The sequence below is a fragment of the Sapajus apella genome, unplaced genomic scaffold (genome assembly GCF_009761245.1).
Source record: "Sapajus apella isolate SASKATOON/1434 unplaced genomic scaffold, GSC_monkey_1.0 scaffold31, whole genome shotgun sequence".
NCBI classification, from domain to species: Eukaryota; Metazoa; Chordata; class Mammalia; order Primates; family Cebidae; genus Sapajus; species Sapajus apella.
Genome location: NW_022436971.1, coordinates 2,698,101 through 2,770,189, shown reverse-complemented (window position 1 = coordinate 2,770,189; position 72,089 = coordinate 2,698,101).

Here is a 72,089-nt window from a genome sequence, read left to right as displayed (position 1 = left end):
ATAGGCTTGCTGCTTAAAGCTAAGGAATGGATTTCCCACTCCCTCCTCCCCATACACATATTACTCGAGAAAGGAAGCAGAAAAGACATGCCTGGAAGTACTCTCAGGGCCTGCGTCCTATAACAGGTTACAGGTCTAGAGACGCACAGATATACAAACCCAGACCCAAGATCAGGAATGAACTAAGGTCCACACTAGCACAGAGACAGGGTCAATAATTTCCCTGATTATACAATTGGGCAGGAAACCAAAACCACTATTATAGGATCTGTTAGAATTAAGGATTATATGATGTCGACTACATAACTACTCAGATAGGAATAAACATTCACAAAAGAGTGAAAAGAAAATAACACATAACTAATAAAATCTCCCCTAAAAATGAAGCCATAATCAAAATTCCAAACCATGTAAAGAAATATAACAGTAAGAATGAAAGCAAACAAAATGAGCAATTGAAACAAAAATCAATCCAGATCCCTTTATAGAAGTGTGGAAGTAAATATGTTTAGGTGGATTAATGAAAGAATAACATCCTTTAAATGAGCAAAAATCTACGCGGAAGAGACAAAAATGAGACATGAAAATGACCTGAAAATGAACCAGTGAGAAGTCTTAGAAATGGAAATTATAATAACAGATATAAAAGACTTTCTAAATCAATAATGGGATAAACTCTAGCCTGAAAACAGAAGTGGAGGCAAATTAGTAAAACAGAGGATAATATTGAAAAGTTCACCCAGAGGCTGTGCAGAGAGAAAAATATAATATGAAATAAGAATTCCAGAAGAAAAGAACAGAAGGAATGACAGGGAAACAATATTTGGAAAAGAATTTTCCAGAATTGGAGAAAGAGAAATCTTGAGAACAATGTGCCCTCCACTTATCAGACAGGAAAAATAAAAATAAGTCTACACCTAGACACATCGTAGTGAAACGACATAACATTAAAGTTAATGAGAAAAATCTTAAAATCCACCTTTAAAAAGAGGGTCATCAAATTTAGATTGAAAGCAACCTTCCCACCATCAACAGAAGCGAGAAGAGAAGGGAGTAACATACTCAAAATGCTGAAGGAGAAAACACTTTGCAGTGTTTACAGCCAACAAAACTATTATTCTAGAGAAAAGGCAAAATAAAGTCACTTTTCAGACATATAAAATTGAAAACAGATGGATGATAAAATATATGTGAAGCATTCAGGAGGTGAACAGAGAAAAAAGTTGATAACATATACCATTAAAAATACATATATATATGTTATTATAAAAATACTGCCCCCATTATCCTGTAATGAAGTTTATAGATAATATAATATTCCCTTTATGCATAATTTCAAAAATATCAATGTAGAGCACACTCTCAGAGCTCAAAGAGGGAGGAATTTCTCAGCAGGAGTGGAGCAGCATAAGTTGACAATGCTTTGCCAAGGAGATGGCTCCTGGGCTCAGGAGATTAGTTACAAACAAGGTGATTGAGAAAACAAGTGAATTGATCCTATGAGAGCCAGGTTCCTCACCAGCGAGAATGGAAATCAAATGTGGAAAGAAGGAGGCTAGAATAAAACATATATGTTCCACTCTGTTTAGGGATATTGATCTGCACTGTGACTTGTAATAGATAAATATGCGTGTACATAGATGTAGACATAAGCATGTAGAGATCTATAGATGTAGCTATTATAGCTCTGTCTGCTGTGAAGCCAGACGAACCAGGAATGATTAATATATTTTCAGCACCAGATCTTGATTCCTGAAAGGCGTCAGGCATTCTTGGAGAAATGGCTGACTGGCTGACTGGCTGGAGCAGGAAACATACAAGCCCTGGCCATCTTGTGCTGCAATGACAGGAGCATGGCCAAAAGACAAAGAATCCAGCTTGACAAGGGTCCCATAGCCAAGTTGGGGGCAACGTGAGCATCAAAATAAATGACGATGGTTAAGAGTTACAGCCCATTGAGTAACACAGGAACGCATGAGTCCATACTGAAATACATACACATATCTGTACATACATAGCAGTTCTATCTTACAGTAGAATGCCAACTCATAAATGTAGAGAAAGATGGAATCAGAAAATTACCATTTGACAACGAACATAGTAATAGCCAATTCAGGCAAGAATCATTAATCCCTGCTAATGCTACAGGGTGAGCATTGATAAGAAGAGTTTATGTCCTTATTCTCAAAGTGTCTCGTCTTAAATATAATCACTAATTAACTTTACAGTGGAGGAACCTGGCAGTCAGCACCTTAACTAAGTGATTAACTTTTTAATTTTTACCAGGAATGGAAAAACTCATATCACGTCCCTCCCGAAACGATGCACTAGGAAGAACACAGCATCACTTCTGTGACATTCCTACCAGAAATGCATCACCTGAACCTACTGACAAGGAAACATTAGAAATCCCAAATAATGAGATGGTCTCCCAAGTAACAGGCCCCTACTCAAAAATCATGATGGTCATAAAAGACAAAGAAAACTGTGGAACTCCTACAGGTTGAAAGAGGCTAAAAAGACAGGACAACTAAAAGTAATGAGTGACTTTCGATTGGTTCCTGTACCTACAAAGAGCATGGCTGGGACAGGCAGGATCTGTGAACAACATCTGTGGAAGTATGTGTGTGGCAGGAACATGAGAGTCAATGCTGACTTCCTGATTACTGAGGTGTGCTGCGGATTTATAGGGTCATGTCTTTGTTTTTAGGAAACACGAACTAAGTACTCAGGGACAATGGGGTATCATTGTATATTTAGTCCCAAAAGAATTAGAAAAAAAAGAAATTGTGTGTGTGTGTGTGTGTTTACATATATTTATATACAAAAAGAGAGACAGAAGAGAGGTTAGCAAAGCAAATGTGACAATGCGTTTTCAGGAAAAAAGGCAAAAAGCATACAGAACACCTCAATAGAAAACTCTTGGAAGGACGTTGAATCTAATCGACTGATTAGTTGTGAAATTGCCAACTTGTATTTGGCAAATTGACCTTCAGCCAAGTCACGTGGCTGTGTAAAGAAAGAAACTGATGACGGGTATGCTGGCTGACGCCTGTGATCCCAGCACTTTGGGAGGCCAAGACGGGTGGATCACGAGGTCAGGAGTTCGAGACCAGCCTGGCCAGTATGGTGAAACCCTGTCTCTACTAAAAATACAAAAACTGGCCGGGCCTGATGGCATGCACCTGTAGTCCCAGATACTCGGGAGGCTGAGGCAGAAGAATTGCCAGAATCCAGGAGGTGGAGGTTGCAGTGAGCCAAGATCAGCTACTGCCCTCCAGCCTGGGCGAGAGAGTGAGATTCCATCTCAAAAAAAAAAAAAAAAAGAAAAAGCCAGAAAGCTAGATGCCCATGTCGCCCTACAAAGAGTGTAAGGTAGGTGGGCATGTTTTCTTCATGCCAGGCGTGGGCAGCACAGAGCTTCTGATGCCTCTCATCAGAGCCCTGTTAGAGCCAAGGCTCCCCATGTATAACAAGCTTTTAGTAATGTCCTCTCCTATCCTCATATGAAAGTCACAGATCATATATCCTAGGCACACCATTTTCTTAAATAGAAATGTAATGTCCTTACTACAAGTTAAAGGAAAGATTAAAGTAAATAATTTGCAGTATTAAAAAAATCTCAATGTGTAAATGAGAATGATTACACTAGCAAACAATAAAATCATCAGATGTTTACATCTGTATTTGGAAGAATCACCATGAATGAGACATCTAAAACTGCAGGCTGACTCAAGTGTTTTATATTTATGACTCAAATTATCATGAGCACCGTTTCCATCAGAAACCTGATTTTTCAAAATGGTGAACAACTCTTGGTAAAGTTCTGAGCAAAACAAAGTACACGTTTACCTCATTTAACAAGATAATTGCATTCTTAGACAAAAGAAACATCAAAATGTGCAAAAATGAACAACCATATAATGCCCTAAATATAATCTCATGGAGAAATACAGGGAAAAGAATAAAATAACACACTTTTCAATCTGTAAATGGTCAAGAGGACGACTAACCTAGAAGACATAATGAAGTGGCCAGATGCTTTGTGTGTCTTTACACAGATTCACCAGGAATGGGTAGCTACAAATGCATATTGTTACGGGTATGTTGTGGGACAACTCTGATACCAGGAGAGGCTTTGCCATTGGTGATAATGATTTTCCACGATCAGAAAAATGAGCACGATTCTTGGTCAGTGTCTGAACATAATGAAACACAATCTTCCTCAATTTACACAGTAGTTACCTCCCCTGGGAAAGTCAGCGCAAACCGCAATTGCACGCAAAACACTTTGTGTTATGTGTAGAACAGTTAGAACCTAGGCTCTGCCAGTCAAAAGGTTTTCCAACTACATCCGTGTCCGTTGAAACATTTGAGCTTCCTGTAGGATTAGAGAGAATTCTCCACGTACAGGACCCATCTTATCCCTCCTCCCCATATCATTGTGTCAACCAAAGGCCTCTCTCACACATTTCCAAATCCCCGTAGAGATGGAACTTCTCCAGGCATCAAGGGGGCTCTGCAAACAGCCAGTTGGGTGGGGAACAGAATGTCTACTGCTGGTGAACAGCATTCCATCCCTGTCCCAGCAGACATCAATCCCAAAGAAAGTTGAGCATTCCAGCTGGGAGCGCTTGCTTTAAGACTTTCTACAATGATACACCCACCAGGGGCTACTGATAAGTCTCTATAAATGGATGAACAGGTCACTTTTTTGATTTGCTGTAACAAACCAAACTGATGTATTCTGGAAAGAGGTCAGAAAGTTCAAGTAATGGGAAGTGTAAACAAGAAAGAAAACATGCCCTTCGACGCACGCTTAGAAACGGTCAGGCATCACAGTGCGGGAACGGAGCCAAGTTTCAAAGGCCTCCTTGCTGTAGCTGCTGTGGCCATTTCTCTGCTGTTTGGCAGCTCCAACTTTCTTAGCTTTGACGGTCAGTGACAGTTCTGCTGGCTTGTTGGACAGTCGGTTCCCAAACCTCTAATTCAGCTTCCCCCTCAAGTGTGGCCATGAAAACTTTAAAACCTTACAAGTTTCTCATAGAAACAGGAGGACAGGGGGAGGAATCTTTCTAGAACTTGCCCTGACTTGATGGGATATGGGCATCACTGGGCACCATGAGGGGCTGTTCAGGATCAAGGCTTTGGAATGACACAGTCCCCAGGAGCAGCATCACAGATTTTTCTGTCGCTGTTCGATTTGATGTAAAATTCTCAGTGCTTACTGACATGTTACAGATGTTCAAAAATGCATACCTATAATTGTTATAATTTCTGTTACTTTCCGTCCACAGACTAATGAGAAAATCAACACCCTCTCAACTATTTCCTGGGCCTCCAAAATCAATATTTATAAGATGAACCTGGGTCCGAGAATCTGTGAAGATTACCTTCACCTGATAAACATTTTGCTGTCAATCTTTCTGTGTCTTTCACTGAATTTTTTTAAATGCTGCAAATCCACAGCAATCTCAGCAATTAAGTGTACTAAATAGAAGTAATTTCCCAAATATAGAGCCAAACAGATTATGTGCATGAATAAAAGATCACAAACTGGATACCCTTAAGGGACCCACTTCCCAGTGGGAGAGGGAGAGACTGTCCTCTTTCTTTTCCAGAACACTTGGATTCATCAAAAACACAGCCCAAAAAAGTGGCCACTTCCTTCCTATTTTCCCAGTTAGCCTCTACGCTCTGGGGGAGGCTAAAGACCAGTGCACAAGGCCACTGACCAAAGTCCCTTTTGCCTGATGCCCAAGTCTAGCTCGACCTCAGCTGTGGTTCAGGCAAGACCTCTGCCCTTCATATCAAAAGAAATGTTTCCATGAATCACTAATTATCCTTCTAATTCTCAGTCTGCTAAGTGAGTCCGTCTTTCTTCACGTCTCCCTGCCCATTCGTATCCCTGCTAGGCACCATTTTGGGTGGAGTTAAGGCTTTTTCCAGATCCCACAAAGGGTTGGATCACATGGCATTGGGTAAATGAATCTATTGTTTATATTTTAAAAGGAAAGTTTATTTGCAGCAAATGCATCTTTTTCTGGGCCAGAGCCCCAGAAACTGTAGAATACATTTAAAAGACATTCAATAAAGATATGCCTGAGTCTGACAACACTGATGCAAAACAGATGGGCCCCTGTTTTCCCCATTCCTGGATCCTGGTATCCAACAGAAACATGAATATTCCTTTTCTTTCTTTGTGCTGATTTCTGCTCACAGCTAGAATAGTTAGGCTCAGCCTGAGAATGAATAAAAGGCTGAAGACTCAGTCACGGCAAGATCGAGGGGGTCAGCTCTCCAGACTCAAAGCCCCTCTCACCCCGCCTCATGAGCATTGAGCAACTGGTGCTGCTTTCTTCTCACTCATGTCGTGTGTGTGTGCGTGTGTGTGTGCGTGTGTGTGTGTGTGGCTGTGGGGTGTGTTTTGTCTCCTCAGTTTTATCAGAAGAGATGTCTTATAAAAGTGTCTTTCCTACCCCCCATAGCTCTCAAAACAAGTAAAGACACACATTAGCAACCTAAATCATGTTGAACAAAGAAATGAATGAAATAAAGTACTTCTGGCTCTGTTCCCAACTCTGGAAAAATAACTCCAAGCATATGTCTTCCCAGCAGACTTGCTGAAACGTCTCTGTGAGATTCTGATGCTTGCTGCTGAGCCCACAGACCCTCATGCCTCCTCTCTCTCTGTGCTGAACAGAAAGAAACCAGGTATCCTTGACAATCTCCAGTGCCAGGAAACAAGGGGTGCGGTCTCCACAGATGTGCTGGCTGACCCTCAGAGAAGGAGGAGAAATTAGTGAAATAAATGCTAATTTTGAAAAGCATCCCATACATGCAAAAATGTTCTCATGCTACCCAGCATGCTTCTGGGATGTAGCAGGTGGCAATAATTACTGCAGACCATACACGTACACACACGTGTGTAATACCAAGGCAAATGAAGAGTGTTGACGCAAGTGCCACACCAGCCTAAAACCTCAGAGTCACAAAAAACTAGGAGAGGACATGCTCACTCAACCAAGAGGTGTATTTGTGTGGCAGCCCCGCCCGTCTACCAACCACACATGATACATGTGAATGTCATTGGTGAACACAGATTAGACTCAACTGTGACCACACGCCACAACAACAGTGCCAGATTCACTATTGGACAGTGATCTCTAGTCCTCAAAAATCAAGCATTCCATAGACACAGAGTGCCCCAGGTGTAAGGCAAAGCAAGGCCCTACTGACATTATAAGCTGCCTTAGTCACGGATAACAATGAACTTGTCAAGCCAAGCCGACTATTGAGTTTACGCCACTGACTTATCAGAAGTGAGATTTAGAGAGTGATAGTTAAGGGTAGATATGAAGTACAATGGACAGTCTGAGGCTTTTGTATCTATGAGAGACAAAACCAAATGTTCAGAAGCAGCAGAACAATACAGTTGAGTTCGTGTTTTTCCATAAACCAGAGCAAGCCTTCTCAGGAAACAGGCACCAAGGAGTAAGGGTGTCCTGAAGCAAAATTGCAAAATCTCTAAGTAAAGCCTAGAGAGAAACTTAAGTGCAACAGATACGCAAGAAGACACTGGGAGAGCAGAAAACCTGGAACACGGTGCCTGGAATGTAAAAAACAAAATGGAAGAAATGAAATGGGAGCATTCTATTAATTCAAAACTGCAACCAACCTGAAACTGTCCAGAGTTGGCCAGGCTGGAAGAATTATCATAGCTAGAACAACCCCCACGTAGGAAGGTGTGCATTTGAGTGGGTATATAATCACTTAACAGGCACGGTGTCTCTCTACATGCATGTATGAATGGTGTTAGAAATAAATGCAATCGTGAATGTGTCTGTTGAAAATAGAAATTTCATTCTTAAGCTCTAAGAATTCTTGAGCCCTTCCACAATTAGAACCATCAAATTCCCAGAAGGATTTGATAACCACCCCCGACACATGGCTTCCTGTTGGTAAAGAGAGGAACAGTGGGCTGGAGCATGAGGGAAGGTCAGTGACCAGTGTTTAATAAAGTGTGAGCTGCAGTGTCATCATTAAAAGACACTTGTCTCAGCCACCCAGCTCCTGAATGCACGTAATCATCAGCAATTTTTTTTTTCATGGAAATGTTTCTTCATTGCCTCCTAATGTTGGTTCTGGATGTTTGATTCTAAATATTTGCTTCTGTTGCTTCCTGACTCCCACCGCTGAAAAAAAAAATGAATTCTCTTCCAAGAAAGAAACTGATGAACCCCTCATACAAAGAGATTTCTTGTTGATGCCACTTACAAGTCCACCAAACACACATGAATATATTTGAATTCCATTGAGCAGCACAGGTGGGACTCACGCTATGACCCGCCACACAGTTTTGAGTGATGCTCGCAGAGTTCAGACTTAGGGGCAGAAGAAAGGTCAGATGAATGTGTTCTGAAGCAAATTCACCAACTACAACCCATAGAAACCAGATGTATCCTGGAGAGACAAGAAGCACAAGGGAAAGAAGGAGGAAGAGCTGAGGCAGGGCTTCTGTCCTAAGGACAATTCAGAGTAATTAGGGAGAAAAGATGGACTCATGCAACACAGCAGTTCAGTGCTAAGTGTCAGTTATCAACCAGGGACTTTTTGCCTTGGCTATCCATAAAAGTCACTGGAGAGCTTTGAGAAAACACAGCCACCCTGGCTGCACACCAAGAGATGTTAATGCAATTGAAATTAGATGCGGCACAGGCACTATTATTATTTAAAAGCTCTCTGGATATTTCTCATGTGCAGCCATGCTTGAGAACTATTTATTTCAACTACAGTGCCTGTAAGAGCTCAGATGAGAGGGAGATTCCTGAGGGTAGGAGCAGTCAGGCAAGACTTCCCAGAGGGACAGGTAGGGAAGGAAAACAGAACCATGATTGTAAGGAAACAGGGAAAGAGGAGGTCTGGCATGTGCCTGCCTGCAGCAGCTCTGGACACAAGTCCAACAGTGCATACTTGATCTGATAGAGCATAGGAAGTAAGAGGGTACCCAAGATTGGTGCACCCCCATACATACAACGTGTTTCTGTCATCTGAATGCTTTTCCATCCATGGTCTTCTTTGATGTGAGGTAGGCAAGCAGGGAAAACATAAACATAGCCACTGTGCAATGAGAAAATGGAGACTCAGAGAGTTAGAGTGACTCAGTAAGAGTGGTATTTTCAGAAAATTAGTCCAGTGATGGCATGCAGTGTGAATTACAGTGTGGGAGAGAGAATTCCAGGAGGGCCCTTAGAAGACGGATACCTTCCTATAAATGGGAGGTAATATCAGGCCAAGTATGGCAGAGGCCTTGGGAAACTCAGCAGAGAGAGGATCTAAGAGCCACCTTTCTGCTGTGTATCCCTGTATTTATGTTTGGTGCATGGGCACCAATGTTTAACACAGTAGGTTAGAGTTGGAGCAACTCTGCTTTAAGAATTAGGGAGGCTGAAGAACAGAGAGGATGGAATTCACCGAGTGGAGTGGGGATAGACAAGAACTTCATCTTCCAGCAAGGAGTGCCTTCCTACACACGGTAATTTTAAGGATGGAGGAAGCTTTCTGTCCATTCCTGATGTTTCTGTCCAAGTAGGGGAACTCCCTCATTGAAACACTTTGGTCTCTATCCCTCTCCCACCACTCCTTTGATTAGGAAGTTTAAGAAAAATAACTCAGGATGCTCAGCTGAACTCAGATTTCATCAGTTATGGGAACCAGCTAGTCCATGGAAAGCAGGCATTCTCCTCCCAAAACTCTGACCTGGACAGCCCTTTCCCGGTACCAGGCCTTGTCCATTCAGTGTTGCCTGGCCTAGGGATATGGGCCTGCCTCATTCTGAGCTTCAGATTAACAGGCCTACTTGGTTAACAGCACAGGACTCAAAGACTCCAACTTCCTTGTTATCAGTGGTGCATTCGAAACCCATTCTTGCTCTTCAGTTCATAACTTATTCAGAGCCCGGTAGACCAGAGGAGTTCTATTCACAGGGGACAGAAATAGCAAAAGGTGGCAACCTCATTCTAGCAGGAAAACAAAAAGATTCTTGGCATGAACCCCATGACACTGGCTGTCCCAGATGGGTTTCACCATTCTATAGCCCTTAAAGGGAAGAGACTCATGACCATCTCCAAGGACAAGGTCCAGTGCCAGGAAACAAGGGTGGTCCACCCACCTGCCTAATGGAACAAGCTGCCTCTGATTCAGCTCTGGGATCCACTCTGAGAAACACTATCAGGCCATGCTATGCTTTGAGTATTTGTCCCATCAAAAACTCATGTTAAAATGTAACCCTCAATGTGGCAGTATTGAGAGATGAGGTCTTGAAGAGGTGATTGGGGCCAGGTGTAGTGGCTCATGCCTATAATCCCAGCATTTTGGGAGGCCAAGGCAGGCAGATCATCTGAGGTCAGGAGTTCGAGACCAGCCTGGCCAACATAGTGAAACCCCATCTCTACTAAAAATACAAAACTTAGCCGGACATGGTGGCATGCACCAGTAGTCACAGCTACTAGGGAGGCTGAGGCAGGAGAATCATTTGAACCTAGGAGGCAGAGGTTACAGTTAGCTGAGATTGCACCACTGCACTCCAGCATGGGCAACAGAGCGAGACTCCATCTCAAAAAAAATAAAATTTGACTGGGTCATGGGGACTTTGCCCTCATGGATTAATGAATTAATGGAATATCATGGGAATGGGATAAGAGGCTTTATAAGAAAAGGAAGAGGGGCCTGAGCTGACACGTTAGCAGGCTTAGTCCCCTCGCCATATGACATCCTGTGCCATCTCTAGACTCTGCTGTGTCCCCACCAGCAAGAAAGCCCTAACCAATGGCCCCTCGACCTTGGGCTTCTCAGACTCCAGAACTGTAAGAAATAAATTCCTTTTTTTAATGCACTACCAAGTTTCAGGTATTCCCTTATAAGCAACAGAAAACTAAGTGGGGCCACAACAGAGTCAAGATTTTGCAGGCATCTTGTTTGGTTACAGACTGTTGCCTCCATCAAATGCCTTCACCCACGCAGCCCAGTAAGTGATTGGCAGGCTCTGTTCTGTGATGTTTACAGCACTGAGAAAGTGCAAAAACCAAGGCAAATATTTTAATATTCTTTACCTGTTAAACAGCCTAACAAGCCAACTGATTACACAGTGTATCTTTAAAAGGCAAAGACGGTGAAAAGGATCATTTTTTTTTTTTAGATGAGATGATTTTGTAATTCAAGTTTCTTTCAATAAGGCTAAATCTATGCCTTTTATGAAGCAAAAGCTGGTATTTGTTCTATATTTTCCACAGGTCTTGAGATTTAATGAGTGTGTGTATATATATATATATATACACACACACACACACACTATAAATGAGTTCTATATATTATAGATAAGTTAGATATATACTATAAATAAGTTATGTATTAACTCATTAAATGATTGTGTGTGTGTGTATATATATATGTATATATGTGTGTGTGTGTGTATATATATGTATGTGTATATATATGTATATATATGTGTGTGTATATATATATAATATGTATTATATTATATTAATATATATATATAATATATATATTCCTTGAGGGCTTAGCTTTACACAATGTCTTAGACTAAGTAACCTGGTCATCCAGAGGCTGCAGCTATGGGCTGATGCCAGAAAATATGTCCTCTTGACATTGGGTCATAAGCTCATTTGTCAATATAACCTCCTTGTACCCGAGACTCCTAGGTCACTTTCTGCCTTAAAAGGATGTGGAATAAGTGCACATACTCAGCTCAAAATACAGTTAAGTCATTGAATGGGTAGAGAAAACCGAAATTCAAATTTTTTTTTGCTATTGGGACTTGCTTTTTAACAATGTCTTTTAACATTTGTTTCAGTGATCTGCTTCCTGTTTACACAGTTACATTGCTGAGGTGCCACTTTATTAGCCCACTGATGTTGCATATCTAAATAAACTTGGCTGTGGCTCAAATTCATACCAGTTTGCAAAGTTTTGTGTGCCCCCTCCCTTTCCATTCCTTAGGGCGTGGGGAAGCAAGGCGAGCTAGGAAGCAGGGCTTTGACAACGCAGGAGTTGTGAATTTTGTCAGGCATTAGTTCTTACTGGTCACGTGTCCCCAAAAGCGTGGCACAAGATCCTAAGTGACTACACCTGTGAAGAGAGCAATTCCTTGGGAAGCTCAGTGCTAAGGAGTGGAGAGAAGGCTGTGGGAGAGGGCTGTGTCCTATTTCCCACTTCCCTCCACGTAGTGAGGCCATAGAGAGAAGACTTTCTGCCCTAGGCAGAGAGGTAGGAGGGAGCTGTTGTCACTTCTGAGATTCTGAGCCTTTTGCCAGCAATGTTGTACCTAACTTTCCTCCTTTCTCCTATGTCTTTCCAAGTTTATTTATCTCTCAATGTCCACTTCAAGTCTTGCCTCCTTCAGGAAGTCTTCCCTGACTGCTCCTGCTAGAAGCAATTGCCTATTCAAAGATAAGAAGCATCTACCACCTGTCCAGCCCTGTAGATGCTACCAACATCTGATTTTACTGTTTGAAGAACTTTTTCCAGAGACAAATAATATAAGAGAGAACAGAGAAATACAATTTTTTTAAAGTATCCAGGAGCAATATGAAGTTCAAACTATGATGCTTTCAGGTGAAAACAAGGGACTAGAAAGGGCTGAGAGTCATGGAGGGACATCAGGGTCCATTTAGTTCTGACGCTATTTGAAATCTTTTAAAAACCATCTCTAAGAAGCCACACATACAGATCCTACTCTAAACCTTGTAGAGGCAGGGAATGTAGTTTTTCTCCCTCACTTGCTTTGGAGCATCTCTGAAAGTCAAAAATAGTTTCTTAGATTTGTTCATAATGTATTTCCTTGCATGACAATTAGAAAAATATTACAGTGTTAAGATGAACTCTTCCATTCATTCTTTCATACCATCTATCTCTGTATAATATCACTGAGTATCAGATTAACTTAACTTTCCAAGTTTATCTATCTCTCAATGTTCAGAGTATTATATTCTATCATCCATCCATCCATCTATCTATCTATCCATCTATCCAACCATCTATCTAACCATCTATCTGTCCATCAATCTATCTATCTATCTATCTATCTGTCTATCTATCTAACTATCTAGTGCAAGTGCTCAACCAGCCAAGCAAAACATCTGAAGCGCAAGCAGCCTGCAGCCTTACAACCAGATACTAAAGCTATTTGTTCATTCATTCATTCAATCCTCTATTTAGAGAATAAACCACATACCAGGTATTGTTCTTGAGACTTGCTGTGCAGCAGAGAGCAAAATAAGGAAAGAACCTACCTTCAGGGAGCCTGTGCTCTAATAAGGGAGACAGGTTAACAAGAAATCATGAGCATATACACAGTATCAGGCAGTGAAATATGTTCTGAAGGAAAATAAAGCCATATCAATGGATAGACCCTGACTGAGAGGCTGAGGAGGTGACATTGGGGTGGCAACCTGAATGAATTGGAGAAAAAAGCCATGTTAATATCTGAAAGACGAAGCTTCTAGGGGGAAGAAAATCTAGTGCCAAGGCTGAGGCAAGAGGTTTCTTGGTGTATTAAATGAAAAAAATCAAGGCCTGTGCAGCTGGAAAACAGTGATCCAGGAAGGAGGCAGGGAAGAAACGAGGTCGGGGGCTAGACAGAGCTTGATGGAGGCCTGTGGACCATGGTGAATGTGGTGGCTTCCTTCTTGGTGTGAAAAGAAGCTGTTGCAGGGCTTTGAGGAGAGCCATAGCCTGGTATAAGTTTCACAGGGCCATGCTGGCTGCTTTGTGGGGAGGAGAACAGATTGTGCAGGACCCAGAGTGGAGGCTGGGAGCCCAGGCGAGAGTCTCTCTTGCTTATTCCTGCTGCTTCCTGTGTACCATCTTCCCACCTCAGTTCCAATCTGTTCCAGGGCAGACTGTTCTGGTCTGTCTGAAAACCCCGCTGCTTGGCTCCAAGGGAACCTTCCAGAGCCCAAAACGGCTCCCGACATTCCACCCACCATCTTCCCCTTTCCTTTGTAACCCAACCAAATGTGTCTGCACCACCATTTCCCTGGCTATGTGCCTTTCCCAAGCACTCAGCCTGCCCGCTTTCAGGGTCCAGCCCTGTTCAGATAGTGCTAGGGGACTAGCAAACTAATCTCACGCAGTGGTTCTCACTAAGGTGTCAATGGCAGGTATCATCCTATATATTACCTGTCCAGAGGGCGTTTCTTCAGTGCCTATTCCAAAAGAATAGAGCTTTAGCAATATCATTTCAGAACCCACAACAGACTTCACACAAAGTATTGTCAGGATGTTAGGCCCTCCATAAAATTACAAGAAAAAAATAAGACCATAGATTTCAACATTGACATTATTGTAGATTAGATCATGAACACAGAATTCATCCAATGCCTGGGATGGCAAGGCTATAACAAGTTGTCTAATCAAGCCAACCTGTTTTAGAGATGAGGAAACTGCGGCCCCCAAGTTAGAAGACTTTGGCAGAGTAACCACAGGATTGGTTTGCTCTAAACTGTGAACATTGTACAATACTTTAGGAATGGCTAGAATGATGCTGGCAACTTTTATCATCATTATTATTTTGCTAATTATACTCCATCTCCTTCAATCTCTTCCCGTCTGTGGAATCTACAACTTACGACTCGGAACTCACTTGGTGTCTAGAGTCAGGTCCCTGGGCATGAGTAGATACAACCCTATGGATCCACATTTTGACATACCTACCCAATGGACTCAGCCCCAAAAGTAGAGGTGATCTGGCAAGGGAAAGCATTGACAGTATGAGCACTGATCCCTAACACCCGTCATTGTGCAGGTCATCCACGGTGCTTACCTGGGGACAGTTAAGAAAGCATTTGCTTAAAAACAGCAGCTGAGAGAAGGAAACCTTCTTACTTGCCATTCACTGGACTCAGGTACCATTTGGACATTGGCTTCTCAGAGGACCCTGGCCACCTCCAAGAATCCTGTCCCTATGGTGCCTTCAGACAGAGAAGGAAGGTTACTAAGGTCTACAGCCTCAAGGATGGCTGCACCACCGAAGCTTCAGATTAAATATTTTTGTGATTCCATAAGCAGAAAACAAACTGTTCACGATGAATGACAGGCATAGCACAGATGCCGCCTATTAAATAATTAAAATAAAGTAGAAATTAAAAATAAACAGTGGGAGATGATTTGAAACACACACAACCAAAGGATGCAGAAAAAGTAACTTGGGAATGAAGAAGTGAGTAAAATTAGATTTGAGTTATTTCTAAATTCAATTGCATCTAGATTAACTGGCTGTCTTTCTCCCAGAGTCAGCATGAAATAAATAATACCTACACTGAGAAATCCTAGAAGCAAGTGCACTGCTAATGCAGCCACGCCACCACTTCTGATGGTCCAGCATTTGCCCACGAACACAGGATGGTCAGGTATAAAGTGAGATACGAAGAAAGGAAAATGAAAATAGAATTTGTAGTGGTCGACAAATGCTGTGTAATGAACAATCACAGAATCTGAGTAACATACAACAATAAATACTTCTCTCTCTCAAATTTGTCGGTCAGTTTTAAATTTGCTGATTTATACTGGGCTTGGCTAAGTGCCTGTGCTTCAAGCTGCAGATCAGGTTGTACTTGACATACCTCAACTGAAGTTTGGGCTCTGGTCAATTTTATGCATGCTTATTCTGGGACTTAGGCCAAAATGGCAAAAGCAATCCAGAGGAAACATGGCTCCTGGTGAAGACAGAAATTTGCTTTTGTATTAATTATGCTTCCCTTTTTTTTTTACTTTTTTTTTTTTTGAGATGGAGTCTCGCTCTGTCGCTCAGGCTGGAGTGCAATGGCACGATCTCGGCTCACTGCAACCTTCACCTCCTGGGTTCAGGCGATTCTCCTGCCTCAGCCTCCTGAGTAGCTGGGATTACAGGCACCCACCACCAAGCCTGGCTCTAACTATGCTTCTTTTATACAACATTGCCAAAGTTGAGTAGTTATAACAGAGATCATAATGCCTACAAAATCTGAAATACCAACTCTCTGACCCTGCAAATAAAAAGTTTGCTGACTGCTGATCTAGACCACCATTGTCCAATAGAAAAATAATGTGAGCCACATATGTATTTTTAAATAATCTAGTATGCACATTAAAAAGGTAAAAAATTGGTGACATTAATTGTAATTATATATATATATACATATATATATATATAACCAGATGTATCCAAAATAGCACATTTCAAAACAGTAGAGATTAGATATTTTATTCTTTCTATACTAAGTCTTTAAAATCTGGGGTATATAAAATACTTTATTCTGCAGTATATAAAATATTATATACTTACAGCACAGATCATTTCAGACTACACACATTTCAAGTTCTCAGTAGCCTTATGTATGTACCCGGTGGGGACCCTGTAGGAAAGTACAAACATACACAACTTTTATCCCCTCAAAAGATGCCTAATCCTGGTTTGCTGGGGGGGGGGTTCCCCAAATCCCTCCTGAAGTCAGTTTGTTCCAAATGATCTCTTAGTTTGACTGCAGAATGTCTATCTATACTCAACATTATGTTACTTTGTGCCTTGAGAAGAGCCCTACCTACAGCAGAGGCTCAAAAAATGTTTGTTGGATAAATAAATGCATGAATGAATCATCCCTTTGTTCATATCATGCTTCTGAAGTCATTCTTTGGCTTCTTCCTATATTTGACTCCTGTCCCTGCAACTAAAAAGTTTGCTGCTTAAGTATGACAATAAAGTGTCTCCTATTGGCCTAATTCTCCTGTAGATAAAACTATAAACCATGGGAAAAACTTTAAAAATAACTACATGAAGGCACTGAAGAACAATCAAAAATAAGAACTTAAGGCCAGACACAGTGGCTCAGGCCTGTAATCCCAGCACTTTGGGAGGCTGAGGTAGGCAGATCCCTTGAGCCCAGGAGCACCCAACCAGCCTGAGCAACACGGTGAAACTCCATGTTTACAAAAATATACAAAAAACATTAGCCATGTGCGGTGACCCATGCCTTTAGTGCCAGCTGCTCAGGAGGCTGAGATGGGAGGATGGCTTGAGATGAGGAGGTCAAGGCTGCAGTGAGCCATGATCGACACCACCGAACACAAGCCTTGAGGGGAGACTAGACTTATCTTGGAAGAAAGAAATGGCATCTGATTTATTTCCCATTTTTATGTTGTTCTTAACCTGAAGGCAGGTTTCACTAGGTAGCAAGTGGCGTTGCTGAAACGTGATAGGCATTCCACAGTTTTATGGCTTAAAGAACCAGACAATACAGTTCAGGGTGCCCACAGCAGCTGGATGCAGGGATGGGAGAGTGGGGGTTGGGGTGGTCGTGAGGGTTAATGCAAACAAAACTGAGCCAAAGATAGGGAGCTGATACGATTTGAGTCTGCGTCCTCACCCAAATCTCATGACAAATTGTAATCTCCAATGGTTGGAGGTAGGGCCTGCAGGGAGGTGATTGGGTCAGGGGGGCAGACTTCCCCCTTGCTGTTCTCATGATACTGAGTGAGTTATCAGAGATCTGGTTGTTTGAAAGCTTGTAGCGCCTCCCCGTCTCTCTCTTCCTCCTGCTACAGCCATGTAGGACAAGACTGCTTCTCCTTCCCCTTCCACCGCGATTGTAAGTTTCCTAAGACCTTCTTAGCCATGCTTCCTGTACAGTCTACAGCACAGTGAGCCAATTAAACCCCTTTTCTTTATAAATTTCCCATTTTCAGGTATTTCTTTATAGCAGAGAGAGAATGGACTAATACAGGAGCCCCATATTCTGCACATAAATTCTGTCCAAATCTCTGGCTGTCCCCTGAACTGCATGTATATGAGACAGACATGAAGAAACCCAGCTAAGGGCAAAAGAAGAGAATTTTGCTGCTGCCTGCAATATTGGAGGCAGTTTAGAAATTTAGTCCGGCAAGCGAAACTTCCTGCTTTAAAAAACAAACAAACAAACTTTCCTGAGGACCATAACAGAATAAACCAGAGTGGTCTACAACATATAATTTAGAATGTCCTGGATGCAATCTGAAATTACTAGACATACTTAGAAGCAGCAAAATGAAGTCTGACCCTGAGATAACCCAGATGTTGGCATTAGGGAAAAAAAACGATTTTAAATCAGCTGTATAACTATGCTCAAGGACATAAAGAAAAATGTTCATCTAGTAAATAAAAACAGAAAATCTCAGCAGAGAAATAGACTATTTTAAAAGGAAACAAATGAAACTGTCGAATTGAAAACTAAAATTTCCTGAAATAAAATATTCACTTGATGGAGATAACATAATTATCTGTGTAGAAAATTTCATAGACTCTACCAGAAAAAAACCTACCAGAACTAATATATTGCAGGATACAAGCTCAATGTTTTAAAAATCAATTATATTTTATTTCCTAGCAATACATACTCAGAAATTAAAATTATAAAAAGACATAATTTACAATAGCAACCCAAACTATGAAACACTTAGAGATAAGTCTGACAAAACATGCAATATGTGTAACTGAAAACCACAAAATATGACTGAAGGAAACTGAAGAACACCTCAAAAAATGAAGGAAGTTGGATGGGTTTCTGTTTCATGGATAGGAAGACTCAATGTTGCTAAGATGTCAATTCTTTCCAAACTGCTCTATACATTCAACACAATCCCAATCAAAATTGCAGCAGGCTTTAAGCTGAGAAGTTGATTCTAAAATTTGAAATAGCTCCGTTGTCAGAGCATTAAAGTGACGATCTAAAATTCATATGGAAACTTAAAGTACATAGAATACCAAAATAAGTTGGATAGGAACAAAGTTGAAAGACATACTACCAACCCTTAAGATTTATTATAAGGCTACTGTAATCAAGACATTTAGTACTAGCATCAAAGCAGACAAATAGACATGAAACAAAACAGAGAATCCAGAAATAGATCCAAAAAATTAAAAATAAATCAATTTTCAATTGATTTTTGACAAAAATGTAAGGCAGTTCAGTGAAGAAAGGATAGTATCTTCAACAAATGACTGGAAAATTAAGTATCATTTGCATGCATCAATTAGTTAATTAATGAATTTCAATTCATAAATCATATGAACTGAAATCATCTGAATTGCATCATATAAACAATTTTACTCAAAATGGGTCATGGGAATAAACATAAAATCTAAAATTATAATGCCCTTGAAAAAAAAAAAGCACAGGATAAAATCCTTTTTTACCTAGATTAAGCAGAGATACCTCACCTATGATGCCAAAACAGGAATTCATGGAAGAAAATTATATAAGTTTGACTTTATCAAAATTTAGAACTTCTGCTTTTCAAAGACACTGTTAAAAAAAATATAAAGACAAACTACAGGCTATGAGAAAATATTTTCAATATGACTTTTGATAAAGGCTTTGTATCAGCGTATACAAAGAACCCAAAACTCAATAATAAGAAATCAAACAACCAAATGAAAAATGGCAGAAGATTTGAGCAAACAATAGAAAAAAAGATATGTGAATAGCACCTACCACATGAAAAGTTGCTCCAACATCATTAGTTCCTGGAGAAATGCAAATTCAAACCACAGTGAGATACCACTATATATCCACTAGAATGGCTAAAATTAAAAACTGGCCATTTCATGCCAAATGTTGGCATGAATCTACAGCAACTGGAATTCTTATAGACTGCTGATGAGTATAAAATGGTACAACCACTTTGGAAAACAGTTTGCTATTTTTTTAAAAAGCTAAACATTGTCTACTAGATATTTATCCATGAGAAATGAAAGCATATTTCCATTTAGGGACTTGTACATGAATATTCATAGCAATTTTATGGAGAATAACCAAAAACTGGAAACAACCAAATGTTCAACAGGTGAATGCATAAAAAAACTGTGATATATTCTTGCAATAGAATACTATGGTGCAATGAAAGTGAATGAGGTACTGAAACATACAACAACATGGTTGAACTGTATAATAATTATGTAAGTGAAAGATGCTGCAAAAAACAAGAGAAACACTGTCTTATTTCATTTATATAGAATTCTAGAAAATGCAAACTAATCTATAGTGACAGAAAGTAGATCACGATTTCCTGGGGAATAAGGGGGGGATGAGAGAAGTATTACGAAGGAGCATGAGGAAGCTTTTGGGATTGCGTGCACATTATATTGATTGCGGTGATTGTTTCATGGTTGTATATGGACGTAAACCTCATCAAATTACACCCTTTAAATATATATTTTAGTATATTTCAATTATACCTCAATAATGCTATTAAAAACAAAACAAAAATGCACTAGATACACTTAATAGTATCTTAAAGGCAATAGGAAAAAGTCAGTAGAGAGAGCAATAGAAATTATCCAATCTAAAGAGCAGGGTGAAACTTCATTACAATAATGAAAAGTGCCTCACCAATCTATGGGATGATATCAAAAGATCATTCTCATAATTGAAGTGCCAGAAGGAAGAGAAAGGAAAAAAAAGAAAGTGAACAATTAGCAGAAATAATTGCTGAAAATCTCACCTGTTTGGTCAAAAACATAAATTTATCAAACTCAAAATATCTGCGCAGCAAGGGAAACAATAGAGTATAAATGCCACCTTTGGAATGGGAGAACATATTTGCAAACCATGTATCTGATAAGGTGTTAATTTCCAAAATATATAAGGAATATCCACAGCTCAAAAGCAAAAAAAATAATAATTATTATTATTATAATAATGATCCAATTTAAAAATGAGTAAGGGAAAAAAATAGACATGTCTCCAGAGAAGACATACACACATGGCCAACAGATATATAAAAACGTGCTCAAAATCACCAACCATCAGGGAAATGCAAGTCAAAACCACAATAAAATATGACCTCACACCTGTCCGGATGGCTGCTATCAAAAAAAAACAAAAGACAACGAATGTTGGCAAGATTGTGGGGAAATTAATTAGAACCCCATACACTGTTGACAGGAATGTAAAATGATACAGCCACAATGTGAAACAGATTGGCAATTTCTCATAAAACTAAAAATAGAGCTATCATATATCTATTTCGGTGTATTGAAAATTCCAAAAAGAATTGAAATTAGGAATTTTTTTTTTATTTTTTTAGACAGGGTCTAACTTTGTCACTCAGGCTGGAGTACAGTGGTGCAATCATTGCTCATTGCAGCCTCAAACTCCTGGGCTCAAGCGAACCTCCCACCTCAGACTCCCAAGTAGCTGAGACTATAGGCATAAGCCACTATGCCAGGCAACTTTTTTAATTTTTTGTAGAGATAGGGTCTCATTTTGTTGCCTGGGCTGGTCTTGAATTCCTGGCTTCAAGCAATCCTCTCTCCTCAGTCTGCTAAAGTGGTGAGATTACAGGTATGAGCCACTGCATGCAGCTAAAATCAGGATCTTGAAGAGATATCTACACTCCCATGTTCATTGTGGCATTATTCACAATAGTCAAGATACAACAACAGCCCAAATGCCCATGGACAGATGAATGGATAAAGGAAATATGTTATATAGGTAAAGTGAACTGTTATTCAATCTTTAAAAAAGGAGAAAAAATTATCATTTACAACAACATGGATGGACCTGGAAGATATTATGCTAAGTGAAATGAGTCAGTCACAGAAGGACAAATACAGCATGATCCTACTTATATGAAGTATCTAAAATAGTCAAACTCATAGAATAAGAAAATTAAATGGTGGCTGCCAGAGGATAAAGGAGGTGGAGAATGAAGCCTTGTTCAGAGAGTATAAAATTATACTTCTACAGGATGATTAAGCTTTAGCGATCTGCTGTACAGCATTGCATAACAAGAGGGTAGATCTCATGTTAAGTGTTTTGACAACTCAAAAGGGGCATGGGGACACAAGGAAACTTGCTCTACAGTTTCAAGGTTGTTTTTTTGTTTGTTTGTTTGTTTGTTTGTTTGAGACAGAGTTTCACTCTTGTTACCCAGGCTGGAGTGCAATGGCGCGATCTCGGCTCACCGCAACCTCCACCTCCTGGGTTCAGGCAATTCTCCTGCCTCAGCCTCCTGAGTAGCTGGGATTACAGGCACGTGCCACCATGCCCAGCTAATTTTTTGTAGTTTTAGTAGAGACCGGGTTTCACCATGTTGACCAGGATGGTCTCGATCTCTTGACCTCGTGATCCACCCGCCTCGGCCTCCCAAAGTGCTGGGATTACAGGTGTGCACCAGCAATGCCCAGGCAGTTTCATATGAAATAAATAAAAATTTCTAAGCAGTTTGTGAAAATTACAGTTGTATACTGTCATCCACAGAGCAAGATTTTTCAACCTCAGAACTGATATTTTGGGCCAGATAATTCTTTGCTGTGTTTCCTGTGCATCGTTGGATGTTTAATAGTATCTCTGGCCTCCACCCACAGGATACCAGTAGTACCTCTCTAGTTGTGACAACCAAAAATGTCTCCAGACATTGCCGAATTCCCCTGGGAAATAAAATCACTCCTGCGTGAGAACCACTACCACCACACACACGCACACACGCACGCACGCACGCACGCACTAATAATGTAAAGTGGTACAGCTAAAAAGCCAATTAAATGAACTAAAATTGAGTTCTATAAAATATTCTGTTAACCCAAAATAATTCAGGAAAGAGGAGACAGAGAAACAAAAAGAAAAATGAGAAAAACATTGATACAGTTGGGATATTTGTCCCCTCCAGATCTCATGTTGAAATGTAATCCCCAATGTTGGAGGTGGAGCTTAGTGGGCAGTGTTTGAGTCATGGGGGCAGATCACTCATGAAGTGCCCTTCCATGGTAATGAGTTCTGACACTATTAGTTTACCCAAGAGCTCGTTGTTTAAAAAGAGCCTGGCATCTTTGCCTCTCTCTCACTCCCTGTCTCACCACGTGACATGCCTGTTCCTCCTTTGCCTTCTGCCACAATTGAAAGTTTCTGGAGGCCCTCACCAAGAGCAGATGCCAGTGCCATGCTTCCTGTACAGCCTGCAGAACCGAATAAACCTCTTTATAAATTACCCAGGCATAAGTATTCCTTTATAGCAATACAAATGGACTAATACAAATATAAAATAAGTAGTAAAATATTAGGTATCAACTCAACCATATCAATGATTACATTAAATTTAATTGGACTAAACCATTTAGTTAAAAGGCAGAGATTTTCAGAATGGTTAAAAAAAAGCAAAGCTCAACTATATGATGTCTGTAAGAGATGGACTTTAAAGCTAAATCTGCAGATGGGTTGAAAATAAATGATCAACAAAATATTTACAATGCAATCTCTGAGCATAAGAACATTGGAGTAGCTGTATTGATATCAGATATATTTCAAGAATAAGAGTATTACCAGAGATAAAGAGAGACATTTCATGAAAGCAAAAATGTCAATCCATCAGAAAGGCATAATATTGTTCATTCATATCAGTCTAATAACAGAACCTCAAAATACACTAGGCATGAATTGTCAGAATTAAAGGGAGAAACAGACAAATCCACAATTATAATTGGAGATTTGTAATATACTCTCAGCAACTGATAGGAAGTTTCATCCGTCTATCTGATAAGGAAGTTGCCATAAGAAAGCAGCCCACATAGTCTCACCAATAGGGATCAACGAAAGCAGTCAACACTTCATTCTGGGCAGTGACATATTGGTAACTAGAGAGTTACCAATGGCTGCCCTTCAAAATCATATGCAAGACAAGACCTGGACTTGGCCTCATCACTAAAAACTTTGATCTGATTGATACAGGGATGGCTGTAAGCATCTATAATTTTCTTAATGCTGTCCACATGATATTAATGTGCATTTGTTGCCATGTTATCTCATGTAATGACCTCTGTAGGCCAATTAGACTTTCAGGTCACATCATCGCATTGGGTATATGTATTGAATTTTTCAGTACACACCTCGGCTTGGCACTGTCTCCTCCACACTATTCACAGACAGTTTGGGTTTTGAATACAAGGATAGACATTTATATTTTTCTGTATTGAATGTCATTTTTCATGATCAACACTTCTCACTGTCAAGATCTTGTAAGGTCCCACTACTATCTCCAATCCTATTTTATCCTTTTTATCCTGTTTTATGTGAAGAATACAAGTGTCCAGTGGTCTTTCCTAGCTTAGAGTCACTAAAATTACTATAAGTCTACCCCTTCTCTAGAGCTAAAATCATAATCAACCTTCTCCATGTATGTGATTTTTCCTTATCTGAACGAAGCTCTATTGTCTTTTCTACCAGAAATGCCCTTCATACCTCCATATCTCCCTGGACAATTCCTTCAAGACCTGGGGCAAGTTCAGTTTTACTAAGAAGCCCTTCTTGCCTGCACCTAATCATATCCTCCCCTTCCCAATCTCTAAACCCAGGACATTCCTCTACCATAGAACACATCACAATTTGGAATAATCTATTTCTTTATTAATCTGCCCTCCTTGCTAGACTATGAGCTATATGAAGTCAATGTCCTGGCCTTTTTCCTCTTAGTATCCCCAGTGCCACTTACTCCTCATGGTGAGTAGCCAATAAACGTGTCTCGCATGAGGGCAGGGAGAAGGAAAGGTACATTTTTGTCTTGGAAATTGGAGGCTCAAAACATCAAATAAAATCCTTTGACTCCGATGTTAGTTTTCTATAATTCTCATAAGCCCAGAGTTTTAGGTAGCAATTGCAATTCTCATACTTCTGTAATATTTATTATCTACACAGCACTGAACATAATCTTACCCAGCCCCTTTGGCCACCCAATTATGTACCGTTACCCCAATATTACAGATGAGAAATCTGATGATCAAAAACATTGATTTGTCCAAGATCTCTCACTAAAAAGGAACCAAACTTAGGTCTGCAGATTCAAGAATCGATCTGCTTTGTTTGTTTTTAAAGCATACAATCCTGGAGGATTAAATTAAGCTCTCTGCCAGCTGGTATGGGTAAAGCCTTACTGTGTCTTTCCCATAGGTATGCAGATCATCATCGGTGATGTACAGGCTACCAAGTCCTGCTAGGTACACTGGGTGTGAAGGCTTTTAGAGTCCCAGCCTAAGTCCAAGGTCCCCGACTAGGACCTGGCTCCCATCTCATGAGGCAGTGCTGTTCTCAGACTCTGCTGTGCAGAGGTAACTGCTGATTATATTCTGGAGACTTCATGGAAAATGGCACGTGTGATGAGTCTTAGTAAGTGGATACATGGAGAGGAATGTGCAATATGCTTTAGCCAAACAGAAAGATTTTTGTAAAACAAAATTTTCAATGCAGGAAAGCCCACAGTTCCCTGCCAGGGTTTACAGAGGCTGGCACAAGTGTGGCTACCATGGGTTAAAGAAGACCCCACCACCCACCTCTTCCACTTCCACTACGGCCTCTTTCTGTCCACTCAACCATGTGTTTTTCTTTTGTTTTGTCTTTTCATTTTAGAGACAGGATCTTTCTCTGTCACACAGGCTGGAGTGCAGTGGCACAATCATAGCTTATTGCAGTCTCTAACTCCTGGACTCAAGCCTCAGCCTCCCAAGTAGCTAGGACTATAGGCACGCATCATCACACCCAGTTAATTTTTACTTTTTTAATTTTTCTGTGGAGACAGGATCTCACAATGGTGCCCAAGCTGGTCTTGAACATTTTAAGTATCTTGATGCTTAAGCATCTTCCACTTGGGCCTCCCACAGTGCTGGGATTACAGGCATGAGCCACTGCACCAGGCCTGTCTTCTATTCACCTTGGGCATAAACCTGAACATTGTTTTACATCACACAGTACAGCTTTGGGGGACAAGGATGATGTCTCCAGCTGTTGATGCAAAGTCAGAGGACATCTCCGAGATCATTGACAGCCCCGCCCTTGAGTAAGGAGCTCCCTGCAGCTCCTGTACAGGTGCTGGCTTTAGTGTTCTAGCAAGTGACAGGGTGCTGCATCCCAAAAGGGAGCCCCAAAACTCTGTGGAGCATCTTGGCCATTCGTTTTTTGGAAAATGCTGGTCTGTGCACTGGAAGCTGGCTGCCTTAGAATCACTGTGGGCCATTTTTTAAAATACAGTTCCCCACACTTCTCCTGGGGTAATTCTGATTTCCTAGATACCGAAAGGTCTTTCAAATATGCTGATTCCCAGGCCCTGTTCCAGACAAGCTAAATCAGTATCACCTAGGGAGGGGAGTGGGAATTGGTTCTTTTTAAAACATCCCCAGGTGGCTCTACTGTACAGCCTGGTTGGGAACTGCTGAATTGGAGTATTCTATTTTCCAGTCCAAATCTCCACTTGCCCCCTCTACCTGTCTCCCCCTGTTCTGCCCCCTGCAGCCACCAAGGCACCCAGGGCTTCCTCCTCAAGGCACCTGCTCAATGTTTGAAAAATAAAAGCCATCTCCTTCCCCTAAGTCTTTTCTTTTTAAGACCAAAAAGAGCATCACAGCAAGAGAAAGAGTGATTTTCCTGCTAGGAGCCTCCAGAAATTAGGCTCAAAATAGTTTTTGCTTCAGGGACTTTTTTATTATTATTCAGAAACAAAGTGTTGAAAGTATAGGGAAAATGCAAACTGATTTGTTTCACCTATGTATCAATGGATTCAAAATACTGAAGAATTTCGTTTCTCAGAGTCAGTTTTGTTTTGCAAGTGGCCCTGTGGAAAATCGAAGAAGGAAGTGGTTCAGGCAGATCCCTGAACCATCCCCAAATGGGGTCACGTTTTGATAGGTCTGGGCTCCCAGCACTTCTTGGGAGGGAAGGGGTTCCATCCTGCAGAGACAGCCTCCCGCAAAGCTGCGCACCATGAGGTGAGACGTGTGGCTTCATTAGGGTTGAGATCTGAATCTGGGAAAAGGGATCATCTGTAGATTCATGTCTTGGGAACTTAATTGGAGTGGAAAGCAGAGAAGGAAAGCCAGGGGCTGCAATGTGTAAATCTCATCCCTCAGTTATAGGTCTGTCCTGTGAGAATGAACTAGTACAAGGAAGGAAAGACTTGAAAGGCAAATAGATACCTGTGAGCAGCAGCTAAAATCACAATGGCATAATGTTAAAAGCAGGTGCTTGCACCTTACACTGGATTTATCTTTTCATTGGTCGATTGGTCCAGTTAGCTCCAACTAGAGTGGTAAGTTTCTCCAGTGGGCATTCCCTTTGTGTGCTGACCTCATTTCTTCATGACAAGCTTGACATTTAGCAGGGGCTTAATACCAAATGCTGCAGAAATAAAGATGGATGTTAAAGTAAATCACCAGACATAAATAAAGTCCACCTAAAACTGCCAGACCTCAAAAACCGCATTGCTGCCTGAGAGAAAAAGATGAGAAGTTAAAAATTCCAGCCATATATACATGTATATGGCATCTTCCACCTAATATTTTCACAATCCTCAAAACTCCTCTCCCGCGTGCCTTTTTTTTTTTTTTTTTTTTTGAGCTTGGCATCAGAAAAATCCAGTTCTAGAAGCAAGATAAATAGTACAATCCCACTTTACAGATAAAGAACTGAGGCTCAAAATGCATTTACAATCAAAGGTGGCAGAGGTAGAAAATAGCAGAGGCAGGACTCAAACTCCAACTCACTAGATCCTAGCTAAAGGCTCCTTCCCAAAGATGAGCTTCTTCTTGAAGGCAAAAGGCACTATATATCAGGGCATGCCAGGATCCAAGAGCCTCATATCATCAGCTCTCAGGGTGCCCATTCTAAAAGTAGTACCTCACCTAGATGGGATTCATTTGGTTAGTGGTTATCATGGCTTTGTTTCTAAGAATTTCCTGGGTCACATCCTCCATGGAGGAGCAAATTTCTAGGGAGATAGAGCCTGGTGCCTCCTCTTGCCATCAGCAAATCTCATCCAAGACTTCTAGATTCATAGGCCTGGCATTAAGACTTACACCTAAGATTCTGGAGTCAGGGAAAGAGGTATAGCAAGGTATACTGAGGATGGGGCATTTCTTGGAAGGAAGAGGAGACTAAAGCTCTTTGAACCCCAGAATATTTGACAAGAGAGAATGGAGGGAGAAGGAGAAGTGCAGCTTAAGAATGCAGAAAGAAGAGAGGTCATACATGAAAACTACCAGGATGTGACTCCGCCCGTCATGTCCCAAAACACTCAGGGCAAAACTGAGACTGGAAATCCTCTGCAGCCTCTTATAGCGGTGTGCCTTCTCCTGTGGCTGTTCACTTTACCTATCAGATTCCTTCAATTACTAAGGGGAAATCTCAGAGGCAAACCTAGCATGGGGGTAAGGGAGAAGGAAGGATGATGTGGCAAGGGGCCTGAAAGAAGGAGGCTCAGGGAGGGCTGGAGAGCAGACAGGGGAAGAGTCCTGGCCTGGAGGGGGCCGGCACAAGGAGATGCAGTCTCACGGACCCCTTGCTAGCCAATATGGTGACCTTGGGCAAGTTGCAAAAGAAGAAATGGGCATTGCTTTTTCAAGACACTTTATGGCCATCTGCTGGAAAATTCTTATAACCGTGACGTAAACAGGTTGACAATGAATGTGAGTCTTGCTCCCTGGGGTTGTATAGGCACATTGTACAAGCCAGGGTGGAGCTCTGCCTCTCAAGGCCAGGAACAGGACCAGTTAGGGGTGCGCCCAGCAAGGCCAAAGCACAACTCCAGTATTAATCATTATTCATAATTAAGGGGATAACTCCTGGAACCTGGGAAAGTTCAGACCTTCCCTTCAGGGTTCCTTCAGGTCCTGCTCAGATAAAGGCACCTTGTCCCACAAGGAAGAAGGAAAAGGGGTATTAGGAAAATGAACCAGGACCTGGAATTCTGAGGTCCTTGTCTCTGTTTCTGCTTGCATTCCTTCTTGCCAACCCCTCCCTGTCCCAGTCTGTTCTACTGTTTCAGACACTTGCTTCAAGGTTCACTCTGACATTCACAGTCTTCATTGCAAAGATACAGCAAAAAGATGCTCAGAGGACAGGACACACTTCATCTGGATGTAAGATTTTGGTGTGGTGGGGGGTGGATATGGGATTCGTCTGACCCAGTTCTCTGGTTTACAGATGGTGAAACTAAGGCACATTGAGAAAAAGGTCCCTTCACTATTCCTCATTTTCAACTGATGGGAGCCAGGATTAACTTGGGCTTCTTACCTCCCTGGTCAAGATCCCCCAAAACTGCATTTGGGGGCTTCAAAGTACACAAAGTAGCTCAGATCCAGGAGAGAAAGAAGTTGTGCTTGAAGGTTCACAGGAGCCACAAGCAGGACTTGACTCATTAAGGCTCAGGCTTCTAGCCCACAGGCACCTGCCGGGCTTATGTTCAACACAGACCAACAGAAACTTGCCGCCCAGACCCCGCACCACGCAGGCACGCACAGGTACACACGACATGTGTTTGCATGGGCGGCTTAGAAGGGTGACAGCTCCCACATGTTGAACTGCTCCAGTGTGCAGGCTCTGTGCCAGGTAATTTATAGCATCATCCCCACCTCACAGTTAGGAAACTGAGGCCTGAAGAGAGAAGTAACACACCAAAAATCACACAAATATCGTGTGATTTGAGTGTCATGGTGAGGTCTCAAACTATCTGTCCCCAAAGCCCATGTTCTCTCAATTATGCCACAATATCTTATATGGAGATACATTGTAATACTGACAATATATAACATAAATATAGAAAATGTGTAAATTAGTTCAACTGTTGTGGAAGACAGTGTGGTGATTCCTCAAGGATCTAGAAATAGAAATACCATTTGACCCAGCAATCCCATTTCTGGGTATATACCCAAAGGATTATAAATCATTCTATTATAAAGACACATGCACATGTATGTTTATTGCCGCACTGTTTACAATAGCAAAGACTTGGAACCAACCCAAATGCCCATCAATGATAGGGTGGATAAAGAAAATGTGGCACATACACACCATGGAATAGTATGCAGCCATAAAAAAGGATGAGTTCATGTCCTTTGCAGGGACATGGATAAAGCTGGAAACCATCATTCTCAGCAAACTGACACAAGAGCAGAAAACCAAACACCACATGTTCTCACTCATAAGTGAGTGTTGAACAATGAGAATACATTTACACAGGGAAGGGAACACCACACACCAGGGCCTGTCGGGGTGGGGAGGCTAGGGGAGAGGTAGCATGGCTGGGGAGGGATGGGGAGGAATAGCATTAGGAGAAATACCCAATGTAGATGATGGGGTGATGGATGCAGGAAACTACCATGGCACGTGTATACCTATGTAACAAACCTGAATGTTCTGCACGTGTACCCCAGAACTTAAAGTATAATAAATAAATTTTTTAAAAAAGAAAATGTCATGTTAATGTAGAATGTTAAATATGTTAAATGTAATGTTAATGTAGAAAATATATAAATCTAGTATAGATTTATAATAATGATGATGAAAGTAATATCTAAGTTTTAAGATACTGTTCTAGGCCACTCATTGTTCTACCTTTCCATGACCAACCCATTTAATCTTCACAGTAACATTATGAATTAGGTGCCACTTCACAGATGAGAATACAGCTGGGCAAATGTCTGAAGGCCCCACAGCTTGTAAGTGGGGGAGCCTGGATGTGAACTCAGCCATACAACCTCAGGTGGATCCAGATGAGGAGAACTATGTTCAACACACCGTGGGCTCTGGATTCAGCCCTAAGGATGACCCCTTCAATCCTTCCAGGTAGGCTCTTTTGGGACGGCTGGATCTCAAGGGCAAGGTTCTCAGCCTCTGCTCACCTTTGCTGAATTTGCAGCTCATCAGTCAGCTCAAAGGCAGAGCTTTATGTCTCCTGGAAGGGGACCACCAGCAATGCCAGCCCTAGAGGCTCAGCATCCCCAGGGAAGGGAGAAAAGGCAGTCAGCACTGCTTGCTTGTCCAACACCTGAGAGCTTTGGCTGTCCAGAGCACAAAGGCACAAGGCCATTTCCAGGCAGCTGAGCTCAAGGCCTAGGGCAGGCAAGGCTGTTGACTGCTGACAGGGCTGTCCCCAGCAAGGCAGGAGTCTCTCTCTTTCCTCCCTGCCCCATCCCTGCACCTGGCCTCCCTTGCTTTTGTCTTCACACCCTCCCCTTTCCTCCTGAGACAGCCCCTCTCCAGCCCCTCTCTTTCAGTAAATCAATCCATTTTGTATGAGCAGAAGAGTGAGGAAGACATCAAGCTACAGAGACTGAATGCACAGCCCGATAAGAGAAGCAAGAAGAACCGTCTGTGGCACAAGGGGCTGTGGAGGGGATAATAGCCCAGACCCTGTGTTCTGTTTGGCCACACAGTGGGCCGAATCCAGCAGGCACCCTCCTGGTCTCTAATCTAGTGGGAAGGGCATATGTGCAGTCTATTAGCATTTATTTTCCCTTTCTGCATTGTACTGATAACCTAGTTTCTGACCCAACCTCTCACTTTTCTTTTCACTCCACATTATAATTCTGCTTTCTTAAAATCCTATTCAGCTATATTAAAAAAAGAAAGAAAAACTCGAACTCTACCTTTTGAAAGCACATCAGAAATTTTTTTCCCACTAAACCAAGGTGACTCTTACAAAGGATTTACCATTCTGGATCGTAATGATGGTTCAAGAGCTGAGGGACGAGTAACGTTCCTCAGGCTGTATTTAAAAATTCACTAATAGAAATCAGCATAAAGGATGAGCTCAGTGGCGAAAGACACAGCTGCTGCAGAAACCAGGTACACAGGACAGGCGAATGCTCCCAATCAGCTCTCCTTTCCAAAGAGCCTGAAACTGAGCACATCACACACTGACTCAGGCTGTGCCGCCCCGTGATCGCACGGTGGTCAGCACTGTTATTCACCCTGTTATTTCTTTCTAACAGAATTTGCGCAAAGTAAAATGGGGAGTTTAATCAATAGTTAATGATTCTGAAAGCAGACATTTCATGAAACCCTCTTAAGCTCTTCTGAGAAAACTAGCAAATTGCTTGTAATCGTAGAAAGTGGCGTTCTCCGCAGCCAATGCCTTTTGTTCATTACTGGAGCCTCCCAGACAGGAGTTAAACATATTGATCATTGGATGTTCTGAAACAACAATCGGATAAATGAGAAGACAGCTGAGATGTGACCACGGTGTGGAATGTAGAGGTTGCATCTGAGCTTGAACTTCATGCCACGCGTGTGCTGGTTTTGTACTATTTGTATTCCTTCTGTGACTTAGAATAACCCAGCCACATAAAAAAATGAATAGGCATTTCTAACCCAAGGGAAATCTCCTAGACACCACGACTATGTGGTACAGTCGAGTAAATATTAGGAGAAATTTTGATTCACTACTTCATCTTAGGGAGTAATTTCTCATAGAAGTCTGACCTCCTGCCACCCTTGAGAGATATAGAAGTCTCCAGGAAACTGGCCACATATTTGAGAACACAAGAACCTGGATGATTCTGATCCAGGTACACTTTTTCTTTCCTGGAAGTGTCCTGGCTTCCCAAGTATACAAGTGAGAAGGAGATGAAGGATTAATTGCAAAGATCCTCATGCCTGATGTGACTGTTATGTTGGCCCAGGGAAGTGGAGGAGGAAATGATGATGTCCTGGCTGTGGGTGACAAAGAAGGGCAGAGCACCTGAGCCACGACTTCTTCCAGTCAAAATAGTCCTTGGCAGATGACTCTAAAGACAAAATTAGCAGGACTTAATTTTGAGTCATTTCTCCAAGAGTGGAGGCTGTGGTTAACACTAGCTGGGCACTCTCTCTTCACCATACTTTTTTGAAAATGTCTGGGACATAACCAGAGAATAAGGAAGATACTGGTTGTGGTATCTGAGGCAGGAGAATCACTTGAACCCAGGAGGCGGAGGTCACAGTGAGCCAAGATCGCACCATTGCACTCCAGCCTGGGCAACAAGAGTGAAACTCCATCTCAAAAAAAAAAAAAAAAAAGAAATTTTTAAAAATTAAAGATAGTGTTTAGATCTTAGATGTAACCAGGCCTATGTGGGGACCAGGTACTGGCCCTCAAATCTCCATGTGCTCATTTGGAACTGGAGACAGATCCCAGGCTGGTGATGAAGGAAGGGCGCTAGGGAAGTTCTTCTACCTGCCTGTTCACAGGATGCTCTGTAGAAATCCAGATTGACCAGGGTCTCAGGTTTAGAGACCCACAGAAGCCAGGCAGGTCACACAAGTTAGTGAAATGGGCTGGGACAGAATCTTCCTTGGCCACCTGGAAAGTAGCACCTTGGCTCAAGGGCAGCCACTTCTCAGCTCTAGCATCAGAATGTTGTTAGACAGGAATGCACCTCCTGTGTTGTCAGACAACCCACACTTTCAAGAAATACAGAAACTCCACTTTGTTTTATGTGTTCAAGTAATTCAATAATTTTATAACACTGTAAAGACCAGATCTGACCCTTAGACTGTCAGTAGGCAAACATGGCCCAAAGAACATTAAATTCATGAATATCATTGCCAGGCATCTTTCCAGTATCTGTTTAGACCAATAAATTATTTATCTAGTAAAATTAAGTAAATAATTCTGCCTCTCCAGAGCTTGGTGTCTCCTGTGTAGAACATATTTAATCCCCAACTACAATTCCAGATGTGTCTTTGGAGATTCATTCAAATATTCAAAGTGTCCTAAATACTAGAGATACAAAGCTTATAGTCAAGGTCTTTGCTCATATTCTAGAGAAACAGGGAGGAGAGAGGGATAAAATATATATCCATACGTACATACATATATAAACACATACACTTACATATGCACACATACACATGCACATTATACACGCATATGCATTCACATTGGATTAGGGTACACATTGTAGGTAAAGCCAACAGGATTTGCATATGGTTTGAATATGGAGAATAAAAGAAATTTAAGGCAGGGCATGGTGGCTCACGCCTGTAATCCTAGCACTTTGGGAGGCTGAGGCAGGTGGATCACCTGAGGTCAGGAGTTCGAGACCAGCCTGACCAACATGTGGAAACCCCATCTCTACTAAAAATACAAAATTAGCCAGGTATGGTGGCACATGCTTGTAATCTCAGCTGCTCAGGAGGCTGAGGCTGGAGAATCACTTGAACCCAGGAGATGGAGGCTGCAGTGAGCTGAGATCGTGCCATTGTACCCCAGCCTGGGCAACAAGAGTGAAACTCCATCTCAAAAAAAAAAAAAGAAAGAAATTTTTAAAAAGTAAAGATGGTGCTTAGATCTGTGGCTTTAAAATAGGTGAATGAAAGCATTAGGGCTAAGGAAATCTGGGGAAGAATCAAGAGCTCTGAATTGAACTTGTCCAGTCTGAGTTGGGTATTAGACATCCAAGTGGCAACATCAAGTAGGGCTCTGAAGACCATACTCATAAAAATAGAAACAGGTTTGATGGCTTCCTCAAGGCTAGGTAAGAAATCAGCGGAAGTAGATTTAAAAATCTTTGAAGCTGCTTGTAATAACATTGACAATCACCAAAGCTAGTAGCAAAGTTGACCTAAGGCTCAGAGTTCATGCTCTATATCATCAGCATCTCAATCGCGTTATACTAATAGTTCCAGAATGGTTCTTTTTCTGATTTTATGATAAAGTTGTTGGAAATATGCCTCTTTCCACTTTCATGGATCTGTTTAAACATACTACTAAAGAACATATTTCTATCCTTCTCTAGAAATAGGCCTGAAGTTTGCTCTCCCTGCTTCTTCATTACAGACCAAACCCAAGTCCCAGAGAGTGGCTTTGACACCAGGAGCCGTGGAACAAGAGATGTAGTGGAATGGCCTCTCCAGCCTGCATGTGTGCAGACACATGCCCTCCTAGTACATTCTAGGTGAATGTTCACATCTGTGAGTGTCAAGAACTATGCATTGATCTTTATTAATTAAAAGCATTACTATACTATGAAAAATGGCTCATTAGCTCTGGCACTGTAACCATGCCTACCTACTGTGTTTCTTTTTGTTTTTTGCTAATAGAGCTCCAGGGTTTATAGGAACTGTAGTACTCTTTGCAGTAGCTGTGATTTTTGACAGAGTGTACATTCGCCACCTCCTCCTAATTAACTGAGCCATTTTGCCCCCTAAGCTACCTTGTCAGCATCTAGTGGTTCCTCAGCACTCCTCCCAAAGGACATTGTAGGATGTCAAGCTACCATGAGGAGGAGTAGAGCCTCAAACCCAAACAAAGGCAGATTGAGCTTCCAGAATAAATCAAACCCAAGTTATAGTAGAAGGCGTTCTTATGTCAAATGGGTGGTGAACATTCGGGACCATTTGGACCAGTTGTCACTGACTACAGACAAAATGATAGAAAAGGACCTAGATAGCTCTTCTACTTTATAAATCTACCCGCCTCCTTCCCCAGAGAATGGCCTAGCCGTAATAGAAAGGGGCAAATGAGTGCCTTGATCTCTGCTGTGCTGAAGAACTGGTTCAAACCACTGCTCAAAGTCAGAGAGAAAATACTTGCTTTATTAAACCTTCCTAGCCAAAAATCAGCCTATTCAGATTAATACGCTTCTCGGTATTGCTCTCCAAATGTTAGGAGCAATGACCCGGAAAAATGAAAATCTTTATTTAAGAATGTTGATGTCTGCATCTATATGGCTGGATCTTCAGCTGTCAGAAGAACAAAACAACCATTGGTTGGAGTTAAATCATCTTTCACTGTCCAGATATGAAATGTGCTGTTGCCTCAGTGTACGCTTCTAGAGAGTAGAGCTGTGAAGTATGAATGTCTCTTTAGGATGTAGAGTCACAAGGGGATGTCACTGCCATTCTAACATTGGAAGAAGCCAGATAAGGTAAAAATTATAGTTTTTAAGCCCATTAGAAAGCAGAGGATGTCAATAAACCTAAATGAGTTAAATTCCAGAAAGCAATGAGCCCCTTCCTGGAGAGTACAGACCTAGAGCTGCTGTCATCTTTAGTGGTATGGTGAAAGAAGGAGGAATTTAGCACAAAGAATTTTATAAGTCTCCCGTGGCCATGTGTGAGCTGGTAAGATGGGAGGTCCATGGGATCCCTTTCACAGAACAATTCAGTACCCAGCCCCCAAACATTTCCCATAGACCTAGACCAAGTATATGGGAGTAGTGTATTAAAGATTAGGGCAGGGCAGAGACCTGAAAGATATCTCCCTCCCAAGGCACGTGAGGCCCTCTCTACGTGCAGTACACTGGGATGCATTGCAGGTAGGGAAGGGCAGGGAAAGAGAAGTGAGAAAATCTCCCTGAGACATCATAGACTTGCATCCAGGGACCAGAACAGCTGACTAACGCTGGGACTGGGTAGGCAGGGGAAACCCCTCTAAGGCTGTGAAGGTCTTCACATGGTGCCCTGCAATCACCATCCAAAGGCTGGGAATGGGTAGCCCATTGGAAATAAACTTCCCAAGGAATAGAAAGCCAGAGATGGGACTGGAAAAAAGATGCAAAATTTTTCAATGATGCAAAAAGTTGGTGATAGTGTTAGAAAATGGAGTTTCTCGTTATTCAGAAACCTGTAAGGCTTAAAGAAATTGCCAAATCTCACCGCCTCTCAGATTGTAAGTTCTGCTGAAGGGAAAGTCTTGATGATACCCTCAAAACATTTAAAGCTAGAAGTGAGCTAAATATGACCAAAGCTGCAGCAAAGCCAAGGCTCAGCTCAACTACACATGAGATTAACTTGTCCTTCTGCAGTACCAGCCTTGCCATGAAAAGGGGAGCGCCCTTTCTGGAGATAAAGTTTATTTCTACCCCTTCAGGCCTTCAATATGTATGTTTTTGCACACAGTAAAAAATTAGGAGATACACAAAGAACTGAGAAAATGTTATCGTGGTCCAAGAAATGAGTTTTGAAATCAGATCCAGAGAAGGTCCAGATTTTGGATTTATCATACAGGGAGTTTGGGGGGGAAAAAAACTATGATAAATACATTAAAGGATCAAAAAAAATTGTGGACAATATGTGAAAAGATGGGGAATTTGTCTAGGGAGAGGGAAATTATAAAAGAAAACAAAATATAAATGCCAAAAAAAAATAAATAACCACAATCTCATAAACGGATAGTTCATTTGATAGGGTTACAAACTGGATACAGTACAAAAGAGGATTTGACAACTAGAAAACAGTAAATTATCCAAATTAAAATAGGTAGAGAGAAGAATGGAGGGAAAAAAAGAAACAGAGCATCTGAGATCTCTGCAACAATATTAGATGGTCTAACATATATGAAGTCAAAGTCCCAGAAGAAAACACTGAAGAAAAGGGAATATTTGAAAAGATAATGGCCAAGAATTCTACAAAACTGATTTAAGACATCAACTTAAAGATCCAAAAATCTCAGTAACAAACTGAGCCATCATCTCGGCAACCACTCAAACTGCTGAAAATCAAAGAAAAGGCATAGGAAACCCAGGACATTCATACATGACAAAAATGGATGACTTTATTAGAAACAGTGGAGTCAAGAAAACCATTTAATGAGATATTTAATTAGATAAAAGTATTATAAATCATGCTGACCTTGAATGCTATATCCAGCAAAATATCCTTGCAAAAATGAGGGTGGGATACAGACTTTTCCAGATAAACAAAATCTGAATTTTTTGCCAAAAGATTTGCACTACAAGAAATAGTAAAAGTATTTCAGGCTGCAGGAAATGATACCAGATGGAAAATTGAATCTTTACAGAGGACTAACAATCATAAAACCTTAAAAATGTGTGTAAATATTTTTTTGAGTTTTAAAGTTTTTCTTTATTCTCTCTTTCTCTCATCTCTTTCTTTTTCTTTCTTGCCTTCTAAATCTATCCATACACATACATATACACACTTTTAACAACCTACAGGCTATATAAAGCAAAAATGTAAAAAATGTATTATGGAATTAATAGCATATGTACAAGCAAAAAATATAGAAGAGCAAAGAGCAGGAAGAGTAAATGGAATTTTACTATATAAATTTCTTACATTATTCATGAAATAATATTACAAGCTGAATATTCCTTATTTGAAATGCCTGGGACCAGAAATATTTGGGATTTCAGATTTTCTTGGATTTTGGAATATTTGCAAATGAATACTGAGACATCTTGGAGATGAGACCCAACCCTAGACACAAAAATTCATTTACATTTCATATACACCTTTTATACATACCCTGAAGGTGATTTTTATATAATATTTTTAACAATTTTGTTCAGGAAACAAGCTTTTGACTCATTTTCTACTGACACCTGTCAAATGAGAGCAGGTGTGGAATTTTCTATTTGTGTCATCATGTCAGCACTCAAAAAGTGTTGGATTTTGAAGCATTTCAGATTTCAGATTTTCAGATCAGGGATGCTCAACCCATATTCCATAATTTCTAGAAGAGATGGGGTTGAGCCATCCATAATTTTTAAAGGGCAAAAATGGCACCATGGGAGTGGAAGATGGTGATAAGTTAAAGATGAATAGCATCATTGCTACAACAATCATTTTTAAAATAGCACAAATAGATATAACTAAAAGATCAATAGTAAAGATACAATGGAATACTAAAAATGCTTCATTTACACAAAACAAGGAAGAAAGAATAAAGGAGAAAAAGATAAAAAAAAGATACAAAAGACAGAATGGAAACATACAAAATAATAACATGATGGTAGACTTAAAACCAATCATATCAATAAGTATGCATATTAACTAAATCATCTTTTTAAGAAGCAGAAGTTATCAAACTGAATGAAAAGCAGGAAAAGCCTTTATGTTGCTTTCTGTAAACATATTTTTGATATAAAGACACATATAAGTTGAAAGTAAAATATGGAAAAAAATATACTACTCAAACATTAAGTATAAGAAAGATAGTGTAGCTACATTAAAGTAGACTTCAAGACAAAGAGTCCTAGTAGAGATATAAAAGGATATTTTATTATTATAAAAGTTTCAGTCCACTAAAGATGTATAAACATCTTAAATGTGTATGCACCTCAAAACAGAGCTTCGAAATATCTGGAGCAAAAAGTGGCTGTGCTAAACAGATAAATAGACAAATCCACAAAGACAAATGGAGACTAAATTCCCTTCTCTGAAGAGGTAATAGAACAAGTTGACAAAAAAAGCAAAGAGCAGATAGAGGATCTGCACAACTCAATCAACCAACTTCATGGAATTGACATTTATAAAACAGGAGACCAAGAACTGTGAAACATGCATTTTTTTGCACGTACACAGAAAATGTTCCAAAAATCCATATGCTAGGCCATTGAAAAGTCTCAATAAATTTCAAAAGACCGATAATATAAAGAGTGTATTCTCTGGTTACAACAGCATTAAACTGGATACCAATCTCAATAGCACACCACGAAAATCTCCCCAGTATTTGGAAATTAAACATACTACTAAATAGTCCAGAGATCAAAGAATAAATCACAAAAGAAATCACAGGATATTTTCAGTGGAATGTTAACAATTTCAAAATGTGTAGGATTTACCTAAAGCAGTGCTTATAGGGAAATGCATGGCTTTAGAAGCCTGTCTCAGGAAACATGAAAGACATTAACGCAACAATCTAAACCACTACCTTAAGGAGCTAAGGAAAGAAAAGTAAATTAAACCCAAAGCAGGTAAAACAAATAAGATAATAAATAAGAGAACAAATGAAGGCAATGGAAACACAACCAAGAAAGACAATCAGCAAAGTTAGAAGTTGTGTTTTGGAAAAATTTAATAATGTTGATCATCTCCTCGGTTTGAATGATCAAGAAATAAAGGAGAAAGTAATCCACAAGTTGCCAGTATCAGAAGTGAATAAGGACAATTTTCATAGATCCTATAGACAAATATAATAAAAGGAGTAACTTTATGCCTCCAAATTTGACTTAAATAAAAGGGAAACATTTGTTGAAAACTCAACCTAAACTGTACACAAGAATTTTAAAATATTAACAGCCCCATATCTATGAAACCAATCGATTTGTCATCAAAACAATGAGTCGTATTAGACATTTAAGGAGGATGGAGTGCCAAACTTAACACAAACACTTCCAGAAAATAAAGGAAGAGGAAACAAATCCCACCTTGCCTGATAAAGCCAGCATGACCCTGATACCAAAATCATTTGGTATCAGTTTTTATTGTGTGTATTTTTCCAAGTGCTTTACCTGAATTAACCCTATCTAATCTTCACAGTAGCCTTAAACTGTAAATATTTATTATTATCCCTATTTTACAGATGAGAAAACAGAGGCACAGAGAGGTTTGTAACTGGCCCAAGGCTACACAGTTGGTAAGCAGCAGGACCACTAGACTAACGCAAGCAGACTGTTTCTTAAGTCCACTTCCTAAGCACCACACTATACTTCCTCCTTAAATTAAATCAAGATAGTGAGCATGTGAGTCACAATGCCTGGGACAGCATGAACCTATTAAAGAAACTGAACGTCCAGTGGGAAGCTAGAAACGCAAAACTGAAGCTCAAACTGAACCTAATGCTTACAGCCAAGGGCCTGTAAGCATTCCACTTCAGTTCTTGAATATGAATTCATTTGACCCAGTGCATAGGTGTGTGCACACCCATGCACGCTCATGTGTGCCTGACCCCCAGTGAGTCAGTTTACAATTTGAAAATGCAAGCCTACCATACCGGATAAGGAAACGGAAGACAACTGTCCTAATCTCGCTCTCCAGCCCTCCCCAATCCCCGCAGTCCTTGCCAATGCACTAAGAGACTTGTCACACGATAATGAAAAACTGAAATGTGACGGATTCAATTACAATTTATATTTTCACTTAACAATCAATTACCTTCCCCTTATTGGTGGAACATCGTTAAGCGATGATACCAGCTCTGGAGAGAAATCCTCTTGGGGAGGGGAGAAGCTGGCCCAGAGAGAGTTGAACAGGGTTTTTAAGTCTCCTAGGAATCTGGTGAGAGGGGAGAGAGGCATGGAGCAGGAATAGAGGAAAGATTGACTTCCTGGGGCTGCCCAGGGGTGAGAAAAGAGGTGTTCTCTACCTGTCTGTGCCAAGAAAGAAATGGTTAGGAAATCCCCAGCTTTCTCCTGACCCTCTTCATCTATCTGTGAGGGCTTCCCTGGAATCTAAAATAAACAAGAAAGTTGAAGCTCCCCCCCTACTCCATGTCACCCAGAGAAGCTGATCCTGAAGTTAAATGTTTGCAAAGCAGGGATGAGCAGGATAGACCTGCTAAAGACCCAACCAGGGTGCACTAGGGCACAGGGAGCCTCTTGTGAGCAGCCTCCGCTAAGGTACTTCAAGAGGTAGGGGGAGGCTCCATGTGTGCTTGCTCCCCAGGTGGGCTTTGTAGAACTTAAGAGGCCTCTTGAAAATAGCAGCAATAAGCCCTGCACAGATGGAGCAGCCTCCAGACAGCAGCCACCTGGGAGGATGAAAATTGAAATCCCAGCTTTCCTTCAGGAAGATGAAAAAAAGGGAGGGAATCCCAATGCAGAGTTCTCCATCTCTCTCTCTCTCCTCCACAAGGGGGAGCACAGCCTGAAGCATCTTCCCTTCTAACACCCCCCGCCCATCTTGCATTTCCAAGCATGCAAATTTGACTATGTCACTTAGGCTTAAAACCTCTCATTGCTGTAAAATAAAGCCTAAATTATTTAGCATAGCATTTGAAGGAGATCAGAATATGCCACCCTGAAATATGCCCCTTTGGCACGTGGATTATTTTGAGCTGAGGGCAATTGAGAATCAACAGATGTAGAAAGAGTTCTCTGCTCCGCCCCCCCCATATCTGCCTAAAAGCAGGGATAAATTTCTCTTTGTGAAGGTGGCTCTCACCCTGCACTAGGAAGGGGGAGCTGAGTAACTCTTTTCACCAGAGACGGGAGTCAATACCAAGATGAGTTTGCATAACAGACCTTTGTCTTCCATTAGTTCCCCCATATATTTCTTAGTAACGTCCCCACAATTAATCATCCTCTCAAAGCCAAAATTCTCTTTCCTTTGTTAAAATGGTATATAAAACCCCAAGTCTAACTGCCTCTTTAAATTTCACTTAATTTTCTGTGGACTCCTGTTCATGTAAATATTAATAAAAAATTTTGTGCCTTTTCTCCTATTCATATGTCTTTTGTCAGTTTCACATTCAGATTCCGTAACTGAACTTAAGAGGGTAGAGGAAAAGTTTTTCCTCCCCTGACACATTCAAAGTTCTCAATCTTACTTGTCTCATACACCTTCTAGGCCTCCTAAATTTGACCCCATTCTTTGACCACTAAGTGCCTCCTGGAATTTACATACATTTTTTGTATTTTCCCATCTTCTCCACTTGACCCAATTCTATTAAGCTGTTGAAGTCCCTTTAAATATTTCCCTCTCCTGAAGCCTTCTGTCAGTGTCCCCAGAAGATTGATGGCTGCTTTATCTTGCTCTCAAAGCACTTTTATAATCCCATACTATTTTAATAATTATGCCATAATTAATGTCTGTTTCTTTGTTCATATCCTCTATTCACAGTGTTCACATTCTCTGTTTCATTCATTCCAAGTCAAAAAGAACACAGTAAAGAGAGAAAGCCCAAGATCAGTAAGGGCAACCTGCCTGAGTTCAAATCCCAGTTCTACTTCTATCCAGTTGTGTGTGCTCAAATTGCTTATCAAGTCAGCACCTCAGTTTCATCATCTGTAAAATGGGATTGGTATAACCTATCTCTTCAGTTAGAGCTGCATGAAATGAGTGGCTGTGTGAAAACCCCTTGGCTCAAAGCCTAGCACACAGTAAGTGTTCAATTAATGCTGGTTATTAGGTATTTGATTTTTTGTTTACTTGGAATTTCATGAAAGTGTCCATTAGATCTTAATGATCTTTGTACCCAACGTCAAAAAGGCTATCACAGAGCTTGGTGTTTCATAAGCTCTCGAAAGAAAAACAAGATGTGTGCCGGATGAAGGAGCAGTCACTATGTACAGATATTGTGAAAACAGTCACTGCTGGTATTCGGAACTGCAAATACATAGTTTTGTGTAACATTTCAACTGCTGATCCTGTCAAATATGCTTACATGGAAGTACTGTGAAAACATTTTAAGGGCCGATACTGTCAAATGCATTGAGGAACCACTGTGAATGTTGACATTGTCAAATGGGGTGTCAAACATGGTTATATGAAAACAATGTAACAGCAATGTATGTGACATATAGATTTATATTAAAGATATTGTACCAAAGAGCAAGGTTAGAGCACAGCACAGTCCCAATAAAATTCAAAGTCCTACCTTTCAGCTCATTGTGTTAAAACTACGATGGATCCAGAAATGAAGCACATATTAATTCTTTTCAAAACATTATGTTGTTCTGGGGTGGGGGGTGCAATATTTAGAACTAAGGGCTCCTAAGATTTCCCTTGGAGGAGTGGCAAAGGCATCCCCCCTGCCCCACAGTGAGGCTTCTGCACATCTTTTAGTGTAATTTCATGGAGCTGGGGACTATGTGTGCAATGAGGTAGGATGGCCCAAGTGCTCAGATGGCAATGTGGGTCTTTGGTCATAAAGGCTGGAGTCTGCCATTACTCAGGCAAGCCCCAGTAAGGGTCAGTGATGAGATGCCCTCTGTCCCCTTGCATAGGGGCTCTGATCTGGCAGTGACAGTGAGGTTCCTGTACAATGGCCTGGATGACACAATCCAACCCATGCCTCACCGAGAGCTCTACTGTGATACCATCTAATTTCCAGGACCCTGGAATTGGCTTCCACATATTATATTATCTTCTCTTTCTCAAAAGTAGCCATTATTTTCCAGCTCAAAATCAAAATAAACACAAAAGGCAAAAAAAAAAAAATCCTTTTCTTTACACTGCATTGACTTGTCTATTGTATCCAGGAGAGAAAATTTATAGTTCTGTTTTACATCTGCTGGTGACATCATATCTGAAATCAAGCATCTAGGTTAGGAAAGGGAATCATGGAATTACCTAAAATTTTTGGCAATATGCATCAAGAATCACGAAATGTTTTTTCCTCTGTTTATAATGTTCACATTTCCTGTTTCATTAATTCCAAGTCTAGGAATTAACTCTTAGAAAAGTATCTCTGATGTGGTAAAGATGTCTGTCCGGAGATTTTCATCAGAGCATCATTTAAATAGGAAAAACATCATCTAAGCTGGACATAACAAATACGTAACAAGGATAGGTTAGGTAAATTAAGAACAAATAATATAATGTGATGTGGTGTGCATCTATTGAAATGGAGTTTGAAAAAAGGTCTTGATGTCAGAAAATATTTATAACATCAGTGAAAACCAGGAACACAAATTTTACACAAAATGAATACGCTCATGTATTTATATCAGCAATATAAAACAATACAATGGTCCCACCTCGGTACTGTCATTATGTAAGATTCTCTCCTATGTGTTTTCTATATTTTCAAAGTTTTCTACAACATTTCTTTTTGATGCTCATATGCATCCTTGCAAAAAAAAAGTTGTAAATTTAATGCAATCTTTCTTTTTTTCTCTCTCTCCCACCCCAATGACTGTTAAATGGATAGTGTGTCTTAAGTTAATTGTATTAGTTTGCTAGGGCAACCGATATAATGAAGTACCACAAACTGGATGGCTTACACAACAGAAATTAGAAGCTGGAGGTTGAAGATCCAAGTGTGGTCAGGGCTGTTTTCTCCTGAGGCCTCTCTCCTTGGCTTGCACCTGTGCCCTCACAAGGCCTTTCCTCTGTGCATGCACATCCCTGATGTCCCATCCTCTTAAAAAGACCCCAGTCCTATTGTGTCCGGGCCTCCTGATGATCTTGCTTCACCTAATTACCTCTTTAAAGTCCTATCTCCAAATACTGTCATGTTAGGTGTTAGGGTTTCAATGTATAATTGGGGGGAAACATAATTCTGTCCATAATATCAGTGGGGTCTTAGAATCAAGAAAATGCAGCATAGCTTTCATAACCCATGAAAAGAATGAGCATTTATTGAGGGAAACAAGAGACATCATTATACATTTTCCTACGATTGGGATGTCATGGCAGTCAGTCTGACCCATCACTGAAGATTGCAGAGACCAGGACAAACCATCAGGTGATAGGTTAGACCCGGAATCCATCTTCATGGACATACTTCCCCTAGTTCAGAAATGGCTCCACCATATTCTTCTCTGTTGTCTCAACAATAATGTGACCCCCTCTGTCTGACCACTCTGACAATTCTCACATAACACTCAGGGCCCACATTTTGGCCCAGACCATAATGAGTCTTATACCCTTACTGAATAAATCTTTTATCTCTAACCACAAAGTGAAATTATCCTAGCTCACTCCTATTCCTCTTCAACAAGCTTCTATTTTGGAAAACATTCTTTAATTACTCCCCATCCCAAAGCAAGTCTAGGATAGAGGCTCCCTTCTGAGCTCTTGGGGCCACTGTCAGTTTTCCTTTATCCATTTATTGGTCTATCAACCTTACACAGATGCATGCGTACTCACACACAAACACAAACACACACGCAACATGCAAGCCCTTCAGTGCTAGAGATTCCATCTTAGCCAATTGTCCACCTTCATGGCCCAATACAGTCACTTATTAGCTATGTGTCCTTGGGCAAGTTACTTAATACTTAACCTCTATGCCTCAGTTTCCTCCTCTGTAAATAGGGCCAATGCCATCACACTATTTCATAGGATGGCTGTGAAAGTTAAATGAGATGGTGAAATGGAGAAAGTGCTGGCTCAGAGTCAGTGCTCAAATGTGACTGACGATGACTATGACAGCAATGGTACCATGCTCAGAGCATGTCAAGAGGAGGGAAGGACGCTGCATCTGAGCAAGAGGAAACAGTCTCTACCTTTTCCTATTCTATGAGACCTACCACAGTTCTAGGAACTAGAGTCATTTCTCAAAGAGGATTTAAAGTTTATGAATGATTTGGCTTTATCTTACCTGGGGACCTTGGGTTTTGTAGTGACAAACAGCAAGTGGGCTCTTAAGAGTTTAATCATCATTGATCATGACCAGGAAGACGAGATTAATGAATGTCCTGTATTAGATATGGAAAGTCAACCCTGTTCAACCCCAAATACTTGAACCTAAATAGTTCCTTCACAGCATCTTGTCCTGATCAATAAGTGGCCTGCAAATATCCATGTTTTTTTCTTCTGTGCAGTGCACACTGCCTGTGAGCGGCCGTCTTGGGGCATGCCATCCACACCTTCGGAACACCCCTGTCCCACAGTACATGGTGTAAGTAAGGACCACTGCAGGAAAGCACTACCATGGGCAACAAAAGCCTACTAACCTGACTCTGAAACTTCACCTCTGAGAAAGTATCTTCATAACATTATTGAAAAGGAGGAAGCTTCATGTGTATGAAGACATTCATTGCACTAGCATCCATAATTTTGAATATACTAATAATCAAACAAGAAAAGCTCATTATGCCCTAGCATTTACAAAAGAACATTCTATCATCATGGAGAGAAAAAGTAACTGGAAGTCTGCACTGACAGCTAAAAGACCAAAATTGTGTCTGCACTATGATTACAGTCATGTGAAAATATGTATTCTGTGGCCAAACACAAAGTATGACAAGTATCCAGTTATTCTCTTAGGAAGGAAGGGAATTGGGGGATTAGGAATGTGTCTTCCAACATTAAAGAAGAAAATCATCAATGTTTTTATAGGAAGGGGTATGTGATATGGTGCGGCTAAGATCTGCTTCACAGCCAGTTCCCAGATGTTTGGGAATGCTTCCTAACATAAGGGAGTTTTGCACTTGGGCAACCCCTCTTGACTCTGTTCTAAATATTCCATAAAATCCCCAAGCAAAACATGCTTCCCAGGAACATTATCCTGCATGGATGGGACCCCTGTCAGTGGTGGCTGCCTATTCCTTCTTCAGAGTTTTCCCAATTTGAAGAGACTTCTGAAATCTTTCCTTTGGTTTCCTCCTTGTTGTATATCCTTGAATTATTAATTTAACTAATCAATCAGTGCTCACTAAATGTTTTTGAAGAGCTTCTCCACGTTTCTATAACTTGGGTGACATTCAGCTCTGCACTCAGTGAGACACACTCCAAGGATTCAATGTCCTTCCCTCAAACAGGGCACCCCAGGAAGCGCTGCCAGGACCTGCCAGCTCACTCACAGTCCAGGTCAGAGGCAGGGCTGGCTGGAGCCCTAATATTTTTCAGACCTTGGTTCCATTTCAATAATGTTCTAAAATGTGTCTCAACACAGTGGGATATAAACATCAGTTTTTCGATTCACTGCCTTTAATCAAGCTTCATCTCATCTCCCATTCCCATCTCTTAATAGCACCTTCATCAAATTTCATAACTTTCTGATCACTTTGGGTTATTAAAAGTCAGATATGTTTAAAACTTCAATCTCAAACTTAATTTAAATCACTTCTGCTCCCCTCCCCCAACCCCCAGCAAGGCTGACAGAGACCCTGACTGCTTGGAGTGAGGAACTCTAGACCCTTAGGGCTCCCAACCCTGCAAGGCCTGGCTTCTCTGGAGTTCAGGGTAGAAAGAGCATGGAACAGGGACATAAGCTTGGTACTCAACTCTGCTGCTGGCCTCCGCTCTCACCAACAAGCCTCCATCCAGGGCTGCTCCCGTCCCCTGCACACTCCTCTGAGATGGGAGGTCCAACTCTGGCTCTTACCTCTCCGTGTACCTTGGCACACTGCAGTCTCCTGCTGCCAGGGCCCACCACCCACACAGCAGCAGGTGCCAAAACAGGCAGGGCATCTCAAGCCCATCCACCTTCCACATGGTCCACTGGACCCATGGAAAACCCACGGCCCCTTAAAACACTAAAATAAAGACACACCGGCTTGTCTCTGGTCACCCTATGTTCATGCTGCCCTCTCTCCCTCCTTGTCGATCCTCCTGTTCTTCCAAGCACAGGGCCAGATCAGAAGGCTGGTGCTCTAAGCAGACATTTAATTCACAAGTTAGAATGTGAGCTTCTTCTTCTAGTATAGGCACCCTGGATTCTCTTGAGCCCCTCACTGGACTTGAGGGGTTGGAGGTAGATGGAATGGTGAGAAGTTTGCCTCTGGTAATGAACGCATCTTACAATGACTTCAGCTCACACTTTCTCTCCCCTCCAATCCCTTCTCATACACACACTGGGAGGGGCCTGGGGCAGAGCTGGTGTCAGCGAGGCTAGTGCTACACTCAAGTGCTGGCAGTTCCCTCCAGGTGGCACAGGACTTGCCATCTCTTTGTCCTCCGTTTCAGCCCCAGTGGCCAACTCTAGATCAACAGGAAAATCCACTGAACTGCCTACTTCAGATGTGAGTTTAGATGTGGGTCCAAATTGGCCGTCTATTTCTTTTGAGCTTAGTTCACGTTGAGAAAAGGATAAAATCAGTCTTCACCTGGCTCTGGCTTTAGTTACAGAGTGAATAACAAAGACCAGCTAAACTTAAAACAGGGCTGAGCTGAGCCAGCTGGAAGGCCCAGCTGCAGAGGGTGGGTACTGCATGGGTCAGGTGGGGAGTGAGGGAAGCACCAGAAGAGCTCCCATCTGTGGACCCACCCGGCGTGTGGACACACCAAGAGATCTCCAGGGCTCCATAAAGCCTCCATCCTCAGACACTCCCAGCTGAGTCATAGCTGATGTCATTCAATTGTTCACCTCTTTGGACTTCAACATCTCTAAAATGGGGAAAAAACATATCTACCTCAACAGGATGCCAGAGAACTTAACAAGATGTTATTGCCTGTGAAGCACACAGGACAGTGCTTAGCATGTAGGGGTGCACAATAAATTCCCAACCTACTGTACCCCCCAGAGAGACCACATGAGCGGGAGGTACCTGGTCCCTCTGCCTCTGCATCTATCAAAGGTCCAGCTACTTCTCAGCAGTGCCACTGCACCAGACCCACTGCCACAGCCTCCAGACCAAATCCCTGCTTCCACCCTTGCCCCCCACCATCTATTAGAATGATCCTAATGAAAGGTAAGCTGGAGCATGACACTCCCCTGCACAAAACCCTGAAATGGCTCCTGCCCTCATCAGAGTGGAAGCCAAAGTCCTCACAAGCACCTGCAAGGCCCACATCTTCTGTCCCTGATTGCTCTCTTGTCCTGTGATTCCTCTTTCCCTTTCTCCATCACATAGGCCGCTTCAGATTTGGCAGACCTATTCCTGCCTCAGGGCCTTTGACTGGGTCATCCCTCTGCCTGCAATGTTTTTTCTCCCAAGATTTACCCTACCACCCCTTACTTCTTTCGAGTCTTGCTTCAGATGTCACCTTCTGGTGCAGTCATCCCTGACCGCCCTATTTAGAATGGCATCATTCCCCCACCAGGGCATGCCCCACCCCATTCCCATTTCATCTTCTCCATACCGTTTTTTTCTTTTAACATACCACATAACTTACTAATTTATTTTCTTGCCATTCTTCCCCTTCCCACACACATACATTAGCATGTCACTTCCATGAGGGCAAGAAATTGTGTCAGTGTCATTCACTGCTGTGTCCCTAGCATCTAGGACAGTGCCTGGCACATAGTAGGTACTCAATAGACATTTGTTAAATGAATGGCTGAGTGAATACAAGGACAGGAGTACTCGTGAGCCGGAAGTGTAAGACCCAGTTAACTGCTCAAAACGCCAGATCCAGTCTCTCCGCAGCTTAGGATGATGCTGAGAATGAATCAGAGGAAGGATGAAGTCAGCTTGGAAGAGAATCTCTGAGCTGAGTAATTGTTCTCCACCCCTGCCTCATCTCAATTTAGACCCAACGCTGAAAATTCATTCTGAAAACATCCTCCTTAGCCTCTCAATCACTTATTTCCTCTGAACGCCAACTTGTCTGGGGACAAGTCCACAGCTCTTGCAAATAGAAGCTGTGCCAAACAGAAGCAGAAGTTCAATGATTCTTTAACCATTTTGACTTCAAAGAACAAACATGCTCCCCAGGCTCTCTCAGGTACCTGCCCTCTCAGATGCTTTTTGCCCAGAACATTGACTCACCCCTTGGATGGAAGGAACACAACCCTCTCATACAGGTGAGTTTCTTCTCCTCACATAAACTGCAAGCAAAGCAACAGTTAAGTGCAAGACTATGATTAACTGCCAAGCGCTTGCTCCATCTAAAGACATTTCAACTAAAATAAATAAGTAAATTGCACTGTTCAAGTCAAACAAAACACCCTACACTTGCTGCCAGTCTTGACTGCACGCTTAGCTTCTCCAGCAATGTGGAAATATAGTAGGCACTATATAAATACCTCCTGACTGGTGACTGACTCTCCTGGTGTAAAGTACTCAGCCAGGTCATGGAAAGCAGCCTAGTCCACTATTAAAAATACCTATTTCAGGAAGAGATTCTCCCATTTTGTAGATGTAGTAGGTGGAACGTTTGTTTCCCATTTCTCTTTCCCCTGGTCCCTAATCCAGAGGGTCTGTGGGGTACCTGTGAACTCACCAGTCAGCAGACAGAGCATGAGGACGTGTCTGTATGTATGCAGGCAATGGTGAGCACAGCAGTACAGAGGAGACCACTGGGAGGGGGGAGGAAGAGTCAGCTGTTCTCACGCTAGTGGAACCTCTAACCTAGGTTGAGTTTTTAATTGGTGTTCAAAGCCCTCCCGTCAAGCCTGTACAGCCCATGCTTACCAATCACTCATGAAGGTCCCTCTGATCAGCCTTCCTTCTTTCCTTTCCTAAATCCACTTTGGCTTAACCTACTCAGTAGCCTTTAGAAATCCTCAGGACATTTGTGGCGTTAAAACAAGTGTATTTCCATTTTATTGCACCTGTATTTCTTGTAAAGAGCAATTTCATTTTGTGTCTCCATTGTATTCAATCTGACTTTTGCACTCTGAAACTTCTTCAAACAAAGCTCTACTTGTGAAGCAGGAAACACAGCTGACAGCCTCCTGATCACCCAGTATTTTTTTTTCAGAATGAGAAAAACCGCACAGTGCTCAGCCTGGTGCAAGCCAGCCCAGTAGCAGCTTCATCCCAGTGAAGAGAAGAAACAGCAGCCTCCACCAGTTGTAAGAAGAGTTTTAGAGGCTGTCAGAGGCGTTACCGCCTCTCCAGCTCCTCGTCTCCCCACAACACAGAGAGGAGACTCGGGAGCTGGTGAGTGAATGAGTGAACAGTAGATTATTACAACAACCTCTTCAATCATCTATTGACTCTAATCTAACCTCCACTCAAATCCATTCTCCATGTTATTTCCAGAGGGATCTTCCATGTCACTCTTATCCTTAAAGGCATTCAGTGCCCTCAGTGTAAATCCAGTCTTCTCAACTTAGACTTTCCTCACATGGCTGCTAAATATTTCTGCACTTCATCTCTTGCACTTACGCCCTCACCCTACCATCCAGCCAGATCCACCTTCTCTCATTTGGGGCATGGACCATCTTCCCTACCACCTTTGGCCCTTTGGCCCTTTGCCTAGAACATTCTTCCCTTCCCCACTCCACCCCTTTCTTGGTCAATCTTGTCTTTGGTTGAATGAAGACATGGGTGGAGTAGGTGATAGGCCCAAGTGGGCACGTCCAGTCTGGGAGTTCAAGAGAAATATCTCGCTCTCAGGTTGACCTTGGGGAGTCACCATGTGGCCCCTGAGGCTTTCAACTCACAATTGAAAAACCAGTGCCTGCTGGTGGGCAGGGGAGTCTCAAAGGGACCTCCATGGCCTAAGAGATGTCCCAAGAGAGTACACGGCAATGATGTGCCCTAGAGGAGCAGCACCCCAGAGCTAAGCAGCTGCCCCCATTTCTTCCCTGGCTCCCACTTTTTTCCATGCCAGAAATACCCGGCATCATTCCTCAAGCAAAGCTTCTCTTCCTTTCTCTAAGCCGCTACACCCCACCAGAGTCTGTGAATGAGTTGGTTCTATCGGTAGGACCACAGCACTTGGGGCGAAGCTTCTAACAGTCCCATTAGCAGCTACTGGCTTGGACACTACTCACCAAATCATTTCATCTGTGCTGGGTGTTCCACCTGTGGGTCACACAGAATATTCAGAACAGTGGAATCAAAATAAAGACCATTGGAACAGAACACCCCAGGGTCTGGAAAGAAACAGCTCAGATCACTGGGGAAAGGAAAGCTTTGCCCACACATGTGCTTTCGCCATGTCCAAGGAACAGAGGCCTGAGGAGGCCCTTAGGGATCTGGAGAAGACATACCCAGATGGCCTGGGGAGCTGCTTTACATGACAGTTAGGAGATGGGAATCGGCTCAGAATAGAGAGAAATGTCTACTCATTTCATCAGGAGCTGCAGTGCAGAAAATGGTTTATAACAAGAAATGGAAAGAACAAAGAAAGTCTTTAAATAGTTCGTCTCAGTTTAAGAGCTGATACAAACAAAGCTATTATGGGTTGAATTGCTTCCCACTGCCCCAAAATTTATATGTTGATGGCTGAACACCCAGTACCCCAGACTGTGATCATATTTGGAAATAGGGTCATTGAAGCTGTCACGGTTACGATGAGGTCATTAGGGTGCACCCCAACTCAGTATGACTGGTGCCCTTATTAAAAGGAGAAATTCAGACACAGAGCCACACACAGACCGAAAACTCCATGTGAGGATGAAGGCAGAAATTTGGGTGATGCTTTCACAAGCTGAGGAATGCCAAAGATTGCCAACAAATAACCAGAACCTAGGAAAGGAGCCTAGAACAGATTCTCCTTCACAGCCTTCAAAAGAGATCAACTTTGACACTGGACTCCTGGACTACAGAATTGCAAGACAATAAATTTCTGATGGATAAGCCACCCAGCTGGTGGAACTTTGTTATGACAGTCCCAGGAAACTAATACAAAATGCAAGCAACATATCCAGGAAATATTTTCTTCCTGGGTGCCCTTCTCAAGCACAGTGAAACCACCTTTGAAGCCTCTGTGCCAATGCCACTCCATTGGTTATTGAAGGTTTCCCAAACCTGCAGTGCAGATCGCATGCATGGCCTTACCCCACACCCTCTTGGTGTCTCCCTGGTAGTCTCTGTGATGGAGAGACAGCGGAGCAGAGTGGTCATGGGTTCAGGCTTTGAAACCAAACAGACCTATCTTTGAATCCTTCTTTGGCCACTTAGTGCCCTCCTGGCCACTGTTTCTCAGCAGTGACATGGAGCAAACAGCAATGCACGTGAGACAATGCATGGAAGGGGCATGTGGTGAGCACGCCCTAAATGGGAGCTAGTGTGATGCTGGCTTACTCATCAAGAGCCAAACTAGATGAAGTTAAATTAGGGGTCATCCCTTAAATCAGCTAAGCCCTTAAAGTTAAAGGAAAAGAAGATCCAAATATGCAAGAAATGTCGGCTACTGATACAGCCCAGTGGGCTCCTCGGCAGCGTGTGCTGGCCCAGCGGAAGGTCTGCCCTGAGAGCAAGGAGAAAGTGTGAGCAGATGGCAGCCTTCAGCCACAGAGCCTGGACAGAGGAAACACGTGTGGGAAGAAGGAACGAGGGAGCTGGAGGTCAGAGTGGTACAGCGCATGTCTGACAAGCAGTACCACCAGGAATAGCAGCCGTCACTTGAAGGTTGATGGGCCTTTTCCCTAAATGAGAGGATTCAGAATCCTCACCCTGCAGGGCAGACCACAGCAGCCTGCTGCCCACCTGCCAGAGTAGAGAAAAGAAAAGAATTTCGGTCACGCCAAATCAGGAGGCTGCCTGGAAGTCACTGACTGGAAATACGCAAGCCTTAACAAAATTTTGGATGTCTAGCATCAAGCTTAGAAAATCCACCTTCCGGCAACTCTGTGTAGTGCTGTGCTGGTAAATGTTTAACAACTGGCTTCTGGGGACACTGCCAATGATTATGGTGTAAATATTCTCACCACGACCATTTGGAAGCTATCAAGAACATATCAATGAGTTCACCGAATTCCTGAGACTTTCGTTGGTTCTTACAAGCTTAGGAGCTGGCTGCAACCCATGCTGAATGCTAAGTGACAGGTGCTACTCAATTTGCCTTCCACGCCGGTCGTCCCTACCCACGACAGGTTAACAGCAGCATTTGCCTGTGCCCAGGGCCTTACCTGGTTTGGTGCCTGTACAAGCTAACAAACAACTGCCCTCTGTCCACTCCCAGAAGGTGACTTGGTAGCTTGGGGTAAGGGACAGAGCCATTTCAGGTATGAAACTGGGTCTCGGTCCTCACCTATGGGTGAGAAGTCACTGCCCCGACACGTGCCTCAGAAAAAGCCTTGCTCAATATGGGAGTAGACAGGCTCTCCCGGGAAGTGTTTTGAGAGTTGGGGACCTTCAGCCCCTCTCCTGCATCCTTCTAGCCAGTTCTGAGGATGTGGCATGCCTGCCAGCTCCTTTTCACACTGGGTTTCCCCAGGAAGGGGTCAGTGTTTTTCATTCACTCTTTATTCATTACCAAACTGAGATGTGTTTGAATCTCTACACTGACTATAGCTTGGAAGGTGCTTCTCTCAGGGGTTAATGAAAAACCTGCAGAGCCAGGTTTCTGGACCCAGTAGGTCACACTGCATGGGACCATCCACACGTGATATTTTCCTTCTTGGGTAAGACTCATTCTTAGCTTACCTCTGCCTACAGGCTGCTTAGATGGCAGTTCAGTGGATTGACAGTGAAATGTTCTTTTCTTCTCAGGTAATTAGGACCAGAGGAAAATGTGATCTCCTGCCAGCCTGCCCAGACAGCGGGAGAGGTAAGCCTTCAGCTCTGCCAGCCTTGGTGAACTTGTGGCTGCCTGCAGCCCGCCCACCAGTTGGCACTCATCAGCTGTGCGGGGGGCCCTGACCTGGGTTAGGGAAGCTTCTGAGCCCTACATTAACCAAAGTACTGAAGACTATTCCAGGCAGGGGCCCCGTGCTGGGAGGCTGGGATTCTAATCTGTCCTTACTAACTCACTATAACCTAAGGCGAGTCAGCTTAGCCCTCTGGGCTTCAGTGTCTTCACCGGTACAAAGATTCCTTCTTGCCTCTCCTATAAAATGATTAGGAGGCACGCATGGCATAAGGGATGTAAAGGTGCAGTGGAGATGATTTACAATCAGTGTTCCTTAAGATGTTGTTTACAAAGGCAGAGTAACGCTGGGAATTTGCTGGAGGCAAAAATGGAGTTTTATCTGAAATGTTTTATTGATCATCCAGCCATTGCTGACCTCAGTAAATCCCTAGCTTGTTTAGGGGTAGTCAAGACATTGAGGCAGCAAACACTTCCCCAAGTGCGTCTCCCAGCTCAATCCTGCTGAGAGGACTGCTACAGGTACCACTGAGTGCCTGACTCATCCACAGGGGAAAACGGTAGTGAATAAAAACGGGCCCTGCAACGATGTCCCCGTGATTCCTCCCTCCCCAGTACCCAGTCCCATCCTCCGCTCAACCACGAAAACAAAAATGGCTGATCCAAAGTCTTGCAGGTGGAGGAACAGGTTGAACTAAGCTGAGGATTTTTTTTTTTTTTTTTGAGACAAAGTCTCATTCTGTCACCCAAGCTAGAGAGCAGTGGTGAGATCTCAGCTCACTGCAACCTCGCCTCCAGGGTTCAAGCAATTCTCCTGCCTCAGCCTCTCAAGTTTCTGGAACTTGGGACTACAGGCACATGGCACCATGCCCGGCTAATTTTTTTGTATTTTTAGTAGAGATAGGGTTTCACCATGTTGGCCAGGCTGGTCTCAAACTCCTGACCTCATGATCCGCCCACCTCAGTCTCCCGAAGTCCTGGGATTACAAGATTGAACCACCATGCCTGGTCCACGATGAGGATTCTTTCAGGGGAGACAGGGGGTGCTTTACTCTCTTACACCAGGAGTGGGCTAGGCTAGGGCCATAAGCCTGATGCCTCCATGCTAGAAGGAGAAGCAGCCAAGCAAAGGTCGCTGCATGGCTTCCAGTGACACTGACCAGCACAGAGCCACACTCCCACCCTGCTGAGCCCAGTTGTCCACCCAGAGCCCAGGCCTAGTGAGGACATTTGCATAGCGAGGACATCTTCTATGTGCACAGCCAGAAGGAACTCCCAAGCCTGTGGACAGCTGGGACTGCAACCCCATCCCCAATGTCCACATCGATTTTCCTTAAGCTGAATTCCATGATAGCTTTGTCTTATAGCTGGGCCCCCACTTGATCCAAGAAAGCCTCCATAAATCAGAGGGAAAATTGTTTTGAAGCAAAAACTCTTTTCTACATAACAGTGCTCAGGCAGACGGCAATGATTTATTCTAATTAATAATAAGAAGAATAGGTAACCTTACAGAGCATGCACTATGGGAAGACACTGTTTTCGGTGTTTTATTGGCTTGAACTCATCTATCCATCATTACAACTCTATGGAGTGACTACTCCTCCTATTCCAGTTTATAGATGAAGAAACTGAAGTAAGGCCGGGAGCAGTGGCTCATGCCTGTAATCCCACACTTTGGGAGGCCAAGGCGGGTGGATGACCTGAAGTTAGGAGTTCAAGACCACTCTGGAAAACATGGCAAAACCCCCAGGAAAATTGCTCGAACCTGGGAGGCAGAGGTTGCGATGAGCTGAGCGTGTGCCCTTGCACTCCAGCCTGGGTAACAAGAGTGAAATTCCATCTAAAAAAAAAAAAAAAAGTATCCAGGCGTTATGGTGGGTACCTGTAATCCCAGCTACTCCAGAGGCTGAAACAGGAGGAGCACTTGAGCCCTGGAGGCAGAGGTTGCAGTGAACCGAGATCACACCATTGCACTCCAGCCAGGGAGTCCAGACAGAGCAAGAATCTGTCTCAGGAAAAAAAAAAAAGGTTAAGTAAATTTTCTCAAAGTTATACAGCGAAAAAGTGTTATATTAGTTAAGCAATGCTAGCTGCTATAACAGATGAACACTGAAATCTTACAGGCTTGATGTGATAGAAACCTATATCTCACTCCTGGAAAGTCTTAGTATTGGCAAGAGCAGTGGACGTTCAGGACCTGGCTCACAGAGCTGCTGCCTGCTGTCCTCACCATGTGGCCCCCAGTGTGGCTCTAGGGATCTACCTGGAGCCAGCAGATGGGGAAGGAAGCCCACAGAGGGTCCCATAGGAGGGGCCTATGGGCCATGCCCTGTCACTTCCATCCACAGTCCAGGGGCTGGAGTTCAGGCACAGGGACATACCTGGGTGCAAACAAGGGCTGAGAAATGTCAACCCTGGATACACAGCCACTTCCTAGTCACCATTCTATCTCATGAAAATGAAATGCAAAGTGTGAGTAGTTAGCAAGCCACCTCTGCCACAGTTTGGGAGCTGGGAGTCAAACCCCGGCAGCCCAGCTCCAGAGTCTAACCTGTGTACCATTATGCTACTGATCTGGGTTCAAGGGCTGCTGGGGAGGCAGTCACTGGGCTCAGGGGGAACTGGGAGTCAGGCCAGGGCAGAGCTTGGAAGAGGGTGGTGGCAGCTGTCTCTCACGTGCCCAGCACCAAGCAGTCTTTTCAAGAATTTCTTCCACACGCCTGTCATGAGATCTGAAACCCCACCACTAGCATGGTGACACTTTTGGTCATGGCTCAGCATTATTTAGGAGTTCCTACAAAGTTGCCATTACTCCTGGGAGAGACAAGACTCCAAATCATTGTTATTTTTATAACTTCCCTGAGTGAATTTATCAGATGCTTTTCCGGTGGGAACCACCAGATCAGTTCACAACCCAGTGGGAATTGGAGAGTGTCTAGAAGACTCAGAAAGTGCTGTGGGCAGCAAGGATCAGGGGAACACAAATCCAGGAACAAGCCCAGCGCGTCTGGCATTGGCGAGCAGCCCAGTGTACCTACACAGAGACGGCTTTGCCCTGGGGCTGTGATGGTTTTAAAATATGTCCACAAATTCTTCAATACTTCTGCCTTCAAAAAGTGGAGGTCAACTGCCCTTCCCTTGAGTATGAGCTGAGCTTGGTGCCTTGTGTCTAACTAGGCAGAAATTACAGTGTGTAACTGCAGAGACTAAGTTATAAAGGACGCAGAGGCATTCTTCCTTGTTTTTGGTCACTCTTATATTACTTGCTCTCAGGAGGTTAGCTGCCATGTTGTGAGGATGCCCAAGCAGCTTATGGAGAAGCCTGCATGGTGAGGACATGAGGGTTCTTCTAGCAGTCATGTCAGGAGCCACCTTAGAAACAAATCCTCCAGGCCCAGGCAACTTTCAGATTACATAGTCCCTGACAACATCCTGACTGCAGCCACATGTCTGACCTGGAGCTAGAGCCACCCACAGAGCCACCCTTGAATCCCTGACCCACAGGAACTATAAGAACAAATCATCATTATTTTAGGCCACTATGTTTTGGGGTAATGCACTTTGCCACTATAAATAATTAATATGGGAGTAGGAGGAAATCTGGTAGAAGCAGCACACTCCCACTCACGGAGAGCTTTGAATGCCAATTAGCCAGCTTTGATCTTCGTGCCTTATGAGGAGCCCAGGAACATGTCAAGTCATGAAATGAATAGGGAAAAGAAACAAGAACACATTCCTCTTGGCCACGGGGAAGAGAAAAATGCATACTTCTGATGTCTCAAAGCCTTTCTCTAGCCCAGTGGTTGATTTTTGCCCTCTGAGGGACATTTATCAATGTCTGGAGACGTTATTGATTGTTATAACTGGGGCAGAAGGGGGCGCACGACTGTCATCTAGTGGAATGAGGTCAGGGAGACTGCTGAGCGTCCTGCAATGCACAGGTCAGTCCTGCAAAAAAAGAACTATTTAGCCCAAAGCGTCAGTAGTGCCAAGACTGAGAAACCCTGCTCTAGCCTTGCTTGAGCCACTCTCTCCCTTGAAATGGCTGTGGATCTGAGCTTCTCCAGAGTTGTAGTCCCCATTTTGACTCTTATACTGAAACACTTATCAATTTTGAAAACTCGGAGGAAGAAAATAAAGCTGTATTCAACCAGGAAGTTCTTGCCTAGTTTCAAGGAGTCTAAGACATAGCTGTGGGCACAGACTAACCTCTTCCATGGATTTTCAGAGCCAAGAAGTCAGACTAAGGTAGAATATGCCATGCTAACACATGAATTCTGAAATCTCAGTGCCTTGAAACAAAAGGATTTATTTCTCGTTAACATCACAGTCCAGTGAAATCAGAGGAGCCTGTCCTCCAAGCAGTGACTCAGTTTCCAAAGGTGGCTTCCATCTGTGGTGCTTTTGTCCTCCCTCATTGGTATCCTCCACTGGCAGGTGGTGGGAGGAGAGAGAAAGGAGAACCACACTAGGGAGATGTTATGGTCCTTGAAACACCTGCATTCTATTGGCCAGAACAAGATAACTGCAAGAGAGGTCCCATTTAACTGCAAGAGAGGCTGGGAAAGACAGTTCAACTCTGAGCCCAGACAGACGAAAAAAGTGGACATTGGTCAACACAAGCAAGATCAGCTCCCTGCTGTAGACCCTTCTGGACCTCACCACCAAAGCCCCATACTCAGGCCACAGGCCTGGCCTACACACTGACACAATTCCAAGAGAACTCGTTGATAAAGAAGCAGAGCCTGTCATCATGGGCAGGTTGCCATGAAGGAGGGGAGACAGCAAGGGACTCATACCCATTCTTTTTGCCTCCACAGTCAGCTATACAGGGGGCCTATTACTGCTTGTTCAGGAAAGTGATGTAAGATGGTCCCCTCAACCACAGACCCAAGTGTGGTAAGCACTGGTCACTGGAAGGACCTTTTTTAGACATCCTTGACCACAATTTTGTCTCTCAATTCCCAATTCCACATGAAAGGCTTTTTAACTTCACATGTGCTCCAAAATGAGGAGCATATCTGAAAGTGACCTTGGAATACAGCCTCCTCCTAACCTCAGTCCAGAACACTGTACAGCACTTTACCATTTAGCTCGAGCAAAGGTACGGCCGAACCTGTGTGAAGGCTGGAAGTTTAGTCCTGTGATGAAAAAGAGGGTCTCAAAAGGTGAGTGCTGAAGATGAAATGGAAGTTCAACTGCACACTGTTTATATATGTTACTTTGAACATATCGTTCATTAAAGATTTTTTATAAGCTAATTCTGTATTCTCAATTTAAAATAGTTAAATAAATATAACATTCTTGGGATTAAAAAAAAAAACAAAAGGTACACCTACTTGAACATGTGTACCCCAGATGGAAGCAATTCACCCCAGCCCAATTCCTCATAGCCACCATTTAGGAAGTTTGGATTTCACTTCTGTTTCTCCTTCCTTCTCAGGCCTGAGAAGCTGCATATCTCTCCCCTGTCTATTCCAAACCCCCACTAGCTTTCAGCCATGGGGGTGTGCTCTGCAGTCCTAAAGCTCATGCTGAAATGCAGTTTGAATACAAGATGCTACAGCTAATAAAGTTTATCAGAATGGCTTGTCATTATTTTTGCATCATTATACAATTACTTCAGAAGGTAATAAATCATTGCACAGGTGACAAATTGAGAAGCTAAGAAAGACAGTTATTCTCACAGATAAAGCGACTGCTGCCACTAATGAGATGTGGTGACTTGGTAGTCAACCTTTTAAAAAGTATTCTGTGGTCCTGAGAGGGTCGGTGGGAAGGTCATCCACATCCGAAAGCATGTCAAGCCATTGCTAAGACCACAGAGGAGCATGAAACTCCATCAGCTCCAAAAGTGAGTGTCCCAGTTCCACTGCTTGATTGCCAAGAGGGAGCCTTATAACTCTATTAACCAAATTCCAGATAGTCCAGACTTTATTGGCTCAGAATAATGGGGCAGACAGCGCATGATTCACTCAACCCAACTCAGAGATGTCTTCAAAGAAGACCGTCCATGTGTGCGTGCGCATGTGTGTGTGCTTGTGTTTTAAGCAGTCTGAGTGCTAAACGGCGTCTGCACAATTTTCTAACACACTAAGTTTTGTGTTTTGTTTTGTTACCTTACACTTGGGTAATAAAATATAGCACAGCACATTTTCTGCAGACATAAAAAATAGATCTCTAGACTAAAATCAAGCAGGAGATGTTTTAGTCCAAAAACAATACTCTAGGAAAGAATGTATGCAGGATGCAAGAAGTTTAGAAAAGGATCACAGGTTTCACTCCACTGCGGTGTGGATGGCCATGCTAGGTGAGATGCCGCAGATGCTCTCCAAATTAATCAAAGAGCTCCTGGAGTATGAGGAAGGAGTCAGCAAGAACCCCTCCCAGTAAGTTCCAGTAAAGCCTTATATTTGATGATCAACCTGTACCACTATATAAAAAAGTATTTTTGCTTTTGATGAACAAGCCAAGCAGCTAGTGCCCAGAAGTGGGACATTCCGAGTTGGGAAACTGGGCTCCAGAGAAATTGTTCTCAAAATGTGGTCTCCAGACCAAAAGCATCAGCATCATTTGGGGACTTAGAGATTCAAATTCTTGGACTCTACCTTGGATCTACTAAATCAGCAAAACTCTGTGGTTGGGAGCCAGCCATCCGGGTTTCAACAATCCCTCTAGACGATTGTGATACATGCTCAAGTTTGAGAATCAGAGCTTGAGAAAAATGGGAGATTAGTTTCAGGATCCAAAGGGACCCGGGAATAGAGACACCCAGGCCATGCACCCCTCCGATACACTAGTTCAGCCTATGATTACGAATCTTTCCTTCCTGCAGGGCTGCCACATCTGATTGTGCAAGTTGAGCACTGTATAAATTCTCCCTGACCAGGGATTAATTAGAAGACTGAAGTATAGGCCATGCTGGCTCCCAAGTTGTGAACTTGATGGGCTACATATCCCCCAAAGGAGTGCTTTTAGCTAATATATGCAAAGACATCATATAGGCTGGCAGCTCATGGACCTTCACCTCTTTATTCAAATAAATCTCGACCTTCAAGATGAAAAGAAGATAAACTGCAGCTGGAAATCAGAATCTTATCCTTTCAGATAGATGGATAAGCAACTTAACTATGAATGGTGACTTCATTCCTCATAGTGACTTGCGTTCATAAAACCAGGTTCCCACGGCCAATCTTGACTCAAGCCAAAATGAATTCCAAAACAAAACCCTGAAGCTCCTGGCCCTACAAGCCATCCTCCAGGCCGTACCCATCCTGCAGTCAGGGTTCTCGATTTTAAAGTAATGCTTGGCCATATTGAATCCTGCTAAGGTCCAGAACCAGGAAACAAGCCTAAATGACAACAAGGCTATGTGGGGTTCACACAGAGTTCACTTAAAGAGCTCCTTTCTCATCTGGGGAGAGGCATCAGGGTATATTTCATAGGCCTCAGTGATCTCCTACATAAAGCATCAATCCTTTCACCCACGAAACTTCCCCAGGTCCTAGCATCTCTAAGGACAGGCAGCGTCTTCTCTCTAAGTTAAACAGGGTGGCTAAGTATGCTGAAAACGGTTCTGTTTTTCCTCTAACACCAACCCTTCCAGAAAGAGACCACTAAGAGGTGGTCCAGTCCACACCTGCTCACCCCTATGGCCCCATTCCATCACTGAGAAAACCCACTGGGTTAGGGGGGGTCCGGTAGGGAGGAATTTCAAACCCTCTACTTCATTCCCATTGTTCACCACACGCAGAAAAATGATCATTTTGTGTGTTACACTCTGGGTAATCAATTCCAATCCCCTGGAGACCTCCTGGGTCTGCTAAGCACATTTATTCTCCTGTTTCTAATCTATTCCTTTGATTTCCACAACTTGAACATACTGTCATCATTTGAAAGGAGGGGAGAGAACAGGAAATGAGGAAGCAAGGGCAGAGGGAGCAGAAGAGAGGGAGGGAGAAGGAGCTTGATCCTGCCATTCTCTGGCTTTAAAAGCCCCTTTGTCTGTAAGACAAAAATGCCTGTACCCGCCTCATTCAAGGTCTTACCAGCCTGGCTCCAAAACTTGTCTGTGCACGTCTATGCTGAGTTTCCAAGGGTGAGTGTAATGACAGTGATAATATAACAATATCATCATTATCATCAGAACTGGGCTGGTCTAGACTAAATGCTAGAATGTGGCTGACACTCAGCTTGAAGATTCACAATAACACACCAGAGTAGTCACTATTATTATCGCTATTTCACTGATGAAATTGTAGCCCAAAGAGGTTAAATAAATTGCTGAAGATCAATTAGCTATTAAGTGAAAAATCAGAGATTTGGGCTCCAGCATTCTGACACCACAACCCCAAGCTCCTAATAACTAGTTTAAGCTTTTTCTGACATGGAACTCCTGGGCCCCTCTGGACCCTGGACTTCTTGTCCACCTTACAGTGGGAGACCGGAGGAAGCTACCACTCAGGACTGAATTTTCTCCCCCAAGCCAAGACTACCTGCCCTGGTCCTTAGCCTCAAGTCAGAAGAAGGCTTGTATATATAGCCACTGGATTTAAAATAAGCCAGAAACACAGAAAATCTTTGGGACTCCCAGAGTCCCAGCACCTAACACAAGATTTCGCAAACCAGTTACTCAATAAATATTTGTTGAATGAACTCAGATTCATAGTCCATAAATTGTCCAGCACTTATATGTCAGGCATTGCGCAAGACGATTTCTTAAATGCTACCTCATCTAGGCATTGCAGAAATTCAAACAACTATTTATATCCCCATTTTCAGATGAGGACGCTGGAGTTCAGAAAGGGAGGTGACTCTCATCTTGACTGTGGATGAGACTGGGGAAAGGAAGAGTTTGTGAAAAGCAGGAGCTACCTAGGGAAGCCCAACTCTCGGTCAGCACCAACGTGACCGCTTCACACTCCCAACCCTCTACCCCTCTTAAATGCCTTTTCCTGGTTACCTGAACTTTTACTTCGCTGCTGAATTTTAATTCCTCAAATAGAAATACCTCCAGGAGGTTTATTAAGCACTCCATAATATTGCTGCGTAACAAATCCCCTCAAAACCTGATGGCTTAAAATAACCATTTTGTTTTACTCACCATCTTGTGGGTCAGGAATTTGGAAAGGACTTACGAGGCAGTTCTCACTTGGGGTCTTTCATGCAGTAGAGGAGAGATGGTAGCTGCAGCTGCATCATATGAAGGTTCAACCAACTGGACACCCAAGACGGCTCATTCACATGGGGGCAGTCGGTGCTGGCTGTGGGCTGGGGCTCAGCTGGGCTGCAAAATGGAACCCTCATATGTGATCTCTCCGGTATGGTAGCCTCAGGGTGGCCAAACTCTTCCATGGCACCTGGCGTCCCCCAGGGTATATATCCCAAGACAGCCACACAGAAGCTACTTGGCCCTGTTGAGCTAGCCTTGGAAGTCACCCAGAGACACTTCCACCACATTTGATTAAACAATCACATAGCCAGCCAGATTCAAAAAGAGGGGATGACCCCTTTATGAAAGGAATGTCAAAGAATTTGAAGCCATTATTTTAATGCTACATGAAGCTACCAAACATTCACCCCAGTGTACATTTAAGGCAGCCTGATTCCTTTGTGGGAAAGACAGTCTCCAAAGATGGCCACAGTCCGCTCCTTCCCCCACTGTCACACACAAGCTGCTTTCCTCAGAAGGCGACATCTCTTCCCTTCTCTTTGAGTCTGGGTCAGGCTTAAGACTTGTCTTGATCAATATGGCAGACAGCAGAGTGACACTGTAGTTCTTGGTTTAGGCTTTAAAAAGACCAGCAGCCTCTACTTCTGCTGGGGGAAGCCAGACACCATGTGGGAATGAATGAAACTACTCAGACCACCATGCTTTGAGGAAGCCTAGGCTGATCTCATGAAGAGCCCACAGGGAAGAGGACCAGGGTGCCCAGCGAGCAGCCAGAAGCAGAGACCCAAACATATGACCCAGCTGAGCCGCCCCAGCTGGTTTTTGCCACATGAGCCTTTCTAGTCAAAACCAGACACCATGGAGCACAATAATGGTCAACTGCCTCCACTTTGCCTTATCCAAATTCCCATCCCACGGGAGTGGAAGGAGATAAAATGGTGGTTGTTTTAAGCAGCTAAGTTTTAACATCGTTTATTGAGCATCAATAGACAATGGAAATGTTTTCTAACCACTTCCCAAGACTAGCCACACCATAGTTTTGAAGGGGAAGAAACAGAAAGTCAGCCCTCTCGCCTCTGAGTGAGACAGCTGACTTGGGGGAGACAGGGACCAGAGGGGATGGAGCTGTCACTTGGATGAGGTGGGCAGCATGTGGGGCAGAGCAGGGTGAGGTGGCCGGAGGGAGCCTGGGAGGAAGCAAAGGCATACCTGCCCTGTTTCAAAGTTTGGCCCAGAAAAATCATGGAAAGGGGATTCTTTTTCCTTCTCTAACTTCTCCTCCCTCATCCCCACTGACCCTCCTCCCAGGACACAGGGAGATCAGATTCTGTATTGAACTAAATTTTTAATTCATTTTATTTCTATATATGAAATATTTCAAACATGCAGAAAATAACAGAAAACAATTTAACAAACACTCTTGTACTTACCACCCAGCATCTAAATAGACTTTTGAGGACTAGTGGAGAATCTTAATCAGTTTTCACAGCACTGCTGTTTACAGGAAAATATGCTCTACTTTCTGAAAAACTGACTCAGTGATGAATTCCTGAAAGACCCCTGGCACTCAACAAATGGGATTCCGTGTCTGCCTCTGGCAGCCCCCAAAGTAAAGCCAGTGAATCCATCTTCCATGTCTATACGCCTTCCCCTTCCCCCTACCACTCAGGTGGCCAGAGCAGTTACACAGACAAGAGGCCCCAGTGCCGGGCTGCTTCTCACTGAGCCACTCAACCTGCACCATTAGCAACCCACCACGACTGCCATTTCTACCTTATTCATAAGACAGCCTTGTCCTGTGTTCCATCCCTGAGACAGATGATAGCCAGCCAATTTCATAGACCACCCCAGACCTTGTACTAACAAGGAAGAGTGTCAGTTTCCCAAGTTTGGATATTTGCAAGTCAATGGATGCCTTCTAGAAGAGACGCAGTACAACTCACAGCAGGGCCCTGATTCTGGGCTTGGAACTGCAGGAGATATTTATGGGGTATGTTGGAATCTTCCATTTGCACCTCCAAATCTACTCTCTATTCTTCCTTCCCTGGGAGGCTGACCTATATGGATAAGATCAGGGGCTTCCTTGCTCCTGACTTTCTAATTGGGTTTAGTCAATGTGTGTATGGGGGGGGGTGCCTGCAGGAGATAAGAAAAAGGAAGGAGTTGGCGTATTAATTCCCCTAATTCTTGCCCTGTGGAGTCACCACCAGCTGTCCCTGACCCAAGCCTGAGCTCCCACTAGGCAGCCAGTCCACACAGCTCTCCTATTCTGGGTTCCGGGAACTGCTCCCTAACTGTGCGTTCTCAGACCTAGAAAAGGGAAGGAGCCCTGATGCCTTGCATTCTCCCCTGTGGGTTCCCTCTTCCCTGTCTGCACCTCCGTACGGAGTATATTACAGTCCCCTCGAATGACCTGATCTGAGTGTACCATCCTTTTCCTGCTGAGATGCTAACAAGACAGAAGGGAAGTGAAACCTTTTAACACCCCTCGAGTCTTGCCACCATCCCCTCCCTTAGGCAGATGATCCAGCCAGGAGACACCAGCTACACGGGCAGAGTATCCCTGTCCCATGCCCAATTGAGAAGACACAATCCTAAAGCTCTTCTCAGCTACGCGTGCCCTAAGCACTTCTGCTCTTGGCCACCCAGGTATGTGGTGAGGCTGGGACTGCAGGTGAGGACACATCTGCACTCCTGCTCCCATAAAATAAAGTCACCCCTAATTCTGAGCAGCTCTCATGCTTTATGCTTCTTCATAAAAAGATAGGACGTATTATAAGCAAAATAGGCTTGCTAAATATAGTCTATTCAGCCTGGGGAAGGCTAAATTATTCATAACCAGACCAGGATATACAAGGCACACTAAACACAAATCCATTTTTGATTTTGGTATTTTTTTTTTCTGGGGCCTGTGTATTCAGCGCCCCTGCATTGATCTGTAACTGTCCCCCTGATGCCTGCATTTGCTCAGGATAAAGATCTCAGGATCTGGGCCAATCACCAAGCTGTGAATAACCCCAATCTCGCCCTCTGCAGGCCAGCAGCCCCCACAAGGTCATCAATTGTCCATCCTGTGTACCCTGATGCTAGAGGCATTTGCGTCCCGTGAAAGGATCATCAGCTCCCTGCAGAGCTCCAAGGATAAGCAAGCCTTAAAAAAGACATCACCGAAGCCAGCACAGCTCCGCATCCATTGCACCACGAAAGGCAAGATGGGACAGTGTGACAGTGACAAACAAAGCTGCCTCTGAGTCCTCAATGTGATCAATGCCAAGGAAACAATGCACCAGTCCCCTCCAAAACAAAGGTCTCAGCCTGGGTAGTGCATTTCAGATTATTGTCAGCCCAAGCTCTCTTCACACAGAAGCTGCTGATTAGATTTTTTTCTGTGGTATGAGAATCATTGCTGAAAATACAGATGTCTCTGAGACACTCACTACTGGTATTTTCCAAATAAGACAAAATAGAACCATGAAATAAAACATAGGTCTCAGCTGTTTTCTTCCTAAAGATTGCTTCAGGATCTGAAGACTTATGCAACTGACCATGACCTGGTGGCTCCATGAGCACCTCAGAATGTTCCATGAAAATGTCGGGGGGGGCCAATGGAATGAGCTATAATAGAGGGATCCCTAAGCAGTAATCTGCCAAATATGGTGTTTCTGTTCAAATAGTACAGAGAAATCTGTCATAAACAGATTATCTCACTACAAAAATGGATACAGATTTCAGTGAACAGTAGTTAGAAAGAAGAGATTTTATCCAAAGACAGATTGTGATGTTCATATTGAAATGGACAACGAGGCTGTTACGCATCTGTTGTAGGTATGCCATCATTACGTAAGGCCTGTGGAGACTGGGATCATTTCCACTTCCTGGACCTGCGCACGTGCTGTTCAGATTTAGAGGACAAATCTGCTGCTGCTTGACTCCTGTGAGTGATTTGAGTGGTAGCCCTGGGCCTGCCAGAACCCAAAGTCACAATGACGTCACTGGATAGATCCTCTACATGAGGGCGAGTGAGCCATAGCAAAACTCAGTGTCCCTGGTGTCTCCTGGCACCAAAGCTGCTACTGACAGCCCCAGAGATGGGCCCAAAGTTAAGGGTGCTTTATCTTGCAACTATTGCCTGGTTTCCCTTCCAGTGGGAGAAGAGTGTGCTTTATCGACCAAAGCAAAGAGCCTGCCATGACGGATTCCGAGGGGCCCGTGGAACTATCGAACATTTTGTTCCATTGCTTGCATCACTGGATGAAGAGCTTCCTGAAAATCCAAACCAGCAGAATGAGTCCCACCCAAAGGGAAAGAAGCAATGGACTGGTGCTGGGAGGCACTGGGATATGGTAGAGGGGCCCGGGGCTTGAACCCCATCTCCCCAGCTTATCATCTGATGGGGGGCCTTCAGCAAGTCACTCCACCTTTTCATAATTAGACAAGAGTTTTGTATGCAGCATTAGACAGGCATTTTGTAAAGATAACAATAATTCTCATGTTGGAAGCCATCAAAGTCTTGAAACTGCAACATGCTCTTAGGATTTTTCTTTAAACCAATGATCCTCAAAGTGTGGTCCTCTCAACAGCCTGACCAGGCCCTCCTCAGCCAGAGCCAGAGGGGTGGCTGAGAATCAGAGAAGAGGGGCTGTCCCCTGTACCTGCCTTTGGAGGAGTTCAGGCTACATGGAAGTAAGAACAGCATGCATAGAAAATTGGCAAATGATCAGAGGTCACCAAAGTGTGCTGATGTGCCCTACAGGGACTGTCACTGCCATGGAGGGTGATGGGTAGGGAAGGCAAGTGTGGGTCACCAGGGAAGTTTGCTGGATGTGCAAAGGTGGAGAAGAGGAAGGAGCTCCTGATGTGTGTTTGGTTGGGGGGCGGGAGGGGTGGAGAGAAATAGGCATAAAGGCCCAAATAGGAAGCAGGGCAGGTGGGACGGGAGATGAGAAAAACCAGCTCACAGGGTCCAAGTAATTCCCTTAAGGGCACCTCTGAGCCTGAAGCTGGTTCTTCTCATTCAGTGCAGATGCAGATTTTCTTAAATTAGTAAACCGCACAGGCCCTTCCAAGTTACATGCTGTGCTTAATCCTCAAGACCCCCACAATCTATCTTCTCCCGATGCCAACCACATCAGGCCTATAAATAGGCAAGCTTCAGGGGAAGGAGTGACTGAAATTACATGGTTTATTAGGATGATTATATATTATTTATGTAATAATTACATACATGATTATATAACATTATAATCATGTCTGTATTCCAGCTTTATTAACCATAAAATATCATTTTTGTTTTTAAGGCTTTTATGGTTCCTTAAAAGATTTTAATTATTTGTAATTTTATTCAAATGCACCCTGAGGTTTTAGGATGAAGGATACTGCTCTAAAAATCTAAAAAATAAATAAATATTTGGCATCTACCATCACTTCAAGAAATGTAGTCTAATAGTAAAAGGTCTGGTTGTGCCAACGCCTGGTTGAGAAGAACGCTATCTGCTTTGAAACCATCACGGATGAAATCATTTATTTATTCATTCTTTCAACCCACAAAAATGTATCGAGTGCCTGCTATATGTCAGGCAATGCACAGGAGCACCTTGGGATATATTTTCTCTGCCCCTAGGATAGACTGAAGGGGACCCCTGTGTTCTAGAGCAGAGCCCATCGCCAGCTCTCAGCAGGCTTTTTTTATTTTATATTTTATTTATTTTTGAGACAGAGTCCCCAGCTCAGGCTGAGTGCAATGGTGTGATCTCAGTTCACTGCAATCTCTGCCTTTCAGGTTCAAACTATTCTCCTGCCTCAGCCTCCTGAGTAGCTGGGATTACAGGCACCTGCCACCATTCCCAGCTAATTTTTGTGTTTTTAGTAGACATGGAGTGCCACCATGTTGGCCAGGCTGATCTCGAACTCATGCCCTTAAGTGATCTGCCCACCTTGGCCTCCCAAAGTGCCGGGGTTATAGGCGTAAGCCACCGTGCCTGGCCTCTGCAGGCTTTTTTAAAGGTTGCTCTAAACTAAAGGTGTTTGTCAGGGCAGACTGACGCTCTGCTGTCTCTGTGAGCACTGTGTTCATAACAGGTATTCTGATGTGAGTCACTAAAAAGAACACAGAAGCAGAAAAACCAGACCAAAATATTCCCCTCCAGGAACTGTGCAGGGGCTGGAGCACAGCCCAGGAGTTCTGAAATGCAGAAGCCAATGACCTCACACCAGGGACCAGCAATGAAGTCCCTCCTCAATGCCTCCTCAAAGTGCCCTTCTCCCTCAGGCATCCCTCACAATTATCTGATAAAGCCTATTAAAAACCCTTTCCTTTATAAACACATACCTGTGTGAAGCCAAATTTTCTTCATATAATTCAAGCAGATATGAGAATCCAGTTTCTTCCATGAAGGCATTCCATTAGAGACTTGAGAACATTGAAAGCAACGCCACTCTTTGCATTTCATTTTTGAGAACTTCATGAAAATATGTAATTTGTGTCAGTGCATAATTATTCATTGTTGTTTTGAATAAATATTTCATGTCTGAAAAAAATCATCCAAGCAATCGTCATGGGGACAATGAGAATTTTGTTGGACCTTCTTATACTTGTTTGATGGTTTCATTTTCTTTTTAATTTTGATTACATATCCAGAGCTCCTTTATTTGTTTTTTGTTTTGTTTTGTTTTTATTTATTTTACTTTAGGTGCATACTATATCTGGCATTTCTCCCCATGTTATCCCCCCCACCCTCCCCTTCCTCCCCACTCCCCTCACTGTCCCTCCCCTCCCTCTCCAACTGTCCCCAGTATATGATGCTCCTTTCCCTGAGTCCACATATTCTCATTGTTCAACACCCACCTGTGAGTGAGAACATGTGGAGCTCCTTTATTTGTTTAGTTTCCTAAAGGCTGCGTTAGCAGGAGAAAAAGAATGTAATAACCAGATTCACACTTGGGTGTTCATGACTCTTCCAGCTCAGAAATCTGCAAGCACAGTTCTACTGAGAAGCAATGCCTATACAGTTAGACCTGGGATAGTCGAAGATGACTCATGGCAAAGGCAGCTTAAAGAGGACGGTTCTCAGGATTCCCCTCAAACCATATCTTGGGTGGTAATTGCCTGTTTCATGCACTTGCCAGGAAGGGCAGGAGGGTAGTTGTGCCTGTGATTTCTGTGCAGTGGAGGAGAGTTTTTCATATCTACTCAACATGGAAGTTACTCTCCTTCCATCAGAATCCACAGCCAACTGCAGAGTTCCTGGTTCTTTGGCAGCAAAACAAGATACCACACAAAATAGTGGGGACGAAAGCCACTTTACAATTCTGCATCACAGAGCCATGGAAAAGGCTTCGTGGATCACTTCCTGGAGAAAAGGAAACTCCTTTAGTTCTGCCTGAGTAGGAACTGGTGCCATTGGAGCCAGCCAAATGCGGCTGATAGCAACACAACATAAATATGACCCCGAGAAATCATGTCTGGGACTCAGAATGACTTTTCTGGCACAGGCTAGCACAGAACATGGAGCAGCATGAAACACAGAAGAAAATGTGTTCACGAGGCAGAAATAAAGCCACAGCAGTAAAAGGCAAAGAACAAAGTAGGACCCTGAGGGAGAGGTTTCCCTGGGTCAGGTGTTTCTAAGAAAGTCATCAATTTCACTCCAAAAAGAAAGTGAAAATTAAATCAGACCCTAAAATAAGTAGTGAATAGAGTGACTTGTACGTCCCCATGCTTAGGTTAACCGGCCAGTAAACACCACCCAGCTCTTCTTTCGTAGTATGGATGCCCTTAATGAATCACTCCACACCCACCATACCCAGTGTGCATTGAAGAGTGAGTTTGGGAAATTTGCAGATGCAGATCTTGATGAGGAAAACCCAACTGGCAAATACAGTCAAGATAATAAAGCCCCACATAGGCAGATCAACTCACTTAGTTTTCTCCCAAAACAGAGTCTGACAAAACCCTAACTCTGTCTGAAAATGTGTTTCATATTTATGCCAGTCCCAGATCTGGAAATAGGATTGCTGTTGCAAGGGAAGCCTTATCTCCATTGATTTTTAGGACAAGTTGCCAAAAGATGTTTATCCTAAGAAGATACACAGCACACCCTTCCAGGTCTCTGACCTCATCAGGTTTCAAAGATTTGATGCCAGCCCAAGTCCAGCCCATCATCCTTCAGTTCTTCATCTCCCTTCCCCTTCTCTGTACACCAGATCAGCACCATCTTATAGAAACGATCATATGGAAAACAAATGCAAGCCACATATCATTTTAAATTTTCTACTAACCACCCTTAAGAAAAGCAAAATAAAATAGGCAAAATTAATTTTACTGGAACATTTTAACCCAATATACCCAAAATGCTATTATTTCA